This window comes from Pristis pectinata, chromosome 8, assembly GCF_009764475.1.
Source record: "Pristis pectinata isolate sPriPec2 chromosome 8, sPriPec2.1.pri, whole genome shotgun sequence".
Lineage (NCBI taxonomy): Eukaryota > Metazoa > Chordata > Chondrichthyes > Rhinopristiformes > Pristidae > Pristis > Pristis pectinata.
The window spans coordinates 19,560,088-19,632,176 of record NC_067412.1 but is presented as its reverse complement, the minus strand read 5'-3'; positions in this window follow the sequence as shown (position 1 = coordinate 19,632,176).

Sequence of the window (72,089 nt, the reverse complement as noted above, 5' to 3'; positions counted from 1 at the left end):
TAAGAGTTAAGACACATATCAGCCATGATCTAATTAAATGGTAAAACGTGTTCAGTGGGGCTTAATAGCTGATTTCAATCTTTATATCTATATAATAAGACCTGTGGCCTCAAAGGGACTGGTTGGGTTCAATGCAGCCTCAACTCATCATCAGAGTAATTTGCTGTACATTGCTTAGAATAATATCCCTGAACTTATAAAGCAGAATGTTACCTGATTCACTATGAACAGTGGCGTAGGAGTTCTGTTGTAACTTAAAATAGTTTGCTTATGTTTTTCTGTTTCCTGCTTCCCTCTGGGATTCCACAGTTGAAAGGATGAGTTGGTATCCTGGACCACTGTCAAAAATGCTGTTGCCAAGTCCTTGAAGGTGAATGTGTGTTAAAGCTAATAACACTAAAAACTTCAGCATTATGATAGGACCAAATTAAACAACCTTGTAAAGATGCTGAGAGCACAGGAAAAGCTAGAGTGAACAAAGACTATGCACTGCTATTCTACTTCACTGTTTCCTTGTGTACCTGGTGGGGTAGAAATCTGGCCTTTTTTGCAAGGGTTAAACTCATGTGATAGAAGTTGTACTCCACTTTAAAAATATGGTTCTTTTGATGTCTGTGCAGCTGAATTTTGGAAGCTGAGTGCAACGTACACACGCTATTATGTTAAACATCAATGGATGTGACTGTGAATGAATCTCATTTAATGTCAGATGTAAAAATCCTATCCCCTAGCTTTCCAGAAAGGACCATTTTGAACCTTTTTTTTTCTTGCCCTCCCTCCCCCACCAAAGTTGGTGGACTAGGTTCAGATGGGCCAATAAGGTAAAACATTTAATGGCAGAATGCAATACCCAACCATCCATTTCCACTTTCAAAGGAGGTGCCCCAATCTGCTTACAGGATGTGTGTTGGTCATTGAAACCCTTTCAGGAGGTGACATGGCTAATAATGATTCTATTTTTAACCGCAGTTGGATGAACTTTTCTGATCTCAGGAAACCTGGCAGGTAAAGAGTTGAGGAGGGTTAAAATCACAAGGCATGTGCTTTTATTTCATTGCCAGTGGGCCAGGAAGTGCTGAAGTATTTCCATCTGGCCCAGCACTCTGTACCCAGTCTCGGTGATCAGTCGCTTCCTCTCTTGGGATCCGATCCTCTCACATCTCCAATACCAGTCGCTCTCACCCCGAACACCACTCACCTCTCGTGAATTCTCATATAACCCCTCCCACTAGACCAGCTTGTCTACAGTATTGAGGTGCATGTTTCCCCTTATCCTCCCACAAGCAGGCTGATTGGCCATTAGATAAGATATCTTTATTAGTCACATGTACATTGAAACACACAGTGAAATACATCTTTTTGCGTAGTGTTCTGGGGGCAGGCAGCAGGTGTCGCAGGCACTTTGCCACAGGTGCCTTTATAGGCAGGGAACCTTGTCATAAATAATTAAAAGATGTCCTGCATTCTTTAACAATAGGACATTTGGGAATCCCATACCTCTGTGCTTCCCATTCTAACTCCACCTTCCCACATCAAACACATCTTGAAAGTAATATTGGAGCCATTCTCTTTAATATCTCATTAACCCTCAATCCTTCTCAACCATTGGAGTGGAAAGTGAGGACCAGGGGAACTCTACCTTTGTTTCAGCTCCCCTTGAAAGGTATCAACAAAATCCATTGACCAACTCTGTCCTCCAGTTAATTCCACTTTGGTTCACAAAAAGGTTTGCCTCATGTTTAAGATTTCTTCAGGCATATGAATTATGAGTTATCTTCTCAACATCAGATTCTCTCCAAGTAGCATAAGTTAAAGCTCACTCCCATTTTTATTCCCCTTTCTCTGAATGGCAAAGTGTTGGTCTTCATTCAGAAAACTTTGACAAGACGTCCTATTCAAAAGTGAGAGTTTACCATGGTGATGCAAAGTAGTTGCTGTCGTAATAAAAGAAAGAATCTCAATTTATTTAGGCTGATTTCTGCCCATCCTGTATGCTGCCACTATGTGACTGGCAAATACTGCAAAATGAAGACTCTTGAAGGTTAGACTGGTCTGCAGCCTGAAACCTCAAAAGGAATATCAGCAAACCTCTGTTACATATCCTGGCGTTATCCTTCCACCACTGAAACAGAACTGGTTTTATATTTCCACCACGATCTGGCCTTACCTCTCAGGAAATAAATTTAATTCCACAATTTACTGCAAGATACCACAATTTTTTTTTCAGACTAATGGAAATGATAGTAAAGTAAACCAATATCAGGTAAGCTGGAAATGTGATTATGAAATGAGAGATACTCACTTCATCCAATAAGTGAAAGAGGAGTAATAAGATAATTGAAGATATGACCTAATGAGAAGGCTTTTATTAAAAATGCAGCTAAATTATTCAGATAGATAAACTAAATTAGGACTTTGGAGTGGATCTGATTTTTTGATTTTTTTCAATTCTATTTTAACTCCTGAGGGTGAGGGCTGGGTTTATATCAAAGATGTTCTCTTTGTCTGTTAATCTACCATATTTTAAGCAACAGTGTCTTGCAGCTAAATTAGACTGTGTGTGAACATGAGCATTTGACAGAGTAGTGAATGTCCTAAGGTCTAGAATTTGATGGTTCCACCTGTATTTTTCATGAACCAAATGGCGTTCAAGCAGGCAGGGGGCACATTGTGGAGAGGACGGGACTCACCCACCATCCTGGTACAGGCAGAAAAGCAGGTATCATTTGCAGCTCCAACTAGGAGGACTGCTATGCAAAATTAAACAGTTGCAGGCTGGGTTCAGGGCAGGGAGGTGTTTTCAGGAAAAGTCTGCCACCATCAAAAAGGTAAGTTGAAAAGAGATTCCCTCCGGTGCATTGCAGGACACCATTTGTAGCTCTGCTTGGCCCTTCTCTGCCTCTGTGGCTGAGGCTACAGCCTGAAATTTCAGTCCTCTTTGTAGACCAGGGCTGTGGTCCAATGGTGCCTCATGTAAATGGTGCCCATTGTCAGTCATGACACAGGCATCCATTCTTCAGTGCAGGAATCCCTCCTTGTGGCAAGTCCATGTTTGAAGGCTGCTCTGAACCAAATGTCAGGGCTTGTAGTCTTGGGAACTAATTTATACATGTCCTCCTGTTACGCATTGGTAATGCAAATAGTAACAACATTAGATCATGCATGTCTCCTGTGCTTAAATTGTTTAGATTAGTTTATTGTTGTATACGCCAGGATGCAATGAAATTCCTTGCTCGCGTGAAGCTCACTGAGTAAACAGTACACCTGGTAATAATAAATACGACAATAACTACAGCAACGAGTGCAACACCACAGAATGGTGCAAAGACAGTGGTGCAATCTAAAGTCATGCAAAAAGAAATGCTAAAGTATCGGTAATGGAATAACCGAGAGGTAGAGCTAAGAGACAGTGAACAGGGCAGCATCACTGGGAAGGGGGATGTGAAAGAGGACTTGCCTGTAACTTTTCTTCCTCTTTTCATTGCTCAAGATATCCTTTTATAGCTACTGGGTTTACATTTAAAGTGCGCTTCACCATCCTTCAAGACATCCCCAGTTATTTTTATGCTTATGAAGCAATTTTGAATTATAGTCACCTTTCTACTGCAGCAGGTAATTTGTATACATAAAGTTTCCATAAATGATATTGTGACCGATGATGTTGGTTTTGATACTGTGGAGAACCCCACTGCTCTTCAAAATAGTGCCATTAGATCTTCCTGGGGAAGTAGGCGGAGCCTCAATTTAATGCTTCCTCTGAAAGAGGGCAGGTCTAACAGAGCAACACTCCCTCAGTGCAGCAATAGAATCAACCTGGAGTTTTGTGCTCAAGTCTCTGGAGCAGAGCATGAATCTGGAATCACTTGATGAAGTAGATTGGGCCTTAGGACTTTCTAAGGAGAATATTCAGTTGTAGTATCTTAACAGGAGACTTGAGGTGATGACTTGATTTCATTTCAATTCTCTAAACTTTGTCTCAAAAATGATATCATTTGAAGGGATATCAAGACGTAGAAGTTTGTAAAATGATTTATTTTTGAAATTACATTTTTTACCTAAAAATTTAATAGCTTCCATATGTGACATGGTCAGTTATGATGGATAAGATCATGTTCAATGACATTTGTGATGGACAGCCTATTACATCTGTGCAAAGAATTGTGTTTGAAATGGAGAAAAATGCAAAGCTGGCATCTTTCCAAATGAGTGGTCCCGATGGAGAGTCAATGATAGCTTCAATAGTTTTATTCATTTGCAGTAATTTGTCTACTAAACCTGCGGCATCATTTCACATCTTGGGATAAAATTATTACATCGGTCATTCTGCATGAATAGGCAGAATAGAATAAACATTTATCTAAATTGCATTCATCAGAAATGATGGAAGGAGCTAATCAAAGAGACAAACATGTTTAGGATTGGGTTAGGGAAGGGGATTTAACATTATAAAAAGCTGAGGGGAAGAGCAATAGTTCATTGTCTAGATTTTGCCACACAATCTGCTTCCAGACCACATCCCAACTTTGATCCTGATGCTGACACAATTGATGATTGACAATGGGAGGTCAGAGTAACTACCCCTAATATGAAGACACAACTTTACATGGCATAACGCAACCTTAGAAAAATTGAGGTCACCTGAAGGCTCTGGGTGCCACTGAGAATTAACCAATTACTAAAACAATGAAATCAAGATTCAGGATTCCCATTGGTTAAAATAAAATGTAGATGTTGAGAATCAATGGAATGTTCTTTTTATCCAATTTAACCTTTACAGTGTTCATTAAAATGTATGTGTTTTTAAAAATAAAGCTTGTTAAGAATCTTTTCAAGGAAACTAATTCCAAAATGGATCAGGAGTACTGTCTTAAGGAATTCTTGCTGGACTGACTGGCCAACAAGCACAGCCACCTTCCTTTGTATCCAGTATGACACCAGCCACTCAACAGTGTCCCTTTCACTCCTATTGGCCTTTACCTCACTTTTTGTTGCCACATTTGATCGAATATCGAGAGAAGTTTGTCTTCCTCTCTTCTGGTGTTCATCACTTGTCTTTCTGCCTGGAGTAAGGTTGTAAAGTCATTTGAAACACGCGTTTCTGTCAGAAACTAAACTGGGTGCCAGTGAGCAGGTTATTAATCAGCAGGTATACCTTAATGGCATTGTCGGTAATCTCTTCCACCACATTGGAGGTTGGTTCAATAACCAGCCAAATTATATTTGTTCTGTTTCCCTGTGTGGAGAGGTCACCTGAATATTTTCAATGTTGACTATACATCAGCATTGGAGCCTCACAGAGCGAGCAGGATGGATAGGTTAGATGCACAGCCTCCAGCACCATTTCCTGGATTTTCATACGCAGTGACTCGATAAGCAGTGTGACTCACCAAGAAATGAGTAAGTGCCTTCTAGATCATACTTTAAATGCTCATCCCACGATTAATTCACTAGCTTTCTACACGCAGCAGATAACTGTACTTGAAGGCTGTGTGCATCAGTGATAGGGTGACAGGTACTTGGTCAGATTCTCTAATTGATGCTCCCTTTGAGATTGATCAATTTACCCAACTACCCTACAAAATGGAGGTGCTACTAGCTGGAGTGTAGCCCTTCCACAGAAGCCAGTTATTTTTCCATAACTCATTGGTGTTAGACAAGTAGCCTTAGACGCATGGGTACGCCTTGCATTTGTAGTCAGCACAGTCCTCAGTTTTCTCATCTGTTAAATGATGGACTTCTACTTTCATGGTGCTGGAGGGGTGACAGAAGCTGAATTGTGTGGTGCCAACCTCGGTACAAAACAAAATGCACTCAGGCACAAAAAGGCTCTGAGAAAGGAATGCACCCAGCCTGTGGCAGGATCTCACCCTGAAGTACTACCCCATTTGCCATTTCACATTTGATATTGGTTTAATTAGCTTGGTCTATCTATTTTGCCAATGTTCTTCCTCAGTGGAAAGAATCATTCTGACCTTAGTGACATTTTCCAGAGCGGGAGACGAGAAGCCCTAATGGCTTGAACTCCAGAGACTTTGTGTATGAATCCCATGCTCTGAATCCTAGCATTTGCTCAAGAGGATTCTGCATGTGAGATACACTGATTAAAAGCAACTGACACTATCATAATAAAAGGGAACTGAAGAATCATTTAATCCAAGAAATATTAATTCAGAATATTCTCATGGGTTTTAAAAACAAAGCTATTGATAGTACATAAATATTATTTGCTGAACTAATTTGTGAACTAATCAAGGATGTGTACTTAGCCCTCGGCTCTACTCTCTCTACACTCATGTCTGTGTGGCTTGGCACAGCTCAAATGCTATCTATAAATTCGCTCATGTTACCACTGTTGCTGGTAGAACCTCAGATGACGACGAGGAGGTGTACAGGAGCACACCTCGAACTCAATGTCAACAAGACCAAGGAATTGATTGTGGACTTCAGGAAGGGGAAGTCGGGAGAACACACACCAGTCCTCATTGAGGTGTCGGTGGTAGAAAGGGTGAGCAGCTTTATGTTCCTGGGTGTCAACATCTCAGAGGATCTATCCTGGGCCCAGCACATTGATGCTCTCATGAAGGCATGCCAGTGGATCTACTTTGTTAGGAGTTTGAGGAGATTTGGTATGTCACCAAAGACTCCTGCAAATTTCTATAGATGTACGGTGGAGAGCATTCTGACTGGTTGCATTACAGCCTGGAATGGACGCTCCAATGCATAGGATCGCAAGAGGCAGCAGAGAGTTGTAGACTCAGCCAGCTCCATCACGGACACAACTCTCCTCACCATCGAGAACATCTTCAAGAGGCAGTACCTCAAGAAGGCAGCATCCATCACTAAGGATCCTCACCATTCCGGACATATTCTCTTCTTGTTACTACCGTCGGGGATGAGGTACAGGAGTTTGAAGACACACACTCACAGATTTAGGGACAGCTTCTTCTCCTCTGCCATCAGATTTCTGAATGGTGCATGAACCCATGAAAGCCGCTTTGTTATTCCTTCCTTTTTTCACTATTTATTTGTTTTGTAATTTAAGGTGATATTATGTCTTTGCACTGTAATGCCGCTGCAGAACAACGCATTTCACGACATATCAGTGATAATAAAGCTGATTCTGATTCGCCTTCTAATTCAAACAAATATTTCCCTTAACAAATTCTTGTACCTCCTCATTTGAAAAGTGTGTTCATCATTACATTAATGTATGCTCAATTCCAAATCCAGATTAATAAAAGCCAGCTAGTTATTTTCCTCAGAGTTACACAGCTCTCCAAGAGCAGATTATTAAAAGAGTGTGGTTTCAGCATCACAGCACAAAAGGCCCACTTAGAAGAACTGCTGTGAAATCATACGGGAAGATTACATAAAATTGATGTAAAAATCTGTTGGCTGTAGTTGCTTTAAGAAGCCAGCACCAGGGTACAGAGACTTCAAGTGCATTGTTCAATGAGGAAAAGAAACTGGTTCAAGATCCTGGTTATTTACCCTAAGAAAATGGCAATCATTTGAGTTCTTATACATTGCACAACCAGTGTTTGAACCCTGTAGGATCCTACCATGTACCGTGAAGGATAAAGTCAAAGCAGAGCTGAACAGCATGAAATCATTTGACATCATTATAGAAGTTGATGTGCTGACTGAAAAAGGTTCACTCCTTAATGATAATGCATGACCCAAACCGAAAGATACTTGTGCAGCTTGACCCATTCAGTCTGAACAAAATTATGAAGGAAACACAACAAATGACTGACATGGAAAGAAAATGTAACTCAGTTGCTGGAGGAAAAAACTGGAATTAGAGGGACAGATGTATTCAACTAAATTCAATTCACACCTTGGAAATTCTTACTAATTATGTGTGGTACTGGGACCTCCAGTGCACTTGAAGTGTACAGTATCATAAAACATTCACCAGTTACTCCAGCTATCCATGCAGTGATAGATTTCATGGTGGTTGGGGGAATCACTCAGCAAGAGCAAGATTCATAAAGGTGCTAGAAATAAAACAGGATGACGTCTTGTAGTTCAACACCTCATTTGTTCAGTCTGACAGGATGAAAGACATGGCTGAGAAACCTAACAGAGAAATTTATGTTAGTATTTTCTACGGACAAGCCTATCACCACAGATAATTCTGATTTCTCAACTATCTAGGAAGTCTAGTCACCAAATCAGCTTTGACCATTGCATGTGGTAGCAAGTGCCACATTCTCACTGCTCTGAGCATACAGGCAATATTATTGACTGTCTTGCATAATTTAAGAAAATATTAAAAAAGACAAAGAACCATGGTTAAGCAGACAGTTCCTTCAATCTGCTCATCCATTCAGTGAGGCCAGTGCTTATCCTATGCTTCAGTTCCACTTTCTCATCTGATCTCTATTTCACCATCCAAAATCCTTGAATATGATCAATGACTGAGAACCAAATCCCTCTGAGAAACATTCCAAAGATAAGCAACCTTCTGCAGAAAAAGATCGAGTGTATATTGAGACTAGTACCTGCTTTTAAATATTTTAAATTCAAAGACTATTACTTAGTTTTGCAGGAATAACAGTCTATAAAACAGCAGTGCACAATTTTTTAAAGAGCAGGGCCAGATTTACAATGCAAACCACTTCCAACCGCCATTATGAGAAGCAAGTTTTATTTTGTCTTAACAATTCAGGTAAATATATAAAAGGTATGTGCTATTTTATAGGATGGCTGTTTACACCTACATTTCAGGGGACAAACATTTCTCATTTGCTAACAGGGAAGCTGGACTCATTTCTGTCCCACCGACCCTCTGTGACCACTGTGCCTCTAATTCATATGCATGTGTCTGTCTCAGACGTGTAAAGTCTGGGAGAAAGGCCATGACATGGATAGTAACTCAAAAGAGTCCTGCAGCCCACTTTGCTTGTAGCAGTTCTATAAGTGCCATTTGAAATTGTAGTTGGTGTCAGTGAGAAACCTGTGCCAGTCAGAACTGTATCCTGGTAATACATAGTGACAGAACTGTGCCACCGGCATTGAATCCCAATGTTATATAGTGACAGACCTGTGCCCACAATACTGTATCATGTCATTACACAATGACAGAACAGTGTCCACCAGAACTGCACCGACCGAGTGTTATACCATGACAGGCCTGTGCATACCTATACTAGATCCAGTGTTATGTACTGACAGACCTGTGCCTATTGGTACTACACTCCAGTGTTACCCAGCGATAGACCTGTGCCCACCAATACTGCACACAGGGACAGACCTATGCCTATCATTTCTGTTCCCCAGTGTTATATAATTCTAAAGTAGTGCCCTCCAATATTGTACCCTTGCTATACGGTGACAGACCTGTGCCTGCCAGTACTGTATACAATGTTATATAGTCATACAGCATAGAAACAGGTTATTCAGCCCTCCAGATCTACACTGACCTGTGGGCACTCATCGCTTTTAATCCCATCTTCCAGTACTTGGCCCGTAGCCTTCAATGTCCAGGCAATTCAAGTGCTCTCAACCTCCTCTGCTCCAGGGAAAACAGACCAGCTTCTCCAGTCCCTCCTCAGAATTAAAATACTCCATCCCATAAAACATCGTGGTGAATCTCCTCTGCACCTCTCCCAAACTATCATATTCTTCCTTTAGTGTAGTTACCAGAACTGCATGCAGTACTCCAGCTGAGGTCTGATGAATGTTTTATAAAGTTGGAGCATAACCTCCCTGCTCTTGTACTCAAAGCCCTGACTAATGAAGGCCAGTACCCCATATGTTTGCTTAACCACATTATCAACCTGCACTGCCACCTTAAAGGATATTTGGACTTGCACACCAAATACCAATAAATGGGATTAGCCTAGAAGGGTATCACGATGAACGAGGTGGGGCATAAGGGCCCATTTCTGTGCTGTACGTTTTTTTAATTCTGTGATATGACCAAGGCCCCTCTGTTACTCAATACTTCCTGGGACGTTACCATTCCTGATGATGGCCTGGCCTCATTAATACTCCCAAAATGCATCACCTCACATCAGAATTAAACTCTACTGCCTTTTCTCAGCCCAGTTCACCAACACATCACATTACCCTGCAGCCTAAGACAACCCTCCACATTGTTAGCAATCCCATCAATCTTTGTGTCATCTGCAAATTTACTGTTTATGCCACCTGCATCCATTTCCAAATCATTCACATATATTCCAAACAAGGGTCCCGTCACGGATCCCTGTGGAACACCACTATCGTAGGTATGCAATCACAAAAACAACTCTCTGCCGGTACCCTCTGTCTCCTATTGCCAAGCGAACTTTGGATCCATGTGCCAACTTGCCCCGGATTCTGTGGACCCTAAGTGACAGATCTAAGCCTATCGTTTCTGTATCCCAATGTTATACAGTGACAAGCCTGTACCTACCAGTAATGCAAATGGCAGAATAATCAGGCTTTACAGCCCATGGCCTCATGTTGAACATCTTGAGCTTGCTTACCTTTAGGCAACTGGGACTGGCTGGGAAAGCCCTTCGCTTCTGCATCCCTTCACAGATGCAGCCTGACTGAGTTCCAACATTTTCTGTTTTTACTTCAGGCCTCTGGCATGTACACTATTTCCTTGCACAGACATGCTGTTTGAAATTCTAATTTTAGTATTTAAATAATCCTTTAACATTTGGAAATAGAAGAGCATAAACTTTCCTACAATGGAATCACATCATCTGCTAAGTCTATCCTTTACAGTGAATTGGTGAAGCCATCTCCATACAGGAGTTTAACTTGGCATAAACAATTAATTTAAGTTTTTCGTTACAAAATTCCAATATTTTTACTGCCATTTTACACTCATGTTATTTTAATATCTTTTTCACTTTTTGGCATCAGAAATTTCACTTTCAAAATATAGTCTTAATGTTACAGTGAAAAGCAGAATGTCTTACTGTTGTTTGCAAAATCCCTTGGGAAGTCTCTGCAGTTGAGACTTTTATCCTACTCCAGCAAACAGAATGAACAGCAAAAAAATGGAAGGGGACAAGCATTGTTGCAGCAGTAAATGTTCACACCACTTCTAGAGTGAAGAGCATTTGAACACAAGCTCTAGGTTCCCAATTAAATTAAAAATTAATGATGGGGTTTCTCTAAAGGCATCGCTATTACATTATTTGTGGTTAAAATGGTACAAGATGAAAGGAAGCGAGTCACAGAGATCAGAAGACACCAGAGGCAGAAGGCCTCCACCCGCTGTTATATTATCAATGTTCTGCAGGCAGCCTATCAGCAGCAAGCCAGCTGCACAGCTGAAGAACGCCTTCAGCCATTCTTCAACAGAGGGGCAATGCAGGCCACAACTCTTTTCATTTCACATCAAAGATCATTTAAGCTATCAGCCAACGTACTAACTCCACAAGTTTGTGGTAGGAGATGTCTCCTCTGGGAAACAGTTTTCTGCAGCTCCCATAACTTGTTCCTTCTTTGTTTTGTGACTTACCCTCAGCCTTAACGACTTCCATCCTCTGACACTTGGAGAGAAGAAAGGAGGGAACTGTCTTGCCCTAGGGCGATAGCAAGCTGCTGTTTTTTTTTAATATATCAAAAATAAACTTTATTCATAATAAAAATATATGCAAAAGAAGAAACAGTTCAGAACTTTTACATTCATGGCCATTACATTCAGTAGTGGAGCACTGGAACTCTGGAGCATCTGGACAGTAAAGACACCTACGTTAGACTATTGTTTATTGACTACAGCTCTGCCCAGGACGGCAAGAAACTGCAGAGAGTTGTGGACTCAGCCCAGCGCATTATGGACACCAGCCTCCCCTCCTTGGACTCTGTCTTTACCTCTCGTTGTCTTGGTGAAGCAGCCAGCATAATCAAAGACCCCAGCCACCCGGGACATTCTCTTCTCTCCTCTTCCATTGTTTAGAAGATGCAGGAGCCTGAAGGCATGTACCACCAGACTTAAGGACAGCTTCTACCCCACTGTGATAAGACTATTGAACAGTTCCCTTATACAATGAGATGGACCTCACGATCTACCTTGTTGTGACCTTGCACCTTATTGCACTGCACTTTCTCTGTAGCTGTGACACTTTACTCTGTACTGTTATTGTTTTTACCTGTACTACATCAATGCACTCTGTACTAACTCAATGTAACTGCACTGTGTAATGAATTGACCTGTATGATCGGTTTGTAAGACAAGCTTTTCACTGTACCTCAGTACAAGTGACAATAATAAACCAATACCAATGTTAACTTATTTTTAAAAAACCATAGCACCAATGCCACTTACGTGGCCTTCTGGGGTGATACGTGCTTTCATTGTTTGAGGGGCTTCCCTACCTGACTCGGCCCCTCTGTATCCCGTAGCGGAAGGAGCCCAGACTGTGGCCCTTCCCCACAGAGCCTTTGCATTGGCTGCACCAAGCTTCAGTGCATCTCTCAACATGTACTCCTGCAGGCCAGTTGGCAGCATTACCTTACGGACATCTCGTAGTGCTGGAAGACCAACAAGTTTCAGGCAGACCAAAGGGCATCTGTCACTGATTTGCTGACCTTCCAGCAGCACTTGATATCTCTTTTAGTGTGTGCCCCTGGAAATAGCCCGTAGATCAGAGAGACCTCTCTTATGCAGCTGCTGGGGATGAACCGAGACAGGGAACCCTACGTCCTTCTCCACACTCTCTTAGCAAATCCACAAGGTAAAATAGAAACAAATACTAGAAAATGGTTTCCAAGCTACCAGTTCCTAAACAATGCCTAAGTTACCTTATAGTGTGAAAGACCCCTTACTGTTTGTCAGATCCAATAATTTTAAATAATTTGGATATGAATGTAAGGGGTATGATTAGTAAGTTTACAAATGACTCAAATTGCTGGTGTTGTTAATAGCGAGGAGGATAGCCTCAAGTTATGGGAAAATATTGATCAGTTGGTAAAACAGACTGAGCAAAACCAGATGGAACTTAATTTGACAAGTGTGAGGTGATGAACTTTGGAAAGACTAATAAGAATAGGACATACACAATTAATGATAAAGCCATAGGGAGTACTAAGAAACAGAGGGACCTTGGTGCACGTCCAAGGATCCCTAAAGGTGGCAGCACAGATAAATACAATGATAAAGAAAGCATATGGGATACTTGCCTTCATCAGCCAGGACACAGAATAGAAGAGCTGGGAGGTTATGGTACAACATTATAAACCATTGTTTAGGCTATGGATGGTGCACTGTGTGCAGTTCTGGTCAGCACAACATCAGAAGAATGTGCTTACACTGGAGAGGTGCAGAGGAGGTTTACCAGAAAGTTGCCTGGGGGGAGGAGGGACCAGATAGTCTGGGTTAGTTTTCCCTGGAGCAGAGGAGGCTGAAGGTGGGGTGGGGGGGGGGGGGGGGGGGGGGGGAGGTTGGTGGGAGGTGAGCAGGGTTTGCTGATTGAAGAGGAACAAAGAAAGGAGAGAGAGCAGGAATCTTTTCCCCATAACAGAGATGTCACAAAATTGAGGACATAGGTTTAAACTCTTACGGTAAACTCAACATTAAAGGACATAAAGTTGCACTTTCCACAAGAGCAGAGCTAATTTTCAGAACTAATGGGAAACCGTTCAACCTATGGTGCCCGCACTCCAGAACCAAAGTCACTTGAACCTTAATAGTTGAGCTGCAGTCTGCAGAAAATGCTTGCATTGGCCTCTGTTGGAGGTCAATCTCTGGGCCATTGTCAACTTGTTCAGTAAATTGTTTGCTTTGTTAGGAAGCTTTCAGGTAATTTTTCCCACAAATTGCCAGCTTTATCAAGTTCACTGTTTGTCAGCATGGTAGCTGAACTCATGGAAATTGAAATTTCCTTGCACAACACCCAACAAAATTGTGTAGTGCAGTTGAGAAAGAGCAATGTTGCACATTCCTATTCAACTTTTCACCTCTTTTTTTTCCCTCTTCAGAAAAGTTCACCAGTGGTGCAACACCCAAAATTCATCCCCAGGGTGATTTTCAATCCAGCCAGTCTGATTTCACTTACTCATACAATAACCAGCCTCTGTTAGCCCCATTTCTGCGGAAACCATGGCTCTGAAACTGCACTCTTTGTTGCTCGTGGAGATCTGTATTCTCCTGCAGCCTCAGTACAGTCCCAGGTGTGCACTGAGTGCATTGCTCATCAAATTCAAGGTCACAGTCACTTTCCTAGCCTCAGGATTATTCCAGACTGTTGTCAGCTGTTTGTGGCTCACTGTTAATTTACAGAGGTCATCTAGGCTCCATACACAAGCAACAGGGACTCTGATCTTCCATCAGCCTATAGCAGTCGAGGATTCGCCCACATTGAAGTTCCCCAAGATGTAGACGTTCATAGACTACACTTACGTTCTCCCTGACAACCTCTATCAGGAGTGCCTGTCTGTAGTCCTAGGAGATCCCTGTGGCCCTTTGTATGAAGAAGACACCTTGTATGGGGACTGTTCTTTACTAGCTTGTCCGTGGCTCTCTGAGCCCTTGGGAGCACAGTCCTACACATCTGCCGCCTCTCATCATTGTAGTATCTATTCTTTAAGTTGCATCACTCTCCAGTAGCTGGAAGAGTGTAACTTGTATGGTGGGATATCCTCTTAAGGGCTGGTTCCTAAGACAGCAGCTGCTAAGCTAGATCCCACAGCAGCCAGAACTTGCAGTAGGTCAAAATGATAGGTTGCGATGAAACCTACAGAATACAGAGTTACAAGGACAACCCAATAATGTTGTTCAAGGAACCTTAAAATTGAAGATTCCTTTGTTCATGGGATTTTTATTATATTAGGGAGGCATGCAATGCCGCCTCTGTGTCATTTGCAATGTAGTCAAAGCAGCTTCTATATCATGTAGTTGAGTATATAATTTTAACTTACTAGGACAAATTCCACTCATCAGTTGGTGTTGGCCCAGCCAAATCACTTGCCACTAATTTGAATGTTCCTTTCAGGTACCCCAAAGCACTTCACAAGTATACTAAAATATACAGCTTTGTGAGATAATGTGATGACTTGGATTTTAAACCCATCACGATAACTGCTCTCACTCATTCCAAACCTGGATCAAGCCTGCAAGCCCTGTCCTCTTGGGTGTGTTGAGGCAGATGAAAGCTCCGTACCAAATAACAAACTTTCAAAACTGAGGGGAAGGGCAAGTCTGAGTCCTGGAGTATCTGTGTCTGGGTATAATGCGCAGTCTTTCTCCTGATTTTCAAACAGGCTTACAGTGGGAATAGTCCAGAAAGGATACAGATTATTGACTCCATTATCTTTATGATTATTGCACTTTTCTGATTGCAGATAATTAGAAATGTAGGATTTTAATTGACTTTAACGTTGACAATGCATTATTTCAGATGTTATATAATTTTTAGTTCAATTTATATGACATTTCAGTATTTATCTTTATTTTGAAGGCACAAGGCCAACTGTGTTACTCTAAACCAGAACAATCTGTATCTTCCTTTGCAAGATGGCTTGATGTGCCCATCCACTTCTCGACCAAATCTGCTCATTCTCTGAACCATCTGTTTTCAGGTTAAAAACACAAAATGGTTCTTTCATTGTGAAAACAATCAAATGTCTCTTTGTAGAAATAGAAGCTGACTCAATGCCTATTTACATACTTTGAGATTCCACATTAAAGCTGAAACCAACCATTTTCTGTCTTCCCCTCCTCTTGGCAATTTGCCTCCGACTTTCTCATCTACCACAGCCTGTCCTGTGTACCTTCAAATCAGCTCCAATGCTTCCTCCTTGTGTGAACAGAGACGCCTGAAACTAACTAATTCTTCTCCAGTTACATTTCTTTGGCACTGGCTGTGTGCAACCTTTCTCTTTGCAGGAAGTGAAAGGAACTGATTGGCAATTACCCATCTTTCTGCCCAGACATCTGGCATCCATACCATGGTCCTGTTGCTTGCAGGTGCATGCTCCCTTTAAACAGCTCTCCTTCAAGACTTAAGCAAACCATTTATGGCAGGCAACATAGGTATGTGCAGTGTTACAGAGAACAGGGTTGAATATTGTGTTCAGAAGCTCCCTCTGAATAGTGAATGTTTCCTTTCACCCAGTTAATAACACAGAGAAGATATAATGGGAATGAAAGAATGATATATTTCTGTAATTTGGACAGGATATGAAAATCCTGTGGAGGATTTGGAGGAAAGTGTCTTCAGTTTTCTTGGTCAATTTTGTGAGGTCATTTAAGTTCTACCAGTATACTTTGTTAGGGTGGTTGCACTGACTTCAGAATCCTTCCCTGTATAATTTCATTTCGAATCTCTAAAGCTTTTTTTTTCCTCGATTAGGGCTCATGACTTTTCCTCTTTTAACAAGTGAAGTCTCAGCAGACCTATTTGAAAACATTAAGGTGTTCTCACTAGCTACCAAGGACTGCTCCTCCTTCAGTCATTCTTCTACTTCTGGTCTCTGCTCTGAAATAAAATAATACAAACAGTTTAATCAGTATCAGCAGATTAAATATTGTTGGACTGAGGAATTTCCTACACCCAGAGAGTGATTCAATAACTAATGGCTTTCCTATTTCAAACCTGCCTGAAATATCCAAGAAGTACTTGGGAAGAGACTTCAATGGGTACTGACAATGTCGTTCAGGTGAACAAATGTCCATCCTGACACTAATTGACGAACTGAGTGAAATTCAAGATCTATTTCAAACACATTATCCAGGTAACTATAAAAAGATGTATTTAATTCCACAAGTCAATAAAAAACCAAAACACTGCAGATGTTAATAACTTACAGAGTGTGTTCACATACTATCAAGAAAACTTCTAGGTTAACCACTTTTGAGTGACAGAAGAAAAATATACTGATTAACTTCTAGAGCTTTTATAGTTAATAACTGTACCTTACTGTCATTCTTGGGGATTAACCTCTTTAGAAATGGGCTAGATTGAAAAAGGGAAATAAGTCATGAGTGCAAAATCTTAACATGTTAAACCATAAAGTGGAGACAAAATGAGGCTTCATGTACTTAGTGGATTTGCATTTGAACATGCCTAATTCAACTGTCAAATGCATGCACTGACTAAATAAATTATTTATGTATGTTCCTCATTTAAAAGGCTCATGCAAGCAGGTTTGTTTAGTACTATTGAATGATAACTTTTAGTTATAACAATCTCTCAACTTAACACAGAATATAGTCACACGGCAGTTGGTAGGGAAGTCAGGTGAAAATGGAAAGGTTAATCTTTTAATGTTTGGTGAAATAATTGCACCATTATCTAGTGGTAGAATATAACCAGCAATCGCTGCTTGACTTAATTTGTAAAAAAAAATGAAGCTAAGTTTGTAAACTTTGTTCTTCCATTTCCAAACCATCACAATGATGACTTGTGAACTGCACTTTGCGGCTCTCCATAGCAACTTCAGCATGGGTGCCTCTTGTGCTGTGATCATGTGGGAACCAGAAGAGGGACATGTTTTTAGTATCAGCAAGAGCCTTGGCACCAGCACAGGATGCCCCTCTTATCCCTTCAGCAGCATAAGATAGGGAGAGGAGAGGTGCTATTTACAGAAGGGTATCTGGCAGTTAGGGTTGGCATGACCAAATAATTGAGTGTCAGGAGGCTACCAAGGACTGCTCCTCCTTCAGTCATTCTTCTACTTCTGGTCTCTGCTCTGAAATAAAATAATACAAACAGTTTAATCAGAATCGGCAGATTAAATATTGTTGGACTGAGGAATTTCCCACACCCAGAGAGTGATTCAATAACTAATGGCTTTCCTATTTCAAAACTGCCTGAAATATCCAAGAAGTACTTGGGAAGAGACTTCAATGGGTACTGACAATGTCATTCAGGTGTGCCAAGTCTATTGGAAGAAGACCTACGCCTGCTGGACCTGATGTGCAGACCTTACCAGTGTCTGTCAAAGTCATCAATCCCCTTGACTCGGGATTGTTCCAGATCGCCACCATTTGTGGATGATTTAGCTACAGTGAGGATGATCAGAACAAGCAGGACCTCAGCTCATCGGCTGGGGTCCATTTCCTACAGCATGGAATCATCAAATGTGCATATGTGGCAATCAAGTCAAGTCCTGTACTCAAACCAGGCTTCTTATCTGCTTGGCAATGGGTACACATGCCTTACACCACGTGTACCTATTGCTTGGCATAAATCCAGTATATTCTACTTAAAAAAAACATTTTCCAAGTACTACTCTAAAATGCACATGGCTGGAAAATGATGCCAACAAGTAATGGTTCGGATCTTTCACAACTAGTGAACCACCCTAGCACACAGTCTCCTGACTGCCAAAGCCACTTTTACCTCAGTTTCTTGCTGGGAACCACCCAGAGAGCCCGTCACCCCACGGGGCCTTTGTAGCGATAACTGGAATCATGAGATGGGGCCTGACCAAACCTTACCCACAGAATTGCTTTGACAGACAATTAAGTCATGCCAGCAGTCACCGCTGTCGAAAGGATTGAATGTTTGTAAATGACAGTCACATACATTCAGAGATATTAAAATAATTAATTTATAATTATAGATTTAATTCCTAGAGAAATACTAAAACATAGAACACAACAAACACTGTAAAGGCAATTAAGAACATCCAGTCAACAAATAAATGAAAACAACTAAATTATCTTGTACTTGCCGTTACCCTTCAACTGAATAGCATTGCAGTTCCTGCACTGGGATCTGTCAACAGGTAGATTAGTGCTGGGGGTCTGCAGTGGTTTGTGCTCCCCTGTTAGACTCCATCTGGAATCCAGCACTAGGGTGCTGTTGGCAAATCCTTGGGGATCAGCTAAGCAGAAACCTGGGACTTCTGCGTTTGCATGAATGCCCTGACATTTTGCAGGGTTAGGTAGGTAAATATTGGCAATTCTGCACGGAAGTGTCAGCATTCCCATGGAAGGTACAGGACAATATTTTTGTGGGTCAAAATAATCGAACCTAACACTCTCACACTCTGTAAGGCACCGTTGTACAATCAGAAATCAGCTCTCCCCTTCCTAGATCTCCCATGTGGTAAAATCTCTGGCTTCAGTAGAGGTCGAGGCAGGTTACTCAGATCCATGCACTGCAGGCTGAGATGAGCTTAGTCATCCTCTGTGTTTTGAAGTCCATGCGGGCCCACTGCCGACTATATCTGTGCAAGCCCTGATCAAAGGCAGCATAACTGGGAGATGGAGGTGGAAGGCCTTTGATCAGAATCTCTATTTGCTTCTCCCCTACCATCATCCCTCTCCTGACCTTCACTTCTGAAAATGAGCCATGATGTATTCTGCTGCTGAACTATGGGGTCCTGAGTACCTCATGCAAGGATGGTAACAAAATGTCATTCAAGGTAGGCGTCCATGTGCATGCCCTGGCGAAGGTCTGCATCCACTCATTTTACTGACATATTTGATCTCCCTGTAGACAGTAAATCTCCCCATGGGCGGGAACATCCTGCAAAGGCCTGTGATATCATGCCATTCTTGCTCAAGACAGTTCCTCCTTAACTTTGCACAGGACACCTGGAATGCCTGTCAGCCAATCACACTACCTTTACTGATGCACCAAAGCTATCTGGTTTGATGATGACCAAAAAGTGTAGTGTTCAGTATGCGTATCCAGCTGAGCAGAGCTGGGAGACTCCCACATCCTCTGATGTATTGCTGTGCTGTCCCTATCTCCACCATCTGTTAATGCTCACATGATGTGCGAGTCACCAGCTGAAACACCAAGCATCTTTCTTGCTGCACCCATGGTTGTGAATACCTGAGCGACTCCCTTGTAGGTATGAGTGCTGGGACAGTGCACTTAGAAAGTAAATGAATAACCACCACTGAAAACTTACTGCAAGCCCTGCAGGATGTGCGAGGGTCCTGAGAGAGATTAAGGACATGAATTAGAACTTCAAGGCAAGAACATTGAATGGTATCGTTATGGACATGACCATCTTTTACTTGTTGCTGGCTCGTCTACATGTGTTACATGCAGTTTGACTGGATGAGAGAGAATTTTGATACCAGGTAACTCCTCTTGTTCATTGTGATGGCCATGCATTCCAACATGATTACAATTTCCAGGGTCCACCTCCTCTGCAGGTATAGGTGCAGGTGTTTTGCTACCGCAAAACAACAAATTTCATGTCATATGTCATTGATAATAAATCTGATTCTAATTCTGAGATAAGATATCTTTATTAGTCAGATGTACATTGAAACACACAGTGAAATGCATTCTTTGCATACAGTGTTCTGGGAGCAGCACACAAGTGTCACCACGCTTCCAGCGCCAACATAGCATGCCCACAACTTCCTAACCCATTACGTCTTTGGAATGTGGAAGCAAACCAGAGCACCCAGAGGAAACCCACGCAGACACTGGGAGAACATACGAACTCCTTACAGACAGCAGCTGGAATTGAGCCCGGGTCACTGGTGCTGTAATAGCGTTGCGTTAACCGCTACACTACCGTGCCTGCCCTACACTACTGTGTAGAGGGCCACCTCTGATCTCTGTCTTCTGCAGCAGAGAGGGAAAGAGTAGGATTAGGTGCAGAATAGATAGAAGTAGAATATTTGTTCATGGTGATTGTGGGAGAGGTGTTTTGGCAACAATAACACTGAATTGTAGAAATCCAGCTCAAAGTTGGTATTGGTATTGGTTTATTATTGTCACTTGTACCGAGGTACAGTGAAAAGCTTGTCTTACAAACCGATCGTACAGGTCAATTCATTACCCAGTGCAATTACATTGAGTTAGTACAAAGTGCATTGATGTAGTACAGGTAAAAACAATAACAGTACAGAGTAAAGTGCCACAGCTACAGAGAAAATGCAGTGCAATAATGTGCAAGGTCACAACAAGGTAGATCGTGTGGTGATAGTCCATCTCATTGTATAAAGGAACCGTTCAATAGTCTTATCACAGTGGGGTAGAAGCTGTCCTTAAGTCTGGTGGTACGTGCCTTCAGGCACCTGTATCTTCTACCCGATGGAAAAGGAGAGAAGTTGGTATGTGCATTTAGCACGTGGCCAAGCTATGTTTCTGTATAAAGAGTAAAAGAGATAAAAGTGATAGTGTCAATTAATAGCCTAAATTCTGGCAGTATGAAGGTTGTCAAGAATGTATTTTGGAAACAACATGAATTGATGGATGTGCTGAACTGATTAAGGAGTAACTCTAAGAAGAAGTAGTTAGACTTCTTGAGTTCAATGGCTTTTTATCCTATTCTCACAGAAAAACTCTGGCATTTTACATATTAGATTAAACCAGAATACTATTTACCAGAGTAATTCTATACAGCTTAATTTTCAGCAATCTTGAAATTCTGGAGAAGGCCACAATTGCCAGTACAATCAATTTACTTCCAGAATTCAGGTCATTGTTTTGTTAATTACTGCTAGTTCCTTAATGTGTTCTACAATTCAATACATTCATAAGCATTCCTATGTTATTTTACATGGCTCCTTCCTTGTGATGTGGTAACATAGTGGTTTTATTAGTGGGCAAGAAATTCATAGGCTTGGAATAAAGATCTAGAGATGTGAAAGAACACAGCAGCTGGAGGAATTTAAAGCCATTTAATTAAATAAATCTGGAATCAAAGTCTGATATCAGCTGGTTATAAGGACTGGTAGGGAGCAACTCCACCAGAAAAAACATTCCAGGCCCAATGCTTAGCCTCATTCAAGTGTTGCAAAAACAAACTAACAGTAATTATTTAAAGCTTTTTATTCATTGACTCAAACTCTGACACCAAGCCATGGGCTGTTGTGAACATGGTGAGGTTTGAAGTCTCAGAAGATCAAAAGAGTTGGGTGAAACCTTGCCTGCTGACTGGGGGATTTCAGTACACAGCAGCATGTGATAGGGTGCCAGGGAGCTGGGTTGACAAGGTAGAGGATAAGACAGTTGGGATGGCCTCAGCTCCTAAAGAAGGTTAAATGATCACCTGCACACATGCTCTTTGGGGTCCAAAGTGCACATTGATTTCGGCCCTTTCTCCTGCTGGGAAACCAGCTCAGATATTTAATGGAGTCAAAGGGAGATGTTGGCAGAATCAATGATTGGGAAAGAACCTGTAAAGAAGTTGAGCTGACTGCTTAGGCTGGAGCACCATGAGTAAGTCAGGATGGAATGGAATTGTATCAGTTAGGTTCGTGCCCCACTGATAATTTTAATCATTGGAAACCAGCAAACTAATGCTGCAGGTCAGATTGCCCAACAATCCAGTAATGTTCTTCAGAAAAGAAAATGCGTTTGGCCTGGATTTTGCTCCAGAACCACAGCAGTGTGACTTTACCTGCCCTCAGAACGCCGAGCAAGCCACTGAACTGTATAAAACCCTGCAGGTGATGGCTCACCATTACCATCTCAGAGGATGTTAGTGATGGGGAATAGATAATGCTTTTACAGCAATGCTCACATCCTACTTACAAATAGAATAAAAACCAAATCCTGTAAATATGCCAATCATTCATAAAAGATAAACTCCTGAAAGTCCCATCTGACCAGGTACTGACCAGACCTTACACCATTTCTGTCAGGGGTAATTCAAGAGGTGAGTGTCTTTCATGCACTTTACCTTTAAGATCTTCAATCTATTACACATATAATGTATTATTTGCTAACCAGAAGAAACACAGAAAATCTTTTTCAATGCTCTTCTATCATGTATCATTTTGTCACATATTTCTTCAGATGCAGATAAGGAAAAGGTTACAATTCATTACAATTCATTAAAATGAAAGTGACATTTATTTTGCATCAAAATGAGAAAATGTGGTGAGTTCATTATTTGCATATAAATAGTATTTTAATATCATAGTGTTTGGAAATCGCTCACATTCTCTCTGATCATTGGCGACAAAATTAATTTTTGATAGGTTTTGTGACTGAAGTAAAACGTCCTATTTCTTTTGCTGCAACTGATGGAAATGGTATCCAGTGCTATTCATCTCAAGCCTTTTGGAAAGAAGCAGTTGCACAACCATATAGCATAGATCTTATCCTTCTCCTCTGGGTTAGTTCTACTGTATAACATATGCTAGGGTATTTTAAATTGTGGGCTTATTAACTGCAAGCATTTTTGATCCAAATTGTGCATTATTCTGTGCCTGTTTTAAATTACTTTGGCATATCAAATACTGTAATGAAATCTAAGGCTAATTAAGAATGCACAGTACTAGCTCAAGATCCTGTCATGAAAACTGTTCAAAGATAGGTTTTGCTGATTTCTAATTGTTATTAATTCTCTTCTTGTATCACAAGGTTAGGGCAAGTGATAGTAAAGGCTAATGAAGTGTCTCTCCTTTGTTGCTATATTACATCCCGGCAAAACTACTATTGATAGTTTAAACAATTATCAAGTGCAAATATATAGCTAAAGGTCTACAGGGTCACAAGATAAAGTCACTGCTTTCACTGATCAGTCACTATGATTAATGTTTCATCAAATCTATGATGTGAGAGTTGCTTTATTAAAGAAATGGACAAAATTACATAACTACACTGTGGGTAACAAAAGTAGAATGGAGCACACTTATCTGAGTGGTTGTGGAGGGAGGTTTTCCAAATGAATTCTAAAGTTGCGTGGCAACAGTAAAATGTATTATTTTATAATAATTATTATTGTCTTCATAGCTGTCATAAATACTATGCTAATGCTATACTATACTAAATACTAATGAACACTGCCTTCTGCTTCAAGGTGTAAAACATGATATTCTTGGTGATTATGTTCTATGAACAGAAAACTATATGATAAAAATTAATCCAAGCATTCTATTGTTAAAGAACTGTTCTTCTTTATTGCCTCCTTAAGTTATAATTTAACTTAATCAAAACATGAGAAACTTATGGAGCATAAGATTGGAAGCATTATCTCTGTGAGCTGTATTTATGTTTGCCTTCCACAACACAGGGCTGTCTCAAGATATTTATTTATGAATAAACTACTCTAGGGATGCACGTTCTCTTGTGATGTAGAAAATGAGGCAGCAAATTTCACACAGTAAGCGTCACAATAGGTGATACCGACCACATAATTTGTTTCTTAGAGTCATAGACCAATACAGCATGGATACAGGCACTTCGGCCCAACAAATCCATACTGACCACGGTGTTCACCCAGCTAGTCCCAATCTCCTGCATTTGGCCCATATCCCTCCAAGCCCCACCCCTCCATGTACTTATCCAAGTACTTCTTAAATTATGCTATTGTACCTGCCTCAACCACTTCCTCTGGCAGCTCGTTCCATATACTTATGACGCTCTGTGTGAATAAGTTGCCCCTCAGGTTCCTTTAAATTTTTCCCCTCTCACCCTTAATCTATGCCCCCTAGTTTTGGACTCTCCTACCTTTGGAAAAAGACTGTTACCATCCATCTTATCTATGCCTCTCATCATTTTAAACATCTCTGTGAGGTCGCCCCTCATTCTCCTAAGTTCTAAAGAATAAAGACCTAGCCTGGCCAACCTCTCCCTATAACTCAGGCCCTCTAGTCCTGGCAACGTTTTCATAAATCTTTTTCTGCACTCTTTCCAGTTTAACCACGTCCTTCCTATAACAGGGTGACCAAAACTGTACACAACACTCCAAGTGTGGCCTCACCAATGACTTATACAACTGCGACATAATGTCCCAACTCCTGTACTCAATGCCCTGACTGACGAAGGCCAGCGTGCTAAACGCCTTTTTCACCACCCTGTCTACCCATGATGCTGCTTTCAACGAACTATGCACTTGTACTCCTAGGTCTGTCTGTTCCATTACACTCCCTGGCCCTACCATTCTTGGCAGTGTTGGTTGAATGATAAACGTTGGCCAAGCCAAATCTCTTGCTGTCCTCCAAAACAGACGTGTACAGCAGTACTGTATTCAGGACCAATCTACATGTGTGCTCAAGATTTTGAGCTGAATGGCCAATAGTCCCTGGAAGAAGAAGAGTTATATTATTTGAAATGTATTGAGTAGGCTTGACAGGGTACATGTTGTAAAAAAAAATTATGTTCATATTTCCTTACGACATAGTGGAAGACCATTTGGCCCATCGATCTATGCATGCTCTCAGGGCAATCTCCATTATCCCATCAACTCCATCCGCCTAACAACACTTGGGGATAATTTACAGGAGCTAAATGACCTGCCAACCTGTGCGGGAGGAAACTGGAGTGCCCAGAGGAGATCCATGGAGTCACTGGAAGTGCTTGCAAATTCCACACAAGCAGGATTGAACCTGGATTCCTGGACCTGCAAAGCAGCAGCACTATCTGTTGTGCCACTATTGCCACCCAGAGAATGTTTCCTCTGGTGGGGAATCTAGAACTAGGGGGAAATCAACTCAGGATATGTGTAAGAGGGAATTTCTTCTCTCAGATGGTTGTGAATCTTCAGAATGCTCTGCCCTGGAAAGTAGTGGATGCTGAATATATTTAAGACTGAGGCAAAGATTGAGCTGCTGGAGTCACCCAGTTGGTCAGGCAGCATCTGTGGAGGGAAATATTCTGTTGACATTTCAAATCAAGACCCTAAATTTGGATGAATTAGGGAAATGGAATTGAGACCAAGGTTTGGATCTGTAATGAACTTGTTGAATGGTGGAGCAGGTTCAAAGGACTACTCCAGCTTTCACTTCTTAAGTTCTTGTATCTCTGGATTGCTTCCAACTCAGCAATTATTATAAGGTGGCATGTACATAGGGTGGCATTGCACCTCAGGCACAGACTTTCACCTTGCTGTCCCACCGTAAAACCAGCTTTGCAGATTAGGCATCCACCGGAAAAGTTGTCTTATTGACCAGTTTCTACACTGGACAGTTGATACAAAGTGATAATTGTATGCAGGGGAGGCAAGATGAAGAACCATCCATTTGCATTAAGACACAGACAACCGTAACAAGGTGAAACCCAAATATTGCTCGGAGCAATGGATTCTTGTAGCCTCTTCCATGTTTCATCAACCTTGGTTAAAAAGTAATTGATAATTCTGCTGGAGTAAAGGAGAACGTAGACTTGCTGCAAGAATCTTGTGTTAATGCTTTTTTTATTTTTGTTAGGTGATTTGTTTAATATATGTTTACTCACACATTGATTCACAATTTTTACCATCAGTTTTGAGAATTGTTTTCAATGCCCTTCAGTATTGTTAAAATCCTTCTTTGTTATTTGAAAGGCTAGATGGAAGAATTAGGGTGATAAATGGAGGAAATTGTTTGAGTGAAAATTAGATGAGTCAAAAATAAGTAATAAAGAATGATGGGACCATTCTCAGAAACACTACAAGAACTGTTAACTTAAGGTCCTGAAGAGAAGAGATAATCACATGAAAACAGATAAAGTATAATAAATCACAGCTTAACTTCTTGAAACTGTAAACCTTACTACGAGGCCAATTAATCTTTCTGTCTCATTCTCCATGTTGTTTACACACAGTTTAGAAACCCTGCACTGTAAGCAAGCACTCTGACAATTATGGGAATTATATACATTTAAAAGTCTGGACATTTTTCTTTTTGGAGCCAAAACTCTATTGTATTTATTAGTGTTGTGTAAGCGTGTTTGGTATATCATTGAGCAGCAGTTTTGCACACTGAATGTCTTAGATGGTTGCAAAGGATACAGAATAAAAAGGATATTTGTTAAGACTTTTATGAGAAAAACTCTTGTTTTGCATAAGTCATATAGTTTATGGTTTATGAGAACTTTATGGATCATAAAATTTTCTGGAAGTGTATTGGCCTGAAACGTACCACTTTTTTTGAAGATCGATAGAGAACTGCTGGAGAGATGCCCATCGAGGGTCAGCCTGCCTCTGATTTCCAGAATTGCGTGTTGCAGAGCACAAGTCCAAGGTGAGCTGGAGGTCAGAGGTCAGTGCATTTGACCTCCTACGTGACCAGTGGACACAGCAATGAAGCTCTTGAGTGCAGCCCACCTACATGAAGACAAATTACTTTCATAAAGAGCTTAGCATTTGCTTCAGGCAGAGACCTTCGACAAGAAATGCTTGTTGTCATGGTGAACCAAACTAACCAAAAATTCTATCCCAGCATGCTAAGGGGAGCCCAGAGGATCTGTGTGGAGCTTTTCAAACAAGCTGTAGGCAGAAAGGAAATCCTGAAGAATTTGCTTTTGCAAACACAAGCTTTTCTTTGGCCTTTACGATGTGGGAATATTACCAGAAATTTATAAGTCAGCAAATACAAAGATAACTCCGGTGTGTCAGCCTTTTGAAAGTGGTAAACAAAAAAAAAAACCTATTCACCAAATTTTTAGAATGCTGATAAACTTAGGTCTTTTTCCCATCAAAGCATTTTGGTTGTGCTAATGGTTGAACATCAAACATCCCTCTATCAGTCAGCATGTGGCCTTGGAAATCAAAAACCAGCAGATGCTGGAAATCTGAAACAGGCAGAAAGTCAGGCAGCATCCCTGGGAAGAAAAACAGAGTTAATGTTTCTCTCCATCAGAACTAGCAAAGTGATAAAAAAAAAAGTCATTTTTAAGTTGCAGAGAGGGGGAGAGACAGATAGGAAAAAGGGAATATCTCTGAAAGAGTGACACCAGGGTTGCCGAAGTGATTCTGCTACCTGTGGAGCCAACTGGTTGATGGATTAACGAGGGAAGTTTAAGAGACAGGAAACAACCAAAGGGGCATGTTAAAGCTGTGAAGTATGGGTCAGAGGTATTGTTGAAGCCTGAAACCAGAAGGAGAATGCTGGAAAGGTCCAGATGATCGGGGGTGTCTGTGGAGAGAGAAAGCCTGAGCTACTATTACAAATGGATAACCTTATAGCAGACACACAAAATGCTGAAGGAACTCAGCTGGTCAGGCAGCATCTCTGGAGGGAACTAAACAGTCCTGATGAAGGGTCTCGGCCTGAAACGTTGACTGTTCGTTTCCCTCCATAGATGCTGCCTGACCTGCTGAGTTCTTTCAGCATTTTGTGTGTGTTGCTCCAGATTCCAGCATCTGCAGAATCTCTTGTGTCAACCTTATAGCGGAATTGGTCAGAAAATTCTGACCTGCATAATACACATCTCTTTGGTTGTTGATATTACCTCTGATGAATTTTGATTTTTGAACAATTCCATTTTCTCATGTTGGTTAAGTAATTTCCTAATGCATGTTCTGGATAAAAGTTGATTGCTTCTGTTTATTGTCATCAATTTTACACCAATATCAATTGCCTTTGCATTGAAATGTTTCACTGAACAATAGCTTTTGTAATAATATTTATTGCTCCTTGTGCTTGAAATATTGAGACATCAAACCAAATAGCAATTTCAGTTCCTTTTGGCCACAATAATATTGGACAGATGAAGGGTTCGATCTGAACCATTGACTGTCCATTTCCCTCCACAGATGCTGCTTGACCCAGAGGTCCTCCAGCATCTTGTGTGTTGCTCTGGATTCCAACATCTGCAGTCTTTTGTGTTCCAGCAGGGAGGCTGTTGAAGGCAAGGTGTAGGATTGTGAAAATTTAGTGCAATGATGGAGCCTTGCATTACCCCAGACTGCAGTGGGATTGGGTCTGTTAGTGTGGATCATACCTTGCATGTCATTGTGGTTGACATTTTTGGTTGTTCTCAGAAATTCATTACCAACCTCCATCGGTTATTTGGATTCATTTCTTGCTTAACAGTAAATCACATATAATAATTTTGAAATATTTACCTTTGATTGAGGAAGTCTGACTTTGGAAATTGTGGGAGTTTAGATGCTGAAAGTATCATGATTATTATGATTGAAGACCTATGATAATGACCTTTGTTCAGTTTAAGAACGTGTATCAATGCAATTCCAGGAAATTATAGTGCAGTGTCATTCATTGTACAACACTTGCACCATTATTCTTTACTATGAAAGTTTAGATAAGCTACTACTGGGAAGATTGGCCACCAGTCCTTTATCATGACTCCACTTAATCCAGAAGTCAAAAGACTCAAAGGCAAGTTGAGTTCCTGCTTGAGAAGATTTTTTTTTCGTTTAATTTCCAATGAGACACCAACCCAACCTGTTTGTGAGTTAATATTCAGCCTGTCTCAGAAAGTAGAGATTAATAAATAGGATTTTAAAACAGATATATCTGGAAATATTCAACATGTCAGGTGGCATCTGTAGAGCAAGAAAAAGAGTTGATATTTCAAGTCAAGAATCTCTCATCAGAACAGCAACAAGAACGTGAGCATAGGGGCTTTTTGTGTGTAACGACAACTACACCTGCTAATTTTATTGTTTCCATCACTGCCATGGTTCATTGTTGCAAATTAAATTAATGAGTCTGATCAGTTTAGAATTCAGTCTTTTGAAGGAGTCTTCTGGGTGTTGGTAGACAATGAGGACCATTGAAAAAATCTGTACTATTTGGCTGAAAGACCTTTTAATGTTTTGGTCCTTCCTGCTGGGTACAGCACACTGGGGGATGAGAATGATAGTAATTTTGCTAGTTTATGAGAAAAAATGTAATTAAAATATGAGCAAATTAGAAGGAAAAATGATTTGTACTTAAAAAGCAAACCTTTTATTCAATGAGCCTTGACGGCAGTTCATCCAATTTCAAATGCATGAAAGATGAACAGAAGTAGATTCTGATTAGAAAGTGTTGAGCCGTCACTACTGAAGACAAACTATAACAGAGTGTGAATGAGACTATTCAGTACAAATTTTCAAAAGGAGCATAATATCAGCATGTTTCGCTTGTGTCAATTTGAATATAGTCACACCCAAATCTTGAGCAGTTTGTTGTTCAGTGTGTGGTGACCGTACAATAATCCAAGCGCTCATCCAAAGAAAAGTGAGATAAGGGGCTCAAGTCAAAATGTCAAGCATAAAATGTCAAAAACATGTGGATAGTGTGAGGAAAAACTTATGGGAATAATCCAGCCTCATTTTCTTTTTTCAGTAGTTTGTGTCCTTGGATTTCCAAACCAATTTACTGCTTCCCCCTTTGCTCATTTATTCTTGGGTACCACAACCATAGGCAAGGCCACGTTTGTATCCACTACCCAATGCCACTAATGAAAGGCGGTCCTACAAATTGCCAAGAGTCCCTCTCTTGCCTCATCTAGTCCATTGCTGTCAGTTTTTTTTCTTACTGTACATCAGGCAATTGAAAAACCCAATTACCAGCTGCAACGAATGGGCAAAATGGAAAACTGATTCATGATGATCACATCAATATACTTTAACTTAACAATACAGCATAATGTGAGTTGGCTGACAAGGAAGGGAGCTTCCTTTTCCTCCCCTACTTACATGACCCATGTTATGGCACTTCCCTGTCAGCAGTGAGCTTCTTCCTACTTTGCTACACAACAGTGGGTCACTAAATGGTCAAGTCTATGGGGTATCATTTATCCTGTTTAAGGTGACATTCAGCATGTGCAAGCTATAGGTGCATGTTTGAATGTACCTGTATGATTGCATTTGATGCACCATTTGGACTGTCATGCTTTTTGTGGACAGACACCATTGCAAAGGACTACAGCATCATGTTACCATTATACAACATGCCCATAGCTCATTTAATGTCGACATTAATCCAGAATAACTGGGTTTTAGAGCCCATGTGGCTGGCCAGGATTAAATTGCTGCTATGTATCAAGGGTTCCATCTCCGTATCTTGATGGCCAAGGCATACTTCCCTCCCTTTTAGTTGTGAGATGGATGAAGGGTTATCTCAGGTACTTGGCCTCTCCCCGTGCTCTGTGCTCCCTCCTCTTGTAAAGAAGAAAGAGGAGACCAGTTAGTGAGAATACTGCTATGTATTCACCTTATGGATTGGAAGTATTTGATAAGGATGACTAAGGGAGAGAAGGGTGGCACTTCAGCATGTTGAGGTGAATGTCAGTGGCAGGTGGAGAAATAGCAATTTGCCAAGTGCATCAACAGAGGAGGGAGGGTAAACCTGCCTGGGTAAGTGGCTGTGCAGTCTAATGTGCTAGGGCAGACTTGCGAATGTAGAGAGAGAAGTTGAGGTGATTAGCACATCAGGATACAGGCCAGTGTGTTATTGCACATACCTTTCCAACTTTGCTTAAGCCTTTCCTGCATTGAATTTGGGATACAGAAGCATAGTCCTGCTTCCAATCACCTGGAAAACCTCCAATCACACAGCCATTGTGTCAGCAGTCATCTTCCTCCCATCACTTGGGAACTAAAGCCTCTCCAGGCCTTTACTTTGCTCAGCAGTACCTCCAGGGAGGTGTTACTGAAGTGAATCACAGCCTGTGACGGTCTCTGATTACAATAGTGCTTTGTCTCTCTATTGCAACTTCAACTGACTCATTCTCCATGTTTGGAGTGAATCTTGAAACACTGCACTTCTGATCTTAATACAGGCCAACATCATAAATGGACAGAAGTAAAGTGATAATGAGGTGACGACATTAAAATTCCATGGCCAAATGTGCTGCACCTGCCATTCCACACTCAGACCCACTTCCAAGATCGTCTTCAAGTTAAAATTCAGCTTTATATGTGGACAAATTTAAAAAAGGTTGCAGTGAATTGGTATTGGTTATTATTGTCACTTGTACCGAGGTACAGTGAAAAACTTGTCTTACATACCGATCATACAGATCAATTCATTACACAGTGCAGTTACATTGGGTTAGTACAGAGTGCATTGATGTAGTACAGGTAAAAACAATAACAGTAGAGTAACGTGTCACAGCTACAGAGAAAGTGCAGTGCAATAAGGTGCAAGGTCACAACAAGGTAGATCGTGAGGTCATAGTCCATTTCATTGCATAAGGGAACTGTTCAATAGTCTTATCACAATGGGGTAGAAGCTGTCCTTAAGTTTGGTGGCACATGCCCTCAGGCTCCTGTATCTTCTACCTGACAGAAGAGGAGAGAAGAGGGAATGACCCAGGTGGGTGGGGTCTTCGATTATACTGGCTGCTACACCAAGACAGCGAGAGGTAAAGACAGAGTCCAAGGAGGGGAGGCTGGTGTCCGTGATGCGCTGGGCTGAGTCCACAACTCTCTGCAGTTTCTTGCAGTCCTGGGCAGAGCAGTTACCGTAGCAAGCCGTGATACATCCAGATAGGATGCTTTCTATGGTGCATCGATAAAAGTTGGTGAGAGACAAAGGGGACAAACCGAACTTCTTTAGCCTTCTGAGGAAGTAGAGGTGCTGGTGAGCTTTCTTGGCTGTGGCATCTACGTGACAGGCTATTGATGATGTTGTCTCCCAGGAACTTGAAGCTCTCAACCGTCTCGACCTCAGCACCATTGATGTAGACAGGTGCATGTACACCACCCCCTTTCCTGAAGTCGATGACCAGCTCTTTTGTTTTGTTGACATTGAGGGAAAGGTTGTTGTCATGACACCTTGCCACTAAGCTCTCTATCTCCTTCCTGTACTCTGACTCATTGCTGTTTGAGATATGGCCTACAACAGTGGTATCATCTGCAAACTTGTAGATGGAGTTAGAGCAGAATCTGGCCACACAGTCATGAGTGTATAGGGAGTAGAGTAGAGGGCTGTAGCCCTTCTAGTGCCTTAGAAAAGAGTAAAGTTACACCCCAGAGCATTGTGTGCAGCATCCAGCTCAGATTGCTTCAATTTATCCATATGGGATAGAAAGCCAAATTATGACCTCTGACCCTCCACCCTGTGCTCAGGGGTTAGTAGTTGAGCTGCTGTCACTGGGTGTGTGCCACCTGGAGAAACCCACACTGAGCTCACATAGAGAACATCATTCCCACATAATAGCCCCACTCTTTATGGAAGAAAAGAAGAGTCAATATTTAGGATGGGCACTTGGAGTTCCTCCCAAACTCAATGGGAAAAAGCCCAGCATCAGGGAAGATGGGGGACTGGGAGATTTCATTTTGGGACTGGAGATTGGGAATAATTTACTTTTGTTTCATCTAAACCATTTGATTTCTCTGGATATTATCTACAGTGACAAACTAATTGAACCTCATGTTGTTAAATCCAACCTGATTACCATGTTTCTCCTATATCACGTAGTTGAAAATTCCAAACTATTTCAGTCATTGACATCAAGTTTTAGCTCAAATTCCTCAAGATAGTATCAGGAAAAAAAAACACTAAGCAGTAATTCTTCTTTTCATTTGTACAGATTTCCAGTGTCTTCTGCTTTCTTAAACATCAGATAGCTGGAATATACATTGTTCTTTTCATCAAGTTCTGCATTATTTTTAAACTGCAGCTTTGCACTGACAGTTTAGAAGAGGTGCAAAGAATTGATCAACCACTCTTCTTTTGGAGTTTTTGTTCAGTGTTTTCCTTTTAAAATTGCTGAGGATTTGCCGTTAATTGTTTTTGCTAATGTTTGTTTATCTTCCTCAGACAGTAAGTGATTGGCCTGTTTATGTCTTTAATTTGTTTTCGTGTTTGGCTTGGTTTTAGCTATTTAAAGTAAATTAATGAATATGCTCCAATATTACACAATGCAGAGACACAGAAACATTTTCCTGAGCTGAGTGTTTGCACATCTTCTAAAGTTTCATTAGAAACTCTTAGCACTGAACCTATTCAAGTTGCTCACTACAAATTTTCCATCATCGGTTTCACGGGGCTAGTTTTATTGGCAAAGTGGGGCAATGGCATTCACTGCTGACCTCAAAGAAAAGTGTACATAAAGATCTAGTGATCTTTGTGGAATGGACTTCCATGATACTAATGGCAATTGTAAGGTGATCTCTGATGTCTAGTCCAGTGACATCCTCAAGGAAGCTGAAGAATTCTCATTGACAACAGACCAAGAAGCAAAAAGCACAATATTTAGTTTTAACTACCTTGCAGAACACAAAATAAAGATTGGAACAAACACAAGAAAGGAGTGGCACTAATTAGAGCTGCTACCTTCCAGCTCCAGAGGCCTGACCTCCGATACTGTGTCTGTGAAGTTTGCATGTTCTCCCTCTGAATGCTCTGGTTTCCTCCCACATTTCAAAGACTTGCAGATTAGAAGATTAACTGTGCCTGGTGGAGGTGGGTAGTAGAATCTGTGGTGAGTTAATGGATGTCTTTGATAAGACTATTGAACCATTCCCTTATACAATGAGATGGACTATGACCTCATGATCTACCTTGTTGTGACCTTGCACTTTATTGCACTGCACTTTCTCTTTAGCTGTGACACGTTATTCTGTACTGTTATTGTTTTTACCTGTACTACGTCAATGCACTCTGTACTAACCTAATGTAACTGCACTGTGTAATGAATTGACCTGTATGATTGGTATGCAAGACAAGTTTTTCACTGTACCTTGGTACAAGCAACAATAATAAACCAATATCAATACAGGGAGAATAGGTTACAAGGAAAATTAGTGGAAGAAATGAGATTGCTTTGTAAAATGGCATTAATTCTATGGACCAAATGGCTTCTTTCAATGTTGTAAGGATCTATCAAAAGGTAAAAACCAAAATATAATAAACAGGTTTCATTTTGAAATTAAACAAATTATTTTTAAAATATTTAATTTTGAACCAATTAACTGAGGGAATTACAATTCACAGTTCTAAAACTAGTTCCTTCAAGGTCAGACCAGTTGCTAAGCAATAGCTGAGAATGCTATTAAGAACTCACTTATATGGCATGCAACAAAGCATAGCATGTTTAGGTTTTTTAAGCAGCAGGAATAGTTCACAAATACCTGAAATTCTCTTCAGATCAGTAATATCCACTGGTTATAAGGAGCCAAGGAGTTCCTGACAACAACTTCTGAATTTCCACATTTTGCTCTTTATTAGGCTTCTAAGAAGTTGCTGTTATTTTCATTATGTATTGACGGTTTGCCCATCGTAATGACTACAAAGGAGAAAAAAGGCTATTTCACTGTATTTCATGTCTTTAGCTTCCTGGCTCTTTTCGGTGTTACTGTGTCGTCAAAAGCCACCACTGCTCGATTGTATGGCCTATCAATGCAAATCAACCAGCTCAGGTGTTGAAGTCAGGAGGTCTAACAGAACTATGTTGAAAATTTTAAATGCAGCCCAGTTCAGGATCAGCAAAACCTGACGAGAACTGCAGTTCAAGCAGACTTAGAAATGTATCGTCATTCCTTCACCATCACTAGGTCAAACTCCTGGAAATCTCTCCCTAACAACATTGTGTGTATACTTCAGTGGTTCAAGAAGACAGCTCACCACCACCTTCGAGGGCAACTAGGGATGGGCAATTAAATGCTGGCTCAGCCTGTGGGTCCCGTATCCCTTGAATGAACATAAATAAAAAGTTCAAGTCTAAAGCTTTAGTTGATTTAAGGAGGGGAGACTTTCATAAACTTTTTTTGAAAACAAGTCACTTAAAGTTGTAGAGCTATACAGCACGAAACAGGCCCTTTAGCCCAACTCATCTATGCTGAACAAGGTGTCTTCCTTAGCTTATCCCACTTGCCTGCATGTGTTATAAATCCCTCTAAATTTTTTCTGTCCATGTACCTATCCAAATGCCTGTAAACTCTATAATTATACTCACGTCTACCACTTCCTCTGGCAACTTGTTCCATGTACCCACCACCATCTGTATGAAAAACTTACCTCTCGGGCCCCTTTTAAATCTTTCCCCTCTCACCTTAACCTATGCCCTCTCATTTTATACCTCCCTACCCTGGGAAAAATACTGAGACCATTCATATATCTATGCCCCTCTTGATTTTATAAACCTCTATAAGGTCACCCCTCAGCCTCCTTCACTCCAGGGAAAAGTGTCCCAGCCTATCTAGTTTCTCCTTATCACTCAAGCCCTCCAGTCCCCTGGCAACATCCTTATGGATCTTTGCTGAACCTTCTCTAGCTTAATCATGGATATTAAGCAATGGAAGTAATTTTACCAGTTGAATAGAAACTGCCGTAGAGATTCCAATATCGCTTCAGGTTCCATAATGATGCACCATAAATTGATGCAAATTCAATCAGCATATGGAAGTTGTCAGTTTTCAGAGGATTCTTCCTTCAGTTGTACTAGTGCATGTGTCATCTTAAACACCTACTAGCTCTGTGTTGTAAATAACCTAAGCAATGCCAGAGTTCTTAGAACTGCTTACTTTGTTAACAAGTGGTTTCATGAAATAGAGACTGATGCATCAGATGGGATACACAGCTAGTGTCTATCTTAACGTCACTCCATTTCAGCAATGCAAGTGAATAGATGAAAAGGGGTGATTCAGTTGTGGCTCCTCTGGTTTGGACTGGTGAAAAAAATCATGGAAGATTCTCAACATTTGAAATGTTGTGGGGATCCTATTGAAGTAATTATCTCCTGATTTCCATAAATGTACGATCCTTCCATCTCTAGTCCCTTCCTGCATTCCAATGCAGCTTTGGACAAGCACCTTAAGAACCAGTTAGGTTAAAATTGTGAGTGTTGGGAAAGAGTTGAGTTATGAAAGGGTAAGTAACTCCTTTCTAAAATCTCACTTTACCTGGTTCCAGCACAAAACTCCACAGATCAGTGAAGAGTTAGATTTATTAGCAAGTTTGACAATTTAAGGAAGTATTCAATGTAGCTTACAATTGTGCAGGTTGATCTATTCCATTAGAACATGACTTGTGTGTTTTTATGAGTTAAGTTATGGCATCTGTGAAAATAAACTACTAAAAATTTGGCGATAAAATCCAGTGAATAAAATCGGACCAGAAGCCAGTGCAAACTTCTGTATTTTTAGACCATGTACAAATTCAGAAAATTCTGGGCCATTACATCTGATTTGCTCAGTTATGGTTAGCCATGAGCTAAAACAATATTATACATCAGCCTACATTTTAGTTATTTATCTCACTAAATTATTATCCAAGATTAAACTTTGGCCAGCATTTTGCAGTTGAATAGCAGCAATAAACAGTTCACTTTTGCAACTGACAGCATCTTCTAGAGTATAGACCAGAACAGTTAAACATAGTTTTCCAGAAGATGCCATCAGTAATTCCCTGCTATTCTTTATGCCGATTTGCAGCCATCTTCCTTATAATTGGTGAAGAGCAGAAAAATGACTAGAATTTCCAGTTTTTAATGAGCTATGAATGTTCCCCCATTTACTTCCCGGCACCCCTACAACTTATTCTCTCTCACACGTCCATCATTTTCCTGTTGATTCTCTTTTGCCAAACACCCACACTAAGGTAAATTTACAGAAGCCAACCAAAGGAAACTTGGGCACCCAGAGGAAACCCACATGGTCACAGAGAGAATGTGCAAAGTCTGCACAAACAGCATCCGAGGTCAGGATTGAACTCGGTCACTGGTACTGCGGCATAGCCGCACTAATTTCTGCACCACCATGCCACATGAGAAGATTACTCCCTGGTGGCCCCAGGAAAAACTGGTGCAGGTGTTCTATGCAGTGTAATTTAAGTATGTGTTTTTATGTGCCATTCAACTTTTATCTATCATGTTTCCTTGACTGACTCAGCATAAATAGATACAGTAGGTTATTGGTTTATTATCTATCAGCCCAAATGGAAATGAAGACTGGACAGGTTCCACAATGAGGGGGTGATTACTACACTAGATTATTGGTCGAGTGGTGGAGATGACAATTGCCCACATTCACTGTACTGTTTAATCTTTTACTGAGAGACAATAAGAATGGCTGTTGCAAGTCATACTGGTTCAGCAGTAGACAACACATTTCTTTGTACTCATGTCTACTTGTTATTCAACTAGCAAAAGCATTACTTCCATGAACCACAACTGAAGTAACTAAAGGTATCAGTGGACACTAAGCTAGGAACGTCAAATCAGTGTAAAGCAACAAAGAACAAAGCTAACCTAGTGTCCAACTACAGATGTCTCCAATATGTGGGAAGTTTGTTAATTCCACTTGTGAGATGCAAATGAAAAAATAAGAACGGTCAGTTCATAAAAGAACTCAGAGTGAAGTGTCTGCTTTCTTGCTGTGATCTTGTGCAACTCTCTCATGTCCATTGATTTCACTCAGGAGCTTTACTTATGTAAAGCATGAAGGACTAGGCAAGTGAGAATAAGCTTATTAAAATTGGGATGGATCCCACAGACACGTGGGTTGATATCCACTTGTTATCCAGTGTAAATTGCCCCTGGTATGTCAGTGAGTAGTAGAATTTGGGAGGAGTTGGTGAGAATGTTGGGAGAATAAAAGATGGGAGGAGTGAAGTTTAATGTAAATGGGTGGTTGATGGTCAGTATGGAATCAGTGGGTTGAAGGATCTGTTTCCATGCTATTCATCTCTGTGATTCTATGTATTCCCTTCCCCACTCCCCCAGATTGGAGAATGTATGGGACAGGATCCAAAAATGGTACATCAATTCACGTAGTAAAAATAACTCGAGCTAGAAACAGGATTGAAGACTATAATGAGATTTACAAGATGTTAAATAGAAAGTATTAGTTGCTCCGCTGCTGTAATAATGGAAATATTGTATCAAGGTGGGCTTCTGGGAAAGAATGAGCCATGAAGAATGTGAAACTAATCTAAAATTCAAGCAGGCAGAAATATCAGCAATTCAATTTAAACTGAGATGGAGAATTTAAAGAACACAAACCAAAATAAATCAGTACTGAACAGTGACCACATGGTTTCCACTGGATGCTCTGGTTTCCTCCCACAACCCAAAGATGTGCACGCTGGAATGTTCATTGGCCACTGTAAATTGCCCCAGTGTGTAGGTGAGTGGTACACTCCTGGGTACTGTTGATGGGAACGTAGGGAGAATAAAAGATGGGTTCATGTAGGATTAGTGGAGATGTGTGCTGGGCTCAAAGGGCCTGTTTCAATGCTGTATGAATCTCCGAAAATGGGCTTGAGTATTACAATCCATGACCAACTTGTATCCCATTGAATGGAATGCAGCCAGTTGACCTACTTTGTGCAAAATCTTTCTCATTCGGGTTCAGATAGCAGAGTTGCTCCCTGAACTCCAAGTCGATATGGACCCGTTTCCCTTCTCCCTTGCTGCCTCCTTCTCTTATTTTCAGCAGCCTTTTCTCACTGTATTCCCCAAGGAAAGAACATTAGAAATAGAAGCAGGAATGGCAACATGACCCATTGAGACTGCTGTTCCATTCAATAGCTCGTAGCCGCTCCTGTTCCTCATCTAATTCACTGCCTGATCATTTTATTCTTTGATTCACTTTGATCCATAATCCATCAAATCTCAGCCGTGGATTTACTCAACAGTTGAGCAGTCACAGTCCTTTGAGTTAGAAGATTCTAGAACATAGAACAGCACAGCACAGGAACAGGCCCTTTGGCCCACAATGTTGTGCTGAACCAATTACACTAGTAATAAAATGTCCAACTAAACTCATCCCTTTTGCCTACACAGTGTCTATATCCTCCTATTGTATTTGCCTCCACTACCACCCCAGGCAGCGCATTCCAGGCACCCACCACTCTTAAAAAAAATACTTGCCCTGCACATTTCCTTTGATCTTACCCCCTATCACTAAGATGCCCTCTGGTATTAGATATTTCAACCCTGGGGAAAACGATACTGGCTGTCTAGCTATGCCTCTTATAAATGTCTATCAGATCTCCCCTCAGCCTCTGCCACTCCAGAGAGAACAACCCAAGTTTGTCTAAGCTATCCTCATTGCATTTGCCCTCTAATCCAGACAGCATCTTGGTAAACCTCTTCTGCACCCTCTCCAAAGCCTCGACGTCCTTCCTATAATGGGGTGACCAGAACTGAATGCAATACTCCAGAAGCGGCCTAACCAAAGTTTTATAAAGCTGCAGCATAACTTCCTGACTCTTGAACTCAGTGCCTTGACTAATGAAGGCAAGCATGCAATATGCCTTCTTTAGCACCCTATCAACCTGTGTAGCCACTCTCAGGGAGCTACGAACTTGGACCCCAAGATCCCTCTGCTCATCAACACTGTTAAGGGTCTTGCCATTAACAGTGTACTGTCTCTTTACATTTGATCTCCCAAGGTGCAACACTTCACATTTGGCCGGGTTGAACTCCATCTGCCATTTGTCCGCCCATATCTGCAACTGATCTATATCCTGCTGTATCCTTTGCCAGTCTTCTACACTATCCACAACACCACCAATCTTCGTATCATCTGCAAATTTACTAACCCACCCATTAACATTTTCATCCAGGTCATTTATATACATCACAAACAGCAGAGGTCCCGGTACGGATCCCTAAGGAACACCAATAGTCACAGACCTCCAGCTAGAATAAGTCCCATTGACCAATACCCTGTTTTCTACGGACAAGCCAGTTCTGAATCCAAAGGGCCAATTCACCGTGGGTCCCATGCATCTTAATCTTCTGGATGAGCCTCCCATGAGGAAACTTGTCAAACACCTTGCTAAAATCCATGCAGACAACATCCACAGCTCCACCTTCATCAATCACCCTCGTGACCTCATAAAAAAACTCAATCAAGTTAGTAAGGTACGACTTGCCCTGCACAAAGCCATGCTGACTGTCCCTAATTAGGATGTGGTTTTCCAAATGCTGAAATTCTATCCCTAAGAATCCTCTCCAGTAACTTCCCTACTACTGACGTGAGACTCACTGGTCTATAGTTACCAGGATTATCCCCGTTTCCTCTATGGCTAGGGAGGACACAAAGATATTGGTCAAGGCCCCAGCAATCTCATCTCTTGCCTCTCTCAATAACTTGGGGTATATACCATCAGGACCTGGGGACTTATCCACCTTAATGCTCTTTAAGAGACCTGACACTACTTCCTCCTTTATCTCGAAATGCCCTGGCATACTAGTATGCTCCACACTGATCTCCCTATCCTCCATGTCCTTTTTCTTGGTAAATACTGATGCAAACTATTCATTAAGGACCTCATCCACATCCTCCACTTCCAAGTGCATGTTCCCTCCTTTATCCTTAAGTGGTCCTACCTTCTCCCGAGTTATCCTCTTGCTCTTGATCTATGTAGAGAATGCCTTAGGATTGTCTTTAATCCTACTTACCAAGGACTTTTCCTGGCCCCTCCTGGCTTTCCTAATTCCCTTCTTGAGTTCCTTTCTGGCTTCTTTATAATCTCAAGTGCTCTGTTTGATCCTAGCTTCCTAAGCTTTACATACTTTTCTTTTTTCTTCTTGACTAAATTCACCACTGCTCTTGACATCCAAGTTTCTCTTACCCTGCCATCCTTGGCCTTCCTTCTTACTGGAACATACCTATCCTGCACTCTGTGCAGTTGGTCTTTAAACACCCTCCACATGTCAGATGTGGACTTGCCCAAAAACAGCTGTTCTGAATTAATTCTCCCTAGTTCCTTTCTAATGCTCTTGTAATTTGCCCTTCTCCAATTTAATACTCTCCCGCAAGGTCCATATTTATCCTTATCTATAGCTATCTTAAAACTTAAGGAGTTGTGGTCACTGTTCCCTGTTCTCCCACTGAAAGGTCGGTCACCTGGCCAGGGTCGTTACCCAACACCAGCTCCAGTACAGCCCCTCCTCTCATTGGGCTATCTACATACTGATTTATGAAACCCTCCTAGAAGCACCTAACAAATTCTGCCCTGTCTAAACCTCTTGCACTAAAGAGGTCCCAGTTTATTAGGGAAGTTGAAGTCCCCCATGACAACAACCCTATTAGTTTTACACCTTTCCCTAATCCGCCTGCATATCTGTTCCTCAATATCCCGGTGGCTATTGGGGGATCTGTAGTACAATCCCATCAGAGTGATTACACCTTTCTTATTTTTGAGTTCTACCCATATACACTCGGTGGACGAGCCCTCCATTATGTCGCCACTGAGTGCAGCTGTGATATTGTCCCTGATTAATTGTGCAACTACCCCACCCCACCCTTACCTCCTTCTCTATCTTTCCTAAAACATTGAAACCCTGGAGCATTAAGCACCCATTCCTGTCCCTCTCTCAACCAAGAACCAAGTCTCTTTTATGGCCACAACATCATAGTTCCATGTACTGATCCATGCTCTAAGTTCATCACCCTTCCCCATAATGCTCCTAACATTCAAATACTCAGACTTCAAGCTGTCCGTCCCATCGTGTCTATTACTTTGTTCCTGCCTGTTTTTACTGGCCCTGACATCCACCTTCCTCTCAATCCCTCCACTTTCTGACTCGGTGCTCTGGTTCCCATCCCCCAGCCAAACTAGTTTAAACCCTACTGGGTAGCACCAGCAAAATGTCCTGGCCAGGATATTGGTTCCCCTCCAGTTGAGGTGCAACCCGTCCTTCTTGTACAGGTCACCAATGCCTGCAGAAGAGGTTCCAATGATCCAAGAACCTGAAACCCTACCCCCTTTGCCAGTTCCTCAGCCACTCATTCATCTGTTCTATCATCCTATTCTTGCCCTGACTAGCACACAGCACCGGGAGTAATCCAGAGATTACTACCTTGGAGGTCCTGCTCTTCAGCCTCATTCCTAACTCCCAATACTCACTGTGCAGGACCTCGTCCCCCTTTCTATCCATGTCATTAGTGCCAATGTGCACCACAACCTCTGGTTGCTCACCCCCCCCCCCACCCAAGAATATTCTGCAGCCACTCTGAGACATCTTCGACCCTAGCACCTGGGAGGCAACACACCATCCTGGTGTCTCTTCCATGACCACAGAATCTCCTGTCTGTCCCCCTAACTATCGAGTCTCCTATCACTATTGCTTTGCCTGACTTTACCCTTCCCTGCTGAATCTCAGAGCTGGCCACAGTGCCACTGACCTGGCTGCTGTGTCCTGATAGGTAATCCACCCCCCCCCCCCCCAGCAGTATCCAAAGGGGTATACTTGTTGCTGAGGGGTATGGCCACAGGGAAACGACCAGGGTGTGACAACCTCGGTAAAAGTCTCATCTATGAAGTTTTCAGCTTCCCAGATGGTCCTGAGTGCATCCAACTCTAGCTCCATTTCCTTAACCTGGTCAGTCAGGAGGTGCAGCTGGCTGCACTTTCTGCAGATGTAGTCATGAGGGAAACTGAGATTCCCTGATATCCCACATCTTACAGGAAGAGCATTCCACTGCCTTAACTGCCATCCTGCCTACACTGAATCAAGGACTAAGGATTTACAGACAGCAGAATAAAAGAACTTACTGTGCCTTCTTGCAGAAACCTTTCTTTTAAAGAGCTGCTCGCACTCCCCTCACCCAGGTCACTTACTCAGCCTCTTCTCGCCGAAGCTTCAGTGCCCCTACTGAAACACTCCAACAATGACCACTCCGCTTGACCCTGGCTTCTTTTGTTTGGCTACTGCTGATTAGCTAATTAGCCAATTATTACTAAAAATATGCAGTTGTGCCTCTTTAAGGGTCCTGCTCACTGAAAAAGAACACCAAACACAGAGACTCGCCTCTTTTGAAAACTCCCACCTCTTGTTCCAAGTCCCGGCTCCTGCTCTCTGAGAATGAACCAGAGATTTACAACCTCCTGTATAAAGAGGATCCTAGTCTCAGCCATAATTAGCAGTTCCTTATCCAGAAATAACCATCGGTAAAAAAACCAAACACTTATCAAATCAAGGTAACAGCCAGAGGATTATTTATATAGTTGAGACTTTTAAATGCTATTGTTTGGGGAGATCTGTGTATACTTGTACATGAAACACAGGAAGTTATCCAAATGCAGCAAGTAAGTAAGAAGATTACTATAAGGGGGATGGAAACAAAACAAGTCTAACTTTAACTGTACAGCACCTTGGTGAGACCACATCTGGATATTGCATGCAGCTTAAGCATCTTATTACTAGAAGAATATATTTTCCTTTTGGACAGGGCGGGGAAGATTCACATGTTTGATTCCTGGGATGAAGAAGAATTGAGCAGGATTTGCCAACATTCTCTGGAGTTTAGCATGAAAGGTGATCTCACCGAAACATATCTGACTGGGCTTTATGGGTATATGCTTTAAGGATATTTCTTCTGCTGGGAATTATCAAGATTTGGAGGCATATTCTCACATTAAGGGATTGAGATATTGCAGAATTTTTTGAGGCTTGCAAACCTTTGGAATTCTCTGTCCTAGAGACCCGTAGATGATGACTTCTTAAGTATATTCAAATCTCAGATAGAATTTTGAATGACAGGAATTGAAGTTAAGGAGATCAAGAAAGAAACTAGAGTTGAGACAGAGATTCACCTGTACCTCCCTTAATATTATCTACTGCATTCAGTGCTCCAAATGTGGCCTCCTCTACAAGTGAGACCAAACGCAGACCAGGTGACCGCTTCGCAGAACACCTGTGCTCTGTCTGTAACTGCGATCTGCATCTCCCCATTGCCAGTCATTTCAACTGCCCCCCCCCCCCCACTCCATCACTGATACGTCAGTCCTCGGCCTCCTCCACTGCCAGGAGAATTCCAAGCACAATCTGGAGGAATGGCACCTCATTTTCTGTCTTGGAATCTTGTAGCCTAACGGCATGAACATTGAATTCTTCTACTTTAAGTAATCCCCACCCCCCCAATCATGCTTCTTCTCTTCTTCCCTTTCCTAGCCTATCTCTCTTTTTTCTACCCCCTTTTTTCTCCTTTCTCTCCTTACCTTTGACTCAGCTCCCGGTGCATCTACTCCCCCCTCCCTCCCCCACACCTGCCTATCACTATCTCTTGCCTCCATCTACCTATCACCACCTTGTTCGCACCCCACCTCCCCTCTTTTTCCCACCAATCACTGCTCTGCTTTTCCCTCCTATATATTGGGCTTCCCCTTTTCCTATCTTCGATCCTGACCCAGAACATTGACCGCCTGCTTTTCTCCACGGATGCTGCCTGGCCTGCTGAGTTCCTCTGGCATCATCATGTTTTTCATCTAGATTCCAGCATCTGCAGTCCTTTGTTTCTCCTCAACTGGAGTTGAGGACATTGATCAGATCCACTGCGATCTTATTGAGCAGCGGAGCAGGCTAGAAGACCGTTTTGTCCAACTCCTATTGTAACTTCTGCTTCTTATCTCTCTGTAACTCTGTGCATATTTATGGCCTCACCAATATAACAGCTGAAGCAATTCTCCCTCTACAAGTGTATATGGAGCCATAGATTCTATTTTGGAGATCTAAAGGCGTTCACAAAAAATACTGTGCCCACAATCGGAATTTTGGTTATTTTTCTGTGTTTAACTCTACAGTGAGCTTTGAAGCCTTCAGCACTGACTAAAGTACAAATAGATCATTCAAACATTTTCCTGTATTATGTAACAAGGTAATATGCATAAGACACAATTATTATGAGGTGATTACTAGTTTCACCACAGGCTTCTGTAGCAGTGTCGTTTACCGCCATCATATAAGAAGTGTTAACATCCACCTCACAGCCACGGAGAGATAACAAATGTCTGAGAAGAATCTAAGGGATGAGATTTTAAGCTTTTGAGAAGAACTTGAAAGCAAAAGCAAAATGTTTGCCATTAACATTCTGCACATATCAATTTTACGTTGGTAGAGATAGACTCTTTGTTGTGATCCTTTAGTAGAGCTGGAGTTCTGTGGAGACTATACTTTATCACACAGGAATTTAATGTTAGGCTATTGTATTTCCTGATGCTGAACATTTTACAATCAGAAACACTGGTTCATTGTAACTAAATGAATTCAATTCCATCGTTATTACTTAGGATTGTAGGTTTACTGATTCTGGGGATTATTTTCCAACAACTTATTCAACCTTTTAGTGAAAGCAGCAAATTACATTTGGTCAAAGGTTATTGGCTCAAATAAGGTAACATTTTCGTAAGAAGATAACTTTCATAATACTTTGAGGTTTTACAAATGGCATTAAAATTTCTTCTGCAAGTCAGTTTGCATAATTTGTATCAAGTGTTTACACAGAATAGGAACATTCACATTTAATGCAATTGTGATTTATCAAGGATAAAAAATGGCATTTAGTCTGCTGTCAGTGTGTGGTCAAAGCTCTTGCTCACGTAGCCTAATAGAGCAAATTCATGTAATCATTCCTTGATTAACAATTTTTAAGCTTTTTTTTTGTCAATTTACTAACTAATGTTTGTGCTCTCTTGTCCCATTGATATCTGAATTTTGCTGGAAAATACAGGAGAGAAAGATACACTATGAATCTCTAGTACTTACTTGTCAATTCACTTCACTGCTATTTGCTCTTTGTTAGTGGCATCTCACCTTTAGTATCCCAGTTATTTGTACATTAATTGCCCATTAAATTTATTTCAGAAAATTAGTGCTCATAATATCACTTCGATGGCATGAAAATCATTAAAGCAATGCCAATCAATCTCTCCGACCCAGAGAGCGAACAATTGAAATTGACATTTCTTATTCCTCAATTTAGTGAGTTGTGTTGATTCCAATAGAAGGAATTTCAGAAGTCGTTTAATGCCAACTGTTACTGTATTTCACACATTTTACCAAGAAAGTAGATGAAGGAAAGGCTGTGGATGTTGTCTACATGGACTTTAGTAAGGCCTTTGACAAGGTCCCACATGGGAGGTTAGTTCAGAAGGTTCAGACACTAGGTATCCATGGAAAGGTTGTAAACTGGATTTGAAATTGGCTGTGTGGGAGAAGACAGAGTGGTAGTGGATGATTGTTTGTCAGACTGGAGGCCTGTGACTAGTGGTGTGCCTCAGGGATCAGTGCTGGGGCCATTGTTGTTTGTTGTCTATATCAATGATCTGGATGATAATGTGGTAAATTGAATCAGCAAGTTTGCTGATGACACTAAGATTGGAGGCGTAGTGGACAGTGAGGAAGGCTTTCAAAGCTTGCAGAGGGATCTGAACCAACTGGAAGAATGGGCCAGAAAATGGCAGATGGAATTTAATGCAGACAAGTGTGAGGTGTTGCATTTTGGAAGGACAAATCAAGGTAGGACATACACAGTAAATGGTAGGGCACTGAGGAGTGCAGAGGAACAAAGGGATCTGAGAGTTCAGATACATAATTCCCTGAAAGTGGCGTCGCAGGTAGACAAGGTTGTAAAGAAGGCTTTTGGCATCCTGGCATTCTTAAATCAAAGTATTGAGTATAGGAGTTGGGATGTTATAGTGAGGTTGTATAAGACATTGGTGAGGCCAAATTTGGAGTATTGTGTGCAGTTCTGGTCACCTAACTATAGGAAGGATATTTATAAGATTGAAAGAGTGCAGAGGAGATTTACTAGAATGTTTCCGGGTCTTCAGGAGTTGAGTTACAGAGAAAGACTGAACAGGTTAGGACTTTATTCCTTGGAGCGTAGAAGAATGAGGGGAGATTTGATAGAGGTTTACAAAATTATGAGGGGTATAGACAGAGTTAATGCCACTAGGCTCTTTCCACTTAGATTGGGAGAGATAAGTATGAGAGGACATGGCTTTAGGCTGAAAAGGGAAAAGCTTAGGGGGAACATTAGGGGGAACTTCTTCACTCAAAGAGTGGCGGGAGTGTGGAACGGGCTGCCATCTGATGTAGTAAATGTGGGCTCACTCTTGAGTTTTAAGAATAAATTGGATAGATACATGGACGGGAGAGGTCTGGAGGGCTATGGACTGGGTGCAGGTAAATGGGACTAGCGGAATACCATTTCAGCACAGACTAGAAGGGCCGAATGGCCTATTTTCTGTGCTGTAGTGTTCTATGGTTCTATAGTAGTAGCAATTGAGGGTGAATTCCTACCCCATGTAGCTTCACTTAGAAGGAAAATTGTTAATTCCTTTTCTTGAACTGATTTTGGATCTCCACCGGATGGAAGAGTAATGTGCTAATATGTGGATAACACAGAGTTTTTAGTTCATAACACAATTTTTTTTAATTGGTTTATTCATTGTGCAGTTATCCCTGATTTACGTATTGAATATTTTAAGACAAACTAATTCTAAATTACCTTATAAACTGTATTTGAAATCATATCATCTACATTCAATATGCAGTGTTTCCTTCTGATTGCCCGACACCTTATAATATGGTTCACACATCCTTATAATTGTAAGTAAATGTTCAATGCCAATTTCATTTCTTCAATTATCAGATCAAACAGCTGCACATATTTCTCAAGGGTACATTTTTAATCAAATGAATCAGTTGGAAGTTATTTCGATCGTACTGAAATTAGAAGGAAGGGCATCAGCAGAAGCAGAGATATATTCCATCACAATCTATAACCTGGTGCTTGACATATCTCTCACTTTACCCATTACCATCAAGCTGGGGATAAGCTCCAACTGAATGAGTGTGCAGCAGTGCATGCCAGTAGCAACAGTAGATGGACCTATAAGTAAGCCACCAACCTGCTGAAGCCTCAACACAAGGCTGCATGCACATGTTAACTGCAAAAACATGCATAGGATAAGTCTGCAACTATCAAATCAGATCAAAATTCTGCTGTTTTACCTCATCTAGTTGTAAATGGTGGGAGACAATTACACAACTAGTGGAGAAAGGAGGTTGTATGAATATTCCCATCCCATCGCCAATGACAGTGGGAAAAACAAGACTGGTTCTCAAGCACAAATTCTCAAGCATCTCTACTGGATTGTTGCCAGGGTCCTTCATCTGTGCCTTAAGCAGTGTACTCATCCTTTTATTAGTATCACATAGAGTGAATCGAACTGGCTGAAGACTGGTCCCATGAGGGTGACAGTCTAAGAAGGAGACCAAAACATATCATCCATTTAGCTCTTCTGCCTGAAGACAGTTACGAACAGAATTAATGTCTTGAGTTGGTCTGAATGCTGAACAGTAGCTTTGTATCTCAGATGCCATCTGACCTGATCAGCATCTCCTGCATGCTTTGGTCCTATTTCAGATTTCCAGTATTAACAATATTTTGCTTTTGTGTTTAAATATCCAAGTGATTCTACTTGAAGGTGCCTTTACACTGGTGACAATTGCAGATATGATGCTGAACAACTACTGTACCATGGGACTGCTGAAGCTTCTAATGATTGGTGAGAAGGTTTGGCTGTGGATGATATAAACAGCGCTTTCCATAAGCCCTGTCAAAAGAGTCTTAGAGTTGCATTCTGTCACCCCAGCATGCAATATAAGATAAGATATCTTTATTAGTCACTTGTACATTGAAACACACAGTGAAATACATCTTTTTGTGTAGTGTTCTGGGGGTAGCCCGCAAGTGTCGCCACGCTTCCGTTGCTTATTTTCCCTAATAAAGTTGGGCAGCTGTTGATAAATGATTTAAAGTTATTTTTATGCACACCCACAAAGTTTTTGAAGAAAAAAGTGTTCGAAGATCAAAACCTGAAACCTAACACACAGTGCTTTTACTTTACTGGGTAGCAATGACCCCTGTTCTTCCATACACTGCAGATACATGGCCCGCATACGTCAAGCTCAATGTTATCTTTACAAAACCGTCCAAATCTGTGGGCAGAATCAACAAACTGGTGTCAGTATCCACTGCCAGACCATCATAAAAATGCACCCTTGATCTCTCAATCTACCTCGTCATGGCCCTTGCACCTTAACTGTCTACCTGCACTGCACTTTCTCTGTAACTGTAACACTAGTTCCTGCATTCTGTTATTGTTTTTCCTTTATACTACTCTGATGAACTTGAACTGTTGGGATGGCATGCAAAGCTTTTCACTGTATCTAGGTACATGTGACAATAAACCAGTTGCCCATCCCTGTCAATGATCCCTTAATTACACCTGGATAGATCTGATGGGCAAGACACCTTATCCACATCCTGAAACTTGAGCTCTATGCCAAGCTCTGCTATAGGAAGAAAATACAAGGAGGACATTACAAAGATGGAAAGATGTAACATCCTCACTGATTCATAGTGATCCCTGGTCCATGACCATTCAAAGTAAAGGAAGAGCATCTGGGATGGTACTGAGAACTTTGACATAACAGTACACAGAAGCCCAATGAAGATGGTGGAAGGAGCATACCATCTCACGTCCAACCCAGTGTAGATTCCAAAGGGAATACAAGGAGAGATTTTCAGTGACATGAAAAGACCTCGAGTACAGATGAGAACTTGCAAAACAAAATGTTCAAGCTAGATTCTGATAACAAGTCATGAGTTCTATTTCCTCCTGTTGCTAATCTAGACAGTGGTCTGTCCACGTACCAGAAGAAATGAGGAAAAGCAATGGTATTGTCTGTCATGGATTAAAATAGTAGCTTGAAGAGCATTTAGCTCTGATGGAAAAGATGGGTCCATTCAATAGCCACCCTACATTTTTGTGAATGACTGCACAATAGCACAGAAGTCCCTGACTGTAGCTTCTAGTGGGAGTTAGCCTATGCAGTGGACCCAGAAGCATGGTAAACCTTCTTAATGGGTAGCCTGAGGCCCTGGAGATTGTATCTCCTTGGACCCAGCCACCAACCCCAGGTCAAAATACTGTCCAAAGTCTATACCACTTTCCCCACTTGGGAACGTAGTTATAAGACCAGCCAGGCCCCAATGATATCAGTGGAGCATTAACCTGTGCACTGTGGGTGAATGAGCCCTATATGTCATTTTAATTGCCTGCCCACCCACTCACTACCTGTTTGGCCAAGATTAAGCCAGGGTGTCTCATTTTCCCAATGGGAGTAGTTCAGTTGGATGTAGGAGGAGCTGCTATACTGAAGGGCTTGGTGACTAATACACTGAAAGTCATCGTCCCAAAATATTGATATTACCTATTTTGAGTGAGTAGATTAAATTAAATTAAATTTTTCTTTAATTAATTTTTTTTTTAAATTAAATTTTATTTACAGCGTGGTAACAGGCCCTTTCGGCCCAATGAGTCCGCGCCGCCCATTTTAAACCCCAAATTAACCTACCCGTACGTCTTTAGACATTAGGGTACTGTCACAAATTTGCTGACTACATGAACAGCATAGCTGGATATTCACCAATCTGTTTAAATTAGACAGATGATCATAACTTGAGCGAAAAAATCTCAAGCCTTGTTTACACCTTTATCAACTAACATGAGAACAAGAGTAGGGAATTGAGTCTAAAACCTACTCCATCGATGAACTCTTCCCAGTCACCTCAGCTCTCTTTCCCTTAACATGTCTTGGCTGGCAAAAAATTTCCATTCATAGATTTAAAATGACTTACTATGCTCAGTCTTCTCATAGCTAATGAGGAGTGCATAAGAATGAGCTTGTCTCCTATCTTCAGATTTTTTGATTGTCATACAGGATGCAGTAGGAGTATTATAAAATTCAAATAGAATAACAGTTACTGTAAAGGATTTCTGCATATTGCTGTCAATGGTAATAAAACAACACAGCAATCTTCTCTTTTGGACCAAGTTTTCAGAAAGGTTTTAACCTAGCTATCTAGTTTAATAGATAAAACTTACAACACTGTGACGCTCTCCAAGATAACTTCCATACAGGGAAATAAGGGATTTCAAATGTGTTATAATTGTGTTGCAGAGCACTTTAAGATGGTTATACATTAACAATAATAACATAGCATCTTTAAAATTGTAACATGTCCCAAAGCAGCACTAAAGAACCAAATTAAATTGGAAAGCAGGCCACAGATGGAAGTATTAAGGCCAAGGGTCAAATTCTTGGCTGAAGACATAGGTTTTAAAGAATCAGAACCAGATTTATTATCACTGACATATAACATGACATTTGTTGTTTTGTGGCAGCAGTACAGTGCAAGGACATAAAATCTATAAATTATAAATATAAATAAATAGTGCAAAAAAAGGAATAATGAGGTAGAGTTTGTAAGTTCATGGATTGTTCAGAAATCTGATGGCGGAGGGGAAGAAGCTGTTCCTGAATCATTGAGTTTGGGTCTTCAGGCTTCTGCTCCCTGATAATAGTAATGAGAAGAGGGCGTGTCCCGGATGGTAAGGGTCCTTAATGATAGATGCTGCCTTCTTGAGACACAGCATCTTGAAGATGTTCTCGATGGCGGGAAGGGTTGTGCCCATGATGGAGCTGGCTGAGTCTATAACCCTCTGCAGCCTCTTTCGATCCTGCACATTGGAGCCTCCATACCAGGCTGTGATGCAATCAGTCAGAATGGTCTCCACCGTACATCTATAGAAATTTGTAAGAGCCTTTGGTGTCATACCAAATCTCCTCAAACTCCTAACGAAGTGGAGCTGCTGGCGTGCCTTCTTCATAATTGCATCAATGTGTTGGGCCCAAGATAGAACCTCTGACATGTTGACACCCAGGAACTTGAAACTGCTCATCCTTTCCACTGATGACCCCTCAATGAGGACTGGTGTGTGTTCTCCTGACTTCCCCTTCCTGAAGTCCATCATCAGTTCCTTAGTTTTGCTGACATTGAGTGTGAGGTTGTTGTTGCAACACCACTCAACCAGCTGATCCATCTCACTCCTGTAAGTTTCCTCATCGACATCTGAGATTCTACCAACAACAGTGGTGTCATCGGCAAATTTATAGATGGTGTCTGAGCACCTGAAAGGAGGAATGAGAAATAGAAAGGCAGGGAAGTTTCAGAAGGGACTTCCAGAGTTTGGGGTCTTGACAGCTGAAGATATCAGTGGTGGAAAGTTTAAATTCAGGGGTAGTCAAAAGGCTGGAATTGGTGGTAAACAAATATCTTGCAGATTTTGGAGCAGAAAAAGATTTGACCAAAAGGGATGATGAAGGTTTGGACAGATTTGAAAACAAAAATGAAGATTTTGAAATAGAGAAGCTGGAACAAAAAAAGTTTGGCAAGTAGAGGGGTGATGAATGAACTCGACATGCGAGGTAGGATGCCGATCTGCCAAGTCATCCTGACCATCATGCATTCACATTAATCCCAATATTATTCTCGCCACATGTCCATTAACTCCCCACAGATTCTACCACTCACTTACTTACTAGAGGTAACTAACAGTGGCCAATTAAAAATCACCCTGCACACTATTGGGATGTGGGAGCACACAGAGGAAACTCACACAGCCATGGGGAGAACATGCAAACTCCACATCAATAGTACAGGAGGTCAGGATTGAAACCAGGTCTCTGGAGCTGTGAAGCTGCAGTTCTACTAACTGCTCCATTATGCTGTAGAATGAGAGAGGTTGGCCTGGAGAATATGGTTAGGTCTAGAGGTAACAGAGATTTGGATGAAGAATTCAACAGCGTGTAAGATGAAACAAGGACAAATTCAGCAGATGTTACAAAGCTGATAATGGTGATGATATGGATATATCAGAGGGATAAAGAGCTGAAGGTGTTTAGACCAATATATACATAATGTTGTAAAGTATGACACCATAGTTGTGAAGAGTCTGGCTCAGTTTCAGATGCTTACCAGAGAGAAGCATGGTGTTGGAGACTTTCCAGAGGGAAGCATGGTGTTGGTGGCTAGGGAATAGAGATGGTGATGGGAACAATAGGGACTTTGTTCTCAATATTTGGTTGGAGGAAAATTCTGCTTATCCGACATTGGATGCCAGATAGTATGCCAATTTGAGGCAGTAGGAGGCTAATTGAAGTGATGGAGCTATAGAGTTGACTAGATGTGTGGAAACTACCAATGTATTTTGGATGCTTTTTATCAAGTGTCGATATATAGATGAGAAATAGGAGAGATGGCTTAAGAGCAAAAAATATAGCTTGGTTATAATATATAGTTAACAGAAGGCTTCCAGACCTTACATCACAAAGACAGAGAATTTTTATGAGGATTTTTAACACCAGTGTAATGAAATTTGACATATTAGAACTGAAAAAAAATTAAATGGCAATTATTTTAAATATGATATATGGATGGAGCACTGAACTATTTCCTTGATGATACATTAAAAATTTACTCCCATCATCAAAGGACAGAAGAAACTGGTGGCTATTGAGTAAACCTGTCTTCAGGAGTTCTCAGCAATCCCTGTGGTCAACTGCATGTCAAGATCAAACCCACCTGCCCTCCCAACAACCCCAAAACTGCTTCCCGGAATATCCTTGAGGAAGACAGTAGAGAGTGCAGATGCTGGAACCTGGAGCAAAAACCAAACTGCTGGAGGAACTCAAAGTGTTAAGTGGCATCTGTGGAGCAAAGGGATAGTTGATGTTTCACAGATGCTGCTAAACCCGTTGAGTTCTTCCAGCAGTTTGTTTTTCATCCCTGAGGAACACTGCCTGCAAGACAGCTGGCCTGATATTGATGTCTTAGTTCAGGAAAGATATGACCTAGATTTTTCCCCAATGACTTTACCTGGGTTTTTTGACACATATTCCATTCAAACTTTGTATTGGACTTCAAAATTTTGCACTGATTTAGTGAAATTGAAGACAAATAGGTGTTTTCCTTTTGATATAACTCAGTGAATAAATCGACCTACAAGACAAAATGAACTTATCTCATCAGGAAATGTATAGAATCTGCTAAAGACTCGAACCTTCTCTTAACTGCCCAATCATGCATGGAACCATTAAGTGGACAGCGTAGGCCTGGACAGTGGCAGAAACTATGTAGCAGTGAAAACAAATAGTTGTTTTAATGTCTTTCATCATTGGAAACATATAGAAATGCGTTAATGTTTAGAGTTTTTACTTTGTCCTTTATTTCAGAAAGCAATGTTCTCCCTTCTTTTAAGTTTTTCCTCACTGTTTTGAGGGTATTCTAAGTTTTATATAACTTTTGCCTCTTAAGCAACCACCAGGAGGGCTGATAGTCAATCATAATAACTCCAGGAAGGATGCTGGGGAAGACAATCGAGATAAGTTGTCATGATTGACTATTCATCACCTTGTACCTCATTCCAAGGGCATTTTATCAGATCCTTTGTTTCTGCTTAACAGCAATAAAGACAGGACGTTGTGTTCATAGGGATCTGTATCTGGAATGGATGTTGGTGGAGTGGAGGGCTTGGATGAAATTGTTCATATTCAGCATTTTAATTTGGTTTGTAATTGGTAAATCTTAAGAATGTGAGAAAGTGAAACATTTGCAGGAAAACAGCAAGGAAAATAATCGCCATATCTTTCTCATACCCAGTATCAGGTGCACCTTACAGTTTACCTCCACTGTACTTTCTTGCACATTATTGTCTACCTGCACTTTCTCTGTAACTGTAATACTTTATTCTGCATTCTGTTATTGTTTTACCTTGCACTACTTCAATGCACTGTTGTAATGAATTGATCTGCACAGATAGTATGCAAGACAAGTTTTTCATTGTACCTTGGTATATGTGACAATAATAAACCAATTTACCAAGTGGTATATTTTACAAATTTCCATGGAATTTGGTAATCACATGCACATTCCCAAAAAATTAGTACAAACTGAGTAGATTCCTGCCTTGTAGAAAATGAACTATTCATTAGTTTAATCTGATACAAGCAATCGAAGGAATTTGAGTAAACCCATCTGAATCACAATTGGAGATGTCCTGTCTCATCAGCTAATTCCTGCATTTAAAGAGTGGTTCTCTGCTTCTGTCCTCAAGTATTCTTAGAGAAGATTCATCTAAGCTGCTTGCCTCGTGAATATTCAAATACTCCAGTTCTTTTCATGACTGTTATATTACTAATCTCCATCTTCTACATGACTTCAGATACTTCTTTTAATTGTCCAACTACCAGAAATACTCATTATTACCAGCACGAAGAATGGTTATAAATCTGTTGAAAATCTCCCTCGGTTCTTTCCCTCTCCCAATATTCAACATTCCTTACCTTTAAAAATGTGTTTCTTCTGCACACTGCTTTCATTTTGGTCTCCTGTGTGTGTGCATTCATTTTCCAATTTTGCTGATAATTTTAATATTTTTAAATCGGGTTTGATTTATTATCCAATCTCCCTCCTCCTCTATTCCCTTAAATCTTTTGAAACATTTGTACATTCTTTTATGGCTTTCTAAACTCACCCATTCATCAAGTTTTAGATTTTAATAAACAAACTGTGCTTTTAAATTTGCAAGCGGATCTTTTCAGTAATTTGAAGCCCTCAAGACATTGCTCTTTCACACTAATCTTGAAGCACAGAGTAGACTTATAATGACCTTAAGTTTGTACTTCAGCTACTTAGTTTTGTATTTCTAATTTCATTCTCCACATTCAAACTAGCCAGCTTCTGAATGATTCTTGTTCAGTGCAGAGGAGACTCCAAGGTATATTGTGATTATTAGATGAAAGGTCTTTGAAGAGAAAGAAAGCAGAGAAGAAAGAATGGAAGGAGGGGGGAAGATATGAATTCAGTTTATAAAGCATCTCTCAGAATGTCCCAAAGTGCTTTAAAGCCATTGAAATGCTTTGGAAATATAGCCACTAATGTAATATTGAGGGTCCTCTACCAAGCAGCTTCTACTGCACCGCACTACAATCTGTCAATAAATGTTCATGACGGACCCTGGAAAATGTGGACCACTTCCCAAACCTCAAGAGCCAGTTCTTGGTGAAAGCAGACGTCGATGATGAAATTCACACAGGCTTCAATGTGCTAGGACACCCGTGGATCAATTGAGGAAAAGGCCCTACAACTTGATACAAAAACTCAGGGACTGAAGGGCAGCAGTGATCTCTGCTCTTCAACATGCTTCTGAGAACTGGACTACCTACAGCAAGCACCTCAAGGCATCAAAAAAATACAAATAATGCTGTCTCCACAAAATCATCCAAATTCATTGGAAGGATAAACAAGCAAATGTCAGTGTCCTTTCTTAGCCCCTCACCACCACATTGAGGCCCCTGTTACTCAGTTAGATAAACTGGGCAGGCCATGTCACTTGAGTGCCTGACCCCAGACGCCAAAACAGAGCCTATTCCAAGCTCTTTCATGGGAAGGGATTACCAAGTGGACAGAGGAAAATATTCAAGGATGTTCTCAAAGCCTCCTTGAAGAATTGTAACATCCCCACTGACTTCTGGGAAACCGTGGCCCATGACTGCTCAAAGTGGAGAAGGACCATTTGGGATGGTATTGAGAATCTCAAGACCATGCATTGGGAGCACACAGAGTTGGTGTGTTGAAAAGAACACACCACTTCCCAAACGACACATTGCCTATCCTGTCAGGTACGTCCAGCCCCGTTAGTCTGCAATTCCCATTGGCATGTTGAAGATACCTCAATAGATCTGAAGTTACCTTTCCCTAATCATTAGCTAGGATCTCCATAATGGTTGTGACATACGATGCCCTGCACTCCAGTAAGGTTCGAACCTGCAGGTATAGAACACAGAGCCCTTTGGCGTATTCAGAGGAGCAAGAGGAGGCGGCAAAAAGTACTGTGATCAAAGTGCCAACACATACTGCTGCCCGAGATGCCACTGTCATTATGAGACTTGCACATGTTTCACCAGTGTACCCATCTCATAACCAGGTGTAACAATCATTCCTCTCACAATAACACTAACAGGAACCTGCAAAGAACCAAGTCTACCTTTCACTGTTCCCAGTTGCTCCACATCAATCCAAATATTCCCATTCATCAACACATGGGTGAAAAAGCCACCTGATAGCTAGGACAAAGGGGTAGACTTTAATCTTTGCCCTTCAGCTTCAAACCATTTCTGTGCTAGAACCTAAGTAAAGTGCAAGCTGTGAATGCAGTGGAGTAACTAGGACTCGCTAGTCTTGATCCAGCATTGTAATATCACTAACCAAGAAAACTGAAGGATTTAGAAAGTAACTGAGGAATGATGGAGAAGGGTGGTGAGATAAAAAGGGAAAATGCTGGTCAGGTCAGGCAGCATCTGTGGGGACAGAAACAGAGTCAACATAACCCTTCATCGTTTGTTTTTGCTTGAAATAGAGTCTAATCAGGCACAGAGAAAAATTGAAGATGAAAGAAAGATGGTAGTGAGAAAGAGAAGGAAGACAGTAGGAAACGAAAATATGATTTTTTTTAGAATCTCTAATAATATAAACACTGTGAGTTGTTAACAAGTTTCCATTTTTACAGGGTGATTTTAGGTATAGATTCTAGCTCAGTGCAATGTAATAGCTAATAAAGCCTGGCCATTGCTGAAATTTATCCTCATCAGCAGAAAAGTTTAACCAAACTCCTTAGTATTTCTTTCCCCAAAACCATACTTAACCTTCTTCAACTTTAGTGAATGGTAATAAATAGTAATTTAATGCACAGTTACTTTTAGTTAAGAAAGTGCCATTAATATAGTAGATTTATCATTCTGAATAATGCATATGAGTTATAATTATTCAGAAACTTGAAATAATTCTCTTCATTCCCTTGCACATTCATCACTGCCTGTGTATTCAAGGTCAATAAACGCAAACATTACACAAACACTTAAATCTTTTCTTCTAATAACATCATTGCAGTAAAATAGATTTTTCATAATAAGAATTATTTCTTTCAAACACAAGCAAATTAGCTTTCAGGCTCCATCTTTCATTGTCAGACCCCGGACTTATCACACTGAGGAGCCTCAGCGATCCTGTGAACGTGACATCAATAATTCGTGTTTTAAAGTATTTTATCCACATGGTTATTAAGGAAGGGTAAAAGGCACTGAAGCTAATTTTGACTGGGTGATAATTGATTTGGCCTGCTGTTATACATCTCCCAATTTCTAATTTTACTATTTCAGATACAGAAAAAAATTGCCCTACTGCTTGCATATATTAATAAAAATCAAGATTTAAAAGTGAATAAACTCTTAGAAAAAGTATAAATTCTTTCTAGGTTCAATATATGACATTTGTAGTAATCTCTGCATTTGAGAACAAAGGACAGTGTTCACACACCCTTTCCCAGAACATTTTGCTAAACATAATCTACATAGATTTTTTTTTAAACATTGATTCTGTTTTATCATTCGATAGAATGCAAACATTCGATAGAATGCAAACATTCGAAGACTGAAGTGGGGACAAAGCAATGTGTCTAAGCTTAATGAGGCCTTTCAACCAATACTTTTGCAAATGACACGAAAATTATTGTTGTTCTTTCATAGTGAGGAACATGGTCTTCCATTCAACCTCTTCCACAGATGTGCCCGTGGTCGGCCAGTGTTCTTGACCAAGGGTAAATGGCAGCTGAAAGGAGGTAAAGAAAAGTTAAGAGGCTTTGTAACATTGCGAATGGGTTGGGAGAAACTGAAGTGTATCTTGCCAGCCCACTGTTACTTTCTTCCCGACCAAGAGATTTCCCATCCTCTGCCCACCCACCCAGCCTCCTCCAAGAAGATCAGAATTACATCCCCTAACCTTGGGGTCAAGGATCTGCCTCGCCCACATTTCCACCATATCACTACTGCATTCCTAACTCTCTCTTGGGGCTCCAGCCTCCCTATCTCCTGAGAGGGAAAGCCAATAATCAGATTGAATGGGGATCCCATGAAAACAAATAAGCATGCACTGTGGAGTTCATGCTTCCATGTGACCACAACTCTTCACCAATCCAACCCCAGTAACAACATTGTCCCTCTCACTGTCAGGGCCTTCAATTTGCTATTCAATATTGGAATTTCTAATTTTTTAGCACAACTTGTCCTTCATTTTGTTTTCATGAGTAGGGGTGAATCTGACACTCATTGCTGGTTTTGAGCCTATTGTTGAACATTTTGAGGAAATGACATACAAGGCCTGCTGGACACCATGTTCAGATGCTCCTGACACTGAGTTAGAGAAACCAACATTAACCTGCTTGACTCAGGATACTATAACAGCTTGCTTTTTAAGTTACTGGATTATTAGACCCCATTTGGAAAATTCGACAACTGATGGATGGGTTAGGTGTCAAGAGCCTATCCTTAAAGGATCAACTCAAAAGAGGGCCCAGGACTCTTCATGCTTTTTTAATTACTATGACCCCAAGAGAAATGAGTGTTCTTAGGGCCTGTGAAAGATAAAATCTTGCCTATTGCCAACCTGCCCAAACCACATCTCGGCATTAAGTTCTCCCAGATCTAATCTACTTGCGGTTTGAATGCAGGCATGAGCCAAGTGATTACTCAATGTCTCCAATAAACAGCCAGCAGCTCAATGTGGCCTGGAACCAAATTTGTCTTGGGTCTGAAATTGACCTGGATTGGCACAGTGGAGCACTTGCTCTACCAACTTATCACCCACTATGGGCACTTGTGGAATATCTTCCCCTTGTTGTGTTGATTATTTGGTTGCTCATGGGTAGAAACCATGGAAAAATAGTGTGCAGAGCTGTTGTCGAGGAGAATCATTGCCAAAGAAGTGAACACTTATTTACACATCCCCACTAGCAAACCTCTTGGTGTGGTCTGTAATCATCTGTGCAGCTGCCAGCTGAGCCCATCTACCATACTGTCAGGATCACAGACCTCAAAAGGAATGATGGAAACAACTGCATTCCAAGATTCCAGGTGTTCCTGTGTTTATCTGTGCATGTCAAAGGCCAGTGTTATTCTGAGGGATCATGAAATGCCAATCGTCTCAACCATTTTCAAAATGGTTACCAAAGAACACTAAATGGCTGTTAAGATCTGTATATTTGCAGTGTATATGATGTGCACATAACCACAGCATTCAAAGACAAGCTCTAATGTTGCAATTGTGATCAAAATTGTGCACTAGTGAAATCCCATGGCCTTGAGGAAAAATAGGGTCACGTTTTTGAATTTCTAATCTGTTTCATCTCTAGATTTTTCCAGTTCTGATTAAGGTCATCAACCTGAAAGGTTAACCATTTTTCTCTCTCCATAGATGTCCCCGTTATCTGCTAAGTAGTTCTTCTGTTTGTTATTTCAGATTTTTGTTTGGTTTCTGAGCGAATGGCTTTAAATCAGATAATTCACACACAAAGGTAGCATTGACTTCATATCGAGGGTGTTGTTTAAAAGCTCCCTGAATTGCAACATATTAGACAGCCCAAAAGGAAATGCAGAAAGAGGGAAGCAGGGTGAGCATTAAAAAAATTGGCAGCCTTTTGATCTCAGCAGAATTAGGAAGCTGCTAGCACTGGAGCCCATTTGTAAATAGCCTGGGCTAAAATACTTCCAGTGGTCTTGAATTTTCAGTTCTCTTCTTCATGCTGTTTCAGGAAGAAATGCAGAAAACATTTAATGCTTTTTGGCGATTTACTTAGAATTCGTATTATAAAATCAATCATTTTAATTTGGGATAGTCATGAAGTTGAACACTATCCCAGGACATAAGCCATGTTTTGCAGTGCTGTGATTTTATAAATCGACTGATGGATGATAATGCATCGATTATCACATGTACACATACAGTTGCACATGGACACTTGGGAAATGGCCTGAGCTTGGGAAATAGCCTTAGTTAGATCTCAAACACCCTGAAAATCTTACACAACAATTTAGTGCCATTAACATTGCCATTTCAATACATTTGCAATGTATGATGAGTCACTGCTGACATTCAAAGTGTTAAGGAGTACGCTGCTATTCTTCAGTTATGTTTCCTGCTGATTTGCACGCACCCAGATGGATTACAGTCGTTACTAAAAGTCGAGCTTGAGGATGTAAAGGCAATTGCTTTGTTCTGAGCCCAAATTATTTTAAGCCAGCACTGTACCGTTATGAATCGGTCCAAAAATTGTGGAAATTAACATTAAAAAAAATCCCAGAAACAAGAAAATATTTTGGTACTTGACACCATAGACACTTGTTCATGGAAGTCTTTTACAAAAAGATAATTAACATTGGGAGAATTAGATTTTGTTATATTGAAATGAATATTGAAAAGAGCCACTTAATCAACAATATGTCATGAATATGACAGTTGCTCACATTTGTTTTATTGTGAATTACAGTCTTTTTAAATTTGTTAATGTTATATTAATTAGCAACAAAGTATTATGGCTGCAGTTCTTTTGCTGTATTCCAACAATGCATATGGACATGAATGGGAGGGAGAGTAATGGGGGTTGAACTGGGGACAAAGGTTTTTAGCAATATGTTCTTCAGGTTTTCCTATGGGCCCATGCTAGGAATCCACGATCCTCCAATGATCCATGTTACAGTACTCAGTGAAGCATTCGTTAATTCAACTACATGCAGGCACGGTAGTGTAGCGGTTAGCGTAACGCTATTACAGTGCCAGCCACCCGGGTTCAATTCCAGCCGCTGTCTGTAAGGAGTTTGTACATTTTCCCCATGTCTGCGTGGATTTCCTCCGGGTGCTCCGGTTTCCTCCCACATTCCAACGACGTACGGGTTAGGAAGTTGTGGGCATGCTATAATGGCGCCGGAAGTGTGGCGACGCTTGTGGGCTGCCCCCAGAACACTCTATGCAAAAGATGCATTACACTGTGTGTTTCAAAGTACATGTGACTAATAAAGATATTTTATCTCTTATCTCTATTACACTGCAACTTTATCACTGGACAATTTTTACCATAAAGCACACTTTCATGGGAGGAGGGTCAGCAGATCTACTTTTAAAGTTGTACAATTGGATGCTTTACAGTGAATTAGCAAAATTGTTTTTACTTTTATTGGCTCATTGTTGTTTTAGATTGGACACAGAACAGTTGTTTTCTTTTGAATTAGATTTCTGCTCCTGTAATAAAGAAAACATTTTGCCTGTATAGTATCCCAGACATCTGTTGAGAACTGCCTCTTACCTCTGTGAGGAGAATGAAGAAAAGTATTTTAGCCAGCTCCAGAGAGAGTGCTGTTCCATCCTGATGTGGGGTTAAGACATGAAATGTTGACTATCTCTGTGCCTCCACAGATGCCACTTAACCTATTGAGTTCCTCCAACAGTTTTGTTTTCACTCCAGTACATGTGCATCTCCAATGAGGGCCACAGGCTGGCAGTTCATCATATCCAAAGTCAACTCCTTCAGATTCATTGAGAACTTGATAGAGCTTGGTAACTTGTCTCGTCTCAATAATTTGCACGATTCCTTCCATTGTTACCTACAGTCAGAATAAGGTTGATGAAATAATTCTGCTGATTGATGGACAACATTGTAATCAATGTATGAAGGCATTAAACTTCAGAGATATTAGTAGATTAAGTAAAAGAACAAAACTGTGGCAATTGAATTTCAATATAGATAAATGAGAAATCATCCATTTTGAACCTAATTGGCTTGAATTATATGCAAAAAAAGGCTAAAGAAATTTGGCATATCCTCTTTGACACTCACTAACTTTAATCGATGCACCATAGAAAGCATCCTATCTGGATGCATCATGGCTTGGTATGGCAACTGCTCTGCCCAGGACCGCAAGAAACTGCACAGAGTTGTGGACACAGCTCAGCACATCACGGAAACCAATCCACGAGGTAGATTGTGAGGTGAAGAGTCCACTTTTATCGTACTGGGGGACTGGTCAATAGTCTGATAACAGCAGGATGGAAGCTATCCTTGAGCCTGCTGGTACATGCTATAAATCTGAACTGTTTTTGTTAGGTGATTGTGTTTGAGTGCTAAAATGAGAGGATAAAACTAGGAAGGATTACTTCGAAGTGTGCAGCTCATTGAGAATTTGCATGTATGTTGCAAGTACACTTGTGGACAAATATTAAAATTAAATAAGGTGCTTGATTATCTTAGCAAATGTCCTCAGAAATTAAAACAGAAAATGCTCGAAATAATCAACAGGTCAGGCAACATCTGTGGAGGGAAAAACAGAGGTCATATTTCAGGATTGATGATCTTCCATCAGAAGCCGGAAAAGTTAGAAATCAAATATGGTTTAGGTTGCAGAGAGAGGCCAGAGGAAAGGATTGTGATAGAATGGAGACCAGGAGAGACTGAATAATACACATGGTGACGATGTTGGCTGAGAGTGGATGGCAAAGACTTCTAATCGCAGCTGATAGTCTGGCGGTGAGATAAGGTGAGGAAGGTGAATGAAAGCTGAGGAGACAGAGAAGAGAGCAATACTAGAACAGTGAGACATTAAACATTGTAGCTACTGAAAATCTGAAATAAAACAAAATGCTGGAAATACTCGGCAGATTAAGCCATTTCTGATACAAAATGGAAAAGCTGGATATCTGAAATGATTGAAATCCCTATTGTTTTTTGAATCCTCCTTAAGATGTTGACTGTCTTCCTCTAGGACCCAACTGTTACGCCAACTCTTTCAACAGGAATTTGCTGAGAGGTGGGTGAGCAGATGATGGTGAGGGTAATCTTCATACCCAAATCATGTTTCCTTCCATCACCTCTCTCGGTGGGACCTCCATGTCTTTTTCGGATAAAGAAGCTGCCCTCCTGGTAATTACTAGTGATTGTTTCTTTCACTGACAGGAAACTCCTGTTGTTTGAAACCCGGCCCTGCCACCACCTCAGTGCCAGAAACTTAGTGCACCTAATTCCCCAAGCATGCTCCGCTCTCATGCAGGGAAACCTGGAATCAAACTTTGCATTGACAACTTAAGGTGAACCAGCAAAAGTGCTCTAGAACCACTAAAGTTTATATAGAATAGTGAATATATTGACATGATTTCCTGGTTTTTCTGTTGCTATTCAATGTGTTGTGGTACTTTCAGCTGGTTTTAACCTAATCAAATATTTTCACTGGTTCGAGAGAGCCATAAGAAAATATTTTTCAAGTGGAACCAGAAGTGAGATACTGGGGGTGTTAGAAATCTGAAATGCAAACAGAAAATTCAGCAAGTATTCAGTAGGCCAGTCAGCATCATCTGTGGGGAGAGAAACAGAGCCGCCATTCAAGTCATTGACTTTCCTTGAAAACTACAAAAATTAGAAGTAAAACTGACTTTAAGGTACAGGGAGAAGTGAAAAGAAAGGAATTTCTGAAACAAAAAATGAGTCTGAAGGAGATGTAAAGAGAAAAGCTGCATCATTTCCCATGATTGTTGTCTGAAAAATGAGGGTGTCAGTTCTGATTTGAAATTATTTAACATTAGATGTAGGAGACTCTAAAGTGCCTCTGTACAAGCTTAAAGCTTGTTACTTCTTTATCCTCCTTCAGTACTGAAGAAAGAGTATGGACCTGCTTCTCTCTCTGCAGATGCTGCCTGATCTACTGAGCATTTCCAGTATTTTGCATCTTTCTCTGAAATGTGATCAACTTGTTGCCTTGGTGTCACCTTAGAAGAATCAATAGAGAATAGATCTCTTACACCAGAGATTGGTAGAGTTTGCCCAGTAGAGAGGCAGGACAGTGTATAGTCAATAATATATTTTGTGACACAGAGAATGCTAGTCTCATTTCTGAGAAATTTCCTCTGACAGTGCTATCAATCAATCAAAAACTGAGTTTGGGGACAGATATCACAAGTGACAAAATATTTACAGGCGCCTACTCTATATGCATCAATGCCTCTAAAGTCCTGTCTTAGAACCAGTTAACAGACAGGTGCTTTGCAACTGCAAAGTTGTAGATGATCCTGTGTTAGGACATTGCTTGATACCCTCCTATAACGTGTCCAAATCAATATTATTTCATATGTGAGTCTTGACATTAACTACAGGATATATAAACCATAGAGGCAACACAGTTATACCCAGTCCTGCGATCAACTAATGTTAGTACATGAGCATTGCCAGCAGGGGTCACTGGACATCAATTAGGAGATAAAACCTTGGACAATATGTCTCCAGTCCCACAACCTCCACCTTCCCCAATGAACAGTGGCTGCTGAGATCAATTGAGGTGTCACTTCTGTTGCCCCAGTTAAGTTGGGCTTATCAGGGAGGATCCTTAGACATTTCTGTCTAGCTGGCCCATCTGTTAACTGCATAAACCTTCTGATGCTTCAGAAGATCTGCTGGTATGGATGGTGAACAGACTGGGGACTGTTTAAATTTGTCTCTCCCGGAGACCACACATTTATTCTGGAAGCAGCCTCACGGTTTTCTTTTTTCCTCCCTCCAAATGGTGAAACCGCCTTATTCGTGCTGCAGGGCAGGTGAACTGTGAGGAAGTGGAACCCGTTTGCTCGCTATGAAATTGGTATTCCAGAGCCACCAACAGCTTGGCTGCCTTCTGCTTCTGCCTTTACTGCAGACAAAGTGTTTTATATTGATCTTGCAGTGACCCATTTCCTCTGGGTGCTGATGTAAAGCTCTCACTACACTACCTGTCTGATTATGGAGCAAACATGCATTGGAGCAAGTTATTGAATGCCTTAACCATGTTGACGCAGAGTTTAGTAGCTAATAGTTACTTATCGTGCTAATTCTAGGTTCAAAGTAGTTGCAGCGATTTTTGTCTCTTGATTAGGAAGTTGATTACTTGAACGATGAGCACCATACCAGTGGCTTTGCTCCTACTGATTGGTCAGACCACCAGTGTTTCTCACAGTCACTCATTATCACTTCCTGCTGGTTCGATGCCTTCATTTTTCACCATGATGTATTGTGGCAGCCAGATGCTCACAAAGATTTGCTGCAAGTCATTGAGAAACACTCTCGTAGAGCTGATGGTCATAAATTACTGGGATGATTTGGAATTTTGATGACTTGTATTGATGATGCAGCCTCCAATCAGTTTGGTGTGAACCTGCAAAGTTCCTGCTCCTTCTTGCCAGAAAGGAGTAGCCAGATCCACAGAGGAGTCTGATACAGTGTGTTAACTCCATGCAACGTTTTTATAGAATGCTGTTAATTTTCTTTAGCTCAGAGACAGAACTTCTTTGAGATCAGGAAGCATAATCACACCTCAGTGTAGTGAGGGCAGGTAACATAGCTAGCGATCGGGGTTTGATTCCCGTCGCTGTCTGTAAGAAGTTTGTATGTTCTCCCGTGTCTGCGTGGGTTTCCTCCAGGTGCTCCGGTTTCCTCCCACATTGCAAAGACGTACGGGTAGGTTAATTGGGGTTTAAAATGGGTGGCGTGGACACGTTGGGCCGGAAGGGCCTGTTTACCACGCTGTAAGTAAAATAAAAAAATAAAAAAAAATTTTAAATAACCATTTGGACATTCAAGTGAGGTTTTGCCAATATTGCTGGGAGTGAAGTCTCTTTGAGTTTTGGTAACCAATTGGGCAGAATGATTGATCTGTCCATATAAAGTCATCAGTAAGAGATCTGTTCCAGCTACAATAATAACGGGCAGCTCAGGAGATATGTTGGAAAACATGCCTCAGCCAAGCCCCCTTTATGTAGCGTACTTACCCAAGTCTGTCATGGGACTCCTTCCTGCCCAGCTCTCTGGTAATGACCCCACTAATTCACAGCCTTTGCCTCTCGAACCACTTCATGATGGTGGATGTCAGAACCACTGGTCAGTAGTCATTAAGGCACGTTACCTTGTTTTTCTTAGGTACCGGGATGATAGTGGTCTTCTTAAAACAGGTGGGAACCTGAGATTGAAGCAGAGAGAGGTTAAGTATGTCTGCAAATACCCCTGCCAGCTGATCAGCACAATATCTGAGCACACGGCCAGGGGCACCATCTGGGCCAGATACTTTCCTCAGGTTCACTCTCCGGAAGACTGATCTTACATCCTCGACGGTGACCACGGGTTCGGTTGCATTGGAGGCCGTCAGGGTGGGTGGTGACAAACCACTCCCCTTCTGTTCAAAATGCGCATGGAATGCATTAAGCTCATTAGGAAGGAATGCGCTGTTGTTGACTATGCTGCCCGACTTCGTTTTGTAGCCCGTTATAGCATGTAAGCACTGCCACAACTGACAGCTGGTCTGGGACTCTATTTTGAACCGGTATTGTCTCTTGGGATTCCTGATAGCTTTATGGAGGTCGTATCTCGATTTCTTGTAAAGGTCAGGTCACCTGATTGGAATGCAGCAGTCCTTGACTTTAGTAAGGAGTGGATCTCCCAGCTCATGCATGGTTTCTGGTTTGGGAACACCCATATTGTCCTCTTTGGTACACAGTCCTCGGCGCACTTGCTGATAAAGTCCGTGATGGTGGTGACATCCTCATTAAGGCTGGCAGCTGAGTCTTTGAATATGAACCAGTCCACTGACTTAAAGCAGTCACGTAGAAGCTCGTCTGTTTCCTCAGACCAGCACTGTATGACTTTCTGTACTGGATCATCCGGTTTCTGTTTGTATACAGGGAGAAGGAGCACAGCCTGATGGTCTGATTTCCCAAAATGTGGGTGAGGAATGGATCGGAAGGCACCTTTGATGGTTGTATAGCAGTGGTCAAGGGTGTTAGGGCCCCTGGTGGGACAGGAAATGTGAGGTTAGTACTTTGGTAACGCAATCTTGAGGTTGGCCTGGTTGAAGTCACCTGCAATAATGAAGAGGGCCTCGGTGTCCTGTCTCATGGTTGTTGACCACAGAGTATAGTTCATCGAGTGCAGGCTTCAAGTCCATCTGTGGTGGGATGTAGACTTCCATCAAGATGGCTGAAGTGAACTCCCCATGGCAGGTAGAATGGTTGACACTTCACCTTTAGATATTCCAGGCTTGGTGAGCAGGAGCTCACCAGGACCGTCACATCCGAGCACCCTGAGTTATTGATTAAGAAGCAGACCCCTCTGTCTCTAACTTTACCCGAGGACACTGTACAGTCCATTCGATGGATTGAGAAGCCCTCAGGTTGAATGGCGCCGTCAGGTGAAGCAGGTGTAAGCCATGTTTCGGTGAGACATAGCACACTGCAGTCCCTCAGTTCTCTTTGGTAGGTCAGTCTTGCCCTTAGTTCATCAACGTTGTTCTCAATGGCCTGGACGTTAACTAGTAGTATGCTGGGGAGAGGGGGTCTTGTATCCACGTTGTTTCAGCCTTACCTGTACCTCGGTACCTGTGACAATAATAAGCCAATTTACCAATTTTACTGCAGATGCTGGAATCTGGAGCAACACACAAAAAGCTGCATCAGGTCAGACAGCATCTATGGAGGGAAATGGGCAGTCGATGTTTCAAGTCAAGACCCTTCATCTGGACTGAAAGGTAGAGGGATGATTGCTAGTATATCCCTCCAACTTTTTCTACAAGCTATCTCCCTTCTATCTTTCAGTCCAGATGAAAGGTCTCGACCCAAAATGTCGACTCTTCATTTCCCTCCACAGATGTTGCCAGATCTACTGGTCTTTACTTCTGACAGCTAAAAGTTTAAAAAAAAACTTGCTGCACCCCCATCATTCCACAGTGATTTTGTTTGGGCCAATATCTCTTCCCACCCGAAACATTCTTGCAGAGGTTGAGTTGGAGGGGTGGGAGATGGTGTACCTTTATACCGGGACTTCTTGTGTATCATTGGGACCCAATGCCTTAAGGGAGAGTAGATCGACCAGCACTCAGCATGGTGGCAGTGGCCCCACTTAGCAAGTTTGGCCTGTGACTCATCTTGAAGATCTTAAAAGCAAGTTTCAGTGTTTCAAAGCACATTACAAAGAGGATGATGGGCAGGGCATTCAGTATGTGGAGAGCAGGCCAGCTTCTCTCCCAGTGGACCATGATCCTCTGCAGTGGATGGCCACCTGAGATACACACCTGTTGGTACAGGCACTGCCCGTACAGATAAAGGAACCTCCCACTGACTGTACTAGATTCAACAAGGTCCATGGTATTTGCAATGCTGAATTTCATTGAATATAAGACTCATTACTTTAATGTTTCAAAACTCCCTACTATTAGGGCTACATCCAATATACTGGAACAAGTTTGCCTAATAAGCCAGTTAATAAATTTGATGTGCCACAATTTGTACCAGCACAGCAACACAGGGATCGCACTGGTAGAAGCAAAGACAACAAAAAAATGTTGGTGTCATTAGGCCCTGCTCGACTTCCATAAATTCATTAATATGACAAAATTGGTAATCCTTTAATGGCAGGGAAATGGCAAAAATATCTAAAGACTAATTAGACAAGCTAGTTGAACTCAACATTACAGGAGATCAGAAAGGATATCAAGACATTTAAAATGGAAAGGAAATAAATGATTAACTGAACATTCTCTCTGAAGAATGAACCATGTATACACAAAGAAACTATGGAAATCATGGCAGAGGGATTATTAGAATAGAAAATAGCATCATCCCTGAGGATAAGCAGACAGCTGATGTTATTCCAGTTTTCAAAATAGGAGATTGACAAACTAAAGAACAATAGAGTGGTTGACTTATTGTCAATACTATGCAAGATACTGAACTCCTTGCTCAAAGATGTTATAGAAACTGAAAACAATTACAACTAGGCAGCATGTATTTATTAGAGGAGGTCATGTTTGAACAAGTAACAGAAAGAACAGAAAAGGATGCAATAAACATCTATTGGAGGAACTCAGGAGAACAGGCGGCATCTGTGGAGGGGAAGGGATAGTCAACGTTTGGGGTCGAGACCCTGCATCAGGACTGAAAGTGTGAAGGGGAGATAGCCAGTATGAAGAGATGAGGGGGAAAAGTGCAGCAGGAGCAGTCATTGGATCCGGCTGAGAAGGGGCTGATGGGCAGATGAAGCCAGGTAGGAGAGGGAAGGGTGGATAGAGGTAGTGAGGTGAGAACGGAGACAACAAAGGGTTGCAGATTATGGAACCTGATAAGAAAAAATGGTGATGAGTGGAACCAGGAAAGGGAGGGACACTGGGCAGATGGGAGGGGAGGGGATAAGGGACCGACTAAGTTGAGTGTGTGTGTGATAGGCAGATCGAACTAGGATGGAACAGAAAAGGATAACGCACTGGATATAATAAACAAATATGCTTGAGCATCCAAAAGGTTAAAGCATGTTCATCTACGGACACCTGTTTGTTTGTTACTGGGGCTGCTGGGGATTTCCCCATCATAAAATGAGCTTAGACAACACAATTAAGGAAAACACACCAGGTTACAAATTCACAACTCAGACTTCAATGGAACCGAACATCAGAGGTGGTGATAACATGTCAAAATTACCATTTGTTCAGTTAACACATATTACCATGGGTGAATGTCCACGCCATTGTCTTTTAAGCTAAGGTTTCTTTCATTAAGTATGCAATAATAATTGCATAATTTCTTGCAAACTTGCTAAACTGGAAAATGTCTTTAAGGCTACAGGATTTGCACTTGAAATGAACAAATTGACTTCTTCCCAGACGGATCTTGTTGTTTCCTCATCAAATGCGAACTTGTCCTACCCCTGTGTTCTCTTACTTTCAGTTTTCTCATTTGAGGGCATGGGGGACTAGAAGGTTACACTTTGGCCATCCACAAATTATTGTTAGGCTTTCTCAGCCTTCCTGATTGACTAGTTACTAGCAGTCTAATAATTAAATCAAACCAAATTGCCAGAGCCAATGCAGTCCTACACTTGTACAGTTATCACCTGTATTATTTGACTTAGCCATGTTTATCTCCTTTGTGCACACTCACTGATTAACAATCTTACTCATTCATCAATTGTATTAAACCCTATCTCACACTGTGACCTCGGGTTGATCTGATTGCTGCTGCATGCAGAACAGTCTTGTATTAGATTCCAAAAGATTTAATCCTTTAAATCCCTTCACCACTGCTGCTCACCAGCTTCATCAATAACTTAGATTTCAGATTCAGAAATGCCATTTCAATATGGTTAAATACAGTGGCAGAAGCAATCTCAGTTTAATATTTCATATGAAAATGACCACCCTTCCCAATATGGATTATACACTCGAGTCTCTGGAATAGGATTTGATCCCACTGCTATCTAACTGAGAGACAGGGGTGCTAGCAGCTAACACAGCTGACAAAGCCAATATAACCAAAGCAATACAGCTGTCTGCTAATCTCCTTGGGAGCTGGATTCCATTTAATTTCACTGCAGCCATAGAATACAGGCACACATTCAGCCAATCCCCATCTTTATTCACAGAGGGATACAGCACAAGATCAGGCCCCTTGGCACACCGAGTCCACAACAAATATCCAGCACCTATTTTTACACTAATTCTACCATCAAACATTTTATTCTGATCATCTCACTCCTAACCCCAGATTCAATGCACTAGGGGTAGTTTGCAGTCGCCAAATGACCTATCAACCCACATATTTTTGGAACGTGGGAGAGAGCTGCAGTACCCAGAAGAAACTCGCTCAGTCACAGGGAGAATGTGCTAAGTTAGGATTGAACCAGGGTTTCTGGAGCTGTGAGGTAGATGCTTTACTAGCAGTGCTGTTGTACTGCCCTTTAATCTGATCTTGTCTTGGAACCTGCCACAAAAACCGATAGCTTCACAGTTTCCTGAGCTCCCATGGAGGTTATCAATGCAATTGGTCTTTTCATGTTTCCTTTTATTTTTTATTCATGTGCTGTTTAAGTCTTTTGTTTTGCACTACTTTAGATTCCACTACAATCTTTGCATCATTCTGCTGCTTTGTGCTCATCATTATATTTATTATTGTATTTATTATTACCATGTATACTGTTTACTCTGTGAGCTTCATTATGAACAAGGAATTTCATTGCATCCTATTGTATATGACAATAAATTAATCTAATCTAATCTTGTTGATGCCTCCTGTTCACATAG